Source organism: Coffea eugenioides, chromosome 2, assembly GCF_003713205.1.
Source record: "Coffea eugenioides isolate CCC68of chromosome 2, Ceug_1.0, whole genome shotgun sequence".
Lineage (NCBI taxonomy): Eukaryota > Viridiplantae > Streptophyta > Magnoliopsida > Gentianales > Rubiaceae > Coffea > Coffea eugenioides.
The window spans coordinates 73,336,830-73,388,262 of record NC_040036.1 but is presented as its reverse complement, the minus strand read 5'-3'; the positions used below and the strand labels follow the sequence as shown (position 1 = coordinate 73,388,262).

Sequence of the window (51,433 nt, the reverse complement as noted above, 5' to 3'; positions counted from 1 at the left end):
AGGAGCCCTGCTTTAAGGAAGGAGATGGCAAGGACATTCTATAGACGAAGGACAAGAAGCAGATTTGAGGATCCCTACTATGCTCCCCTAGGGAGTAAATCCGTGACTGTAAAAGAATCCATGCATGCCTTTATCCCCCACCCAAACCCCCCCCCCCCCCCCCCCCCTCTTCTGATGACCTGAGCTCCCAACTGTCCACACTTAAGGTTTGTAACCTTAAGTTGTTGATCTCATAGATGAAAGGATGCAGTGGCGCCTGCCATTACTGTCCACACTTTTTCCCCAAGATGTCATCTACAGAATAAGGGCCATCTACATTCCACAAACTCAGGGGAGTGATTACAGGAGTTGGGAATTTTAGTCCCCTGGATCTTATACTATTAAATCAGGGAATTATGCGGCATTATATCTTAAGATACAAGCGCAACCTCAATCTTCACGGTTAAATGATATTCATGGAAGAAGATATGGAATCCCCAATTCCCAGCTAAGTTGCAATTTTTTGCCTGGCGCGTTATGCATGGTGCTTGTCCTACCAACTAGGATGCTGCGTTGTGCTAATATGCACTAGATGTGGTGATGCTTTGGAAACATCTTCCCATCTTTTTCTGGAGTGCAGTGATTCAAAAGGAGTGTGGAGAGCTTCTTCCTTAGGTTTATAAATTTTTATTAATGGCCCTCCGCTGACATTTAAGCAATGGTTCCTTGATTGGGCAATGACAGCACCTGATGAGGCATTTACGCTTTCTTTGTGTATTCTGTGGAATATTTGGTCAGCAAGAAACTGTCTTATTTTTAGGAATCATGCCTTTCATTGTCAAGAGATTTTGCAGGCAGCTTATAATATAGCCTCTGTTGTCCATACGACCAGTAGTTCTTATCTGGACCCGTTTGTTACAATATCCTTAGTTGGCCATTGCTTTACTTAAACTACTGTTCGGAACATACGAATTGGATTCATGGGGATAATAATATGCTAAGGAAATCGCAGGTATGCATCATTGCAGATGGTGCTTTCAGTGAGAATAATAATTCTGCGGCGGTGGCATGGTTTGCATATGATGTCAATGGTGCAGTCATCCATTCTCAAGCCCTATCTGCTCTTCAAACTGAGACCCTAGCATGATTGGATTCCATTAAATGGATACAACATCTTCGATCTGTTGCAGTCACAATCTATACTGATTGTCAAATGCTTTGGCATTACAGTGGGAATCCATCTGATGCCCCTCCTCTTATCAAACCAATCATAGCTGATGTCTTCTTATTCTCTTCGTTACTCAAGGAACTCTGAATTCTCAATGTAGATAGGAGCCGTGTTGGCAGGGCTCATAATATGGCTGTATCTACCAGAGACTCGTAACTTTGCATGCCTTGTGAATCTTTAATAAATTTTGGGTAAATAACTGTTGGGAAAGGGGTACCAGTACAGGCACAAAATATCAGAGTTAACCCAGGACAAATTTCTCTTCCCCCAAGTACCAGTTAAAAACAGGAACAAGCCAAATCACCAAGTAATAATACCAACAGTGATAATAAAATGCAGGAAAATTAAAAGGCATAGGACACCAAGATTTTTACGTGGAAAACCCAATTGGAAAAAATCACGGGACCTAGTCCAGTCAAAATCTTCACTATCACAATAATGGGAATACACAGGTCTATCCGAAATATTCAGATGACAATAATAGCACCAATATCAACCAAGCAAATTGTTACAAAATCACCTCCAAAAATTACAACTGTCAAAGAAGTGAGTTTGGAAAGGTGTTACCCAAACGAAGAGGAAATTCGAAACCTGAATCGGTAGATAAGTAAAGCTTGATGAGAGAATCCCGTGTGTAAAATTTCGTCTCAATCGGACTTCAAATCACCTTTCAATTGAGGCTTTAAAGTTGTTTCTCTCTCTCTGCTATTTTCTCTCTCTTCAATGGCGGCTATCCTTTTTCTCGCATGCAAGGACCGAAGCTTGAGTTGCTTCTTGCGGCTACTCCTGTTTTTTATTTAAACTTGAGAAACCCTCAAGTGTTGTATAAGTGGGTTGGCCCACAAATGGGCTAGCCCACACCCAACAATCTCCCCCCCAGTTCATTTGGGGGGTTCCACCAAACCTGCTTCTTGTCTGCAAAACAAGAATTTCTCCTTAGGCAATGCCTTAGTAAACATGTCAGCACCATTATCATCTGTATGGACCTTCTCAAGCTTCAATAACTTGGAATCCAGTACTTCTTGAATCCAATGATACCTCACATCAATGTGTTTGGATCGAAAGTGAAATGTAGAGTTCTTACACAAATGAATAGCGCTCTGATTGTCACAGTAAAGGCTATACTTCTCTTGTTTCATACCCAACTCTTGAAGGAATTTCTGCAACCAAAGAATCTCCTTGCATGCTTCAGTGGTTGCAATATACTCTACCTCCGTACTAGAAAGGGTGATACATTTCTGTAACTTACTTTGCCATGACACTGCTCCCCCTGAAAAAATCATCAAGTACCCAGATGTGGATTTCCTATTATCAAGATCACATACCATGTCTGCATCAGTGTATCCATCTAGCATAGTTTTACCATTGCCGAAACAAAGACACAATCTAGGAGTTCCCTTGAGGTACCTGAGAATCCATTTGACAGCATTCCAATGCTCCTTACCGGGAATTGAGAGATACCGACTGACTACTCTAACATCATGAGCAATATCTGACCTGGTGCATACCATAGCATACATCAAACTACCAACGACTGAAGCATAAGAAACTTTTTTCATGTCTTCTTTATCTTTCTCACTTGTATGACACTGCTTGATATTCAGTTTAAAGTGACCTGCAAGTGGAGTTGAGACTTCCTTAGCATTGCTCATGTTAAACATGTTGAGCATTTTCTCAATGTATTTTTCTTGAGACAACCAGAGCTTTCCATTTTGCCTGTCTCGTGAAATTTTCATCCCCAATATCTGTCTAGTCGGACCCAAATTCTTCATTGCAAAGGATTTACTTAACTTCTTTTTCAACCTGTCAATCTTCACAGTATCACGACCAACAATCAACATGTCATCAACATATAGTAAGAGAATAACAAAATCACAATCTGAAAAGTTTTTCACATAAACACAGTGATCAGATGTAGTCCTGTGGTACCCATGGTCTGTCATGAAGGAGTCAAACCTCTTATACCACTGTTTCGGTGCCTGTTTTAACCTATACAAACTTTTCTTGAGACGGCATACAAGATTTTCCTTACCACTTTCTTTGAACCCCTCCAGTTGCTCCATGTAAATCTCCTCTTCCAAGACACCATGCAGGAAGGCTGTCTTCACATCAAGTTGTTCGATCTCCAAATTCAAATTGGCTGCAATATCAAGAATAACTCGAATTGATGACATTTTTACCACAGGAGAAAAAATTTCTTCAAAGTCTACGCCCTTCTTTTGGCTAAATCCCTTCACAACCAATCTTGTTTTGTACTTTGATTGTGAGCTGTGCTCTTGAGTCTTCAACCTGTAAACCCATTTGTTTTTCAGAGCTCTCTTACCCTTAGGTAATTTTACTAAATCATAAGTATGATTCTCATGTATGGACACCATTTCCTCTTGCATGGCTTACAACCAATCTTCTTTGTTCTCATGCTCTAAAGTCTCACAGTATGACTCAGGCTCTCCTCCATCTGTTAACAACACATATTCATGAGGATTATATCTGTTAGAAGGTCTCCTCTTTCTGGTAGATCTTCTAACCTCATCTTGTGGTGGTGGTGGTGGAGTAGGTGGTACCTCATGCTCAAGTTCATCAGCAGTAGGATTATCACCGTCATTAACATCCTCTTTCTGCTCTGTCTTTGCTCCCCCTTGATTAAAATCAACAGGTACTGGAATTGAATTTGGATCTGAATTTTAGTTAGCAGGAATGTCATCGGAAGATTTTGAATTGTCACCTTTATCAATATATTCAATGGTTGATCTTCAAAGAAGACAACATCTCTACTCCTGATCACCTTATTTTCAATAGGATCATACAATCTATAACTAAAATCTTCACGTCTATAATCCAAGAAAATGCATTGCTTTGATTTTACATCAAATTTTGACCTCTCATCCTTGGGAATATGAACAAATGCCAGGCAACCAAAAACTCTCAAATACTTAAATGACACATCTTTTTCCATCCATACCCTCTCTGGGATATCACCATCCAGAGGGACTGACGGAGAAAGATTTATCAAATCAACTGCAGTCCTCATTGTCTCACCCCAAAAGGGTTTTGGCAGTTTAGCATTAGAGAGCATACATCTAACCCGCTCAGTGATGGATCTGTTCATCCTCTCTGCTACTCCATTCTCTTGAGGAGTTTTTGGTACAGCTTTCTCCAATCTGATTCCATGGGACTTGCAATAGATTTTAAATGGTCCTCTGTACTCACCACCATTATCAGCACGAATACACTTTAACTGCTTGCCAGTTTCTCTTTCAACTTTATTATGAAAATCTTTAAACACATCCAAAGTCTGATATTTGGATTTCAAAGCAAAACACCAAACCTTTCTAGCAAAGTCATCAATAAAAGCTACAAAATAAACAGCACCACTAAGAGACTTATCTTTCATATAGCAAACATCAGTGTGCATCAATTCTAATGGATTCAATTTTCTAGATGGAAGAAATTTTTTGAATGCAACTCTGTGTTGTTTCCCATAAATGCAGTCAACACAAGGTTTAAGTGCATTACCTCTAATTTCAGGTAGGAGTTGTTTGCAAACAAGTGTTTGAATTACTTTTTCACCCATGTGCCCAAGTCGCCTATGCTACAGGTCAATTGATGAATCACGAACTGCATTGACTTCTCCCTTCCCTAACTTGGCTTGCATCAAGTAGAGAGTACTCTGCTTCTTTTCTCTAGCAACAACGAGATTTTCTTTGCTGAATTTTCATTTGCCTCCACCTTGCAAACTATGGTAACATTCATCGTCAAGTTTTCCTGTAAAAATAAGATTAAGGCGAATATCAGGGACATGTCGAGCATTTCTTAATATCAGCTGACACTCGGTATCTGTACCCAAATATATGTCTCCTATGCCAACAACTTTGCATGAGACCTCATTTCCCATCCTAACATATCCAAAATCTCCTTCGGTGTAGGTTGAGAAGAAATGCTTGTGATGAGTAACATGGTAGGATGCACCCGAATCAACTACCCAATCACTGTCATAATGAATAATATTCACCTGACCATCATCACAGAACACAAACATATCATCATGAGCTGCCACAACTGTTGTAGTATCCTCATCTTCTTTTTCATTCGCCTTACCCTTTTTCTCAGCCTGATCCTGTTTTAGGATTCTACATTCCTTCATATAATGCCCATTCTTTTTACAATAATAGCATGCAACATTTTTTCGTAACTCAGATCTGCATCTGGATTTGTTATTCCTGTTGTGGGGACCTCTATTTTTGCTTCTTCCTCTTCTTTCTTTCTTTTCTGTCACCAGGGCCTGACTCTCATAGACAATTTCTTGTTCTTTCCTCCTGAACTCTTCATTCATCACGGCCTCTTTTGCAATAGCCATGGTCAACACACCATTTGGAGCTGAATTACTGACGGAGACCACCATAGTTTCCCAACTATCCGGTAGTGAATTGAATAATAATAAAGTCTGCACTTCATCATCCAATTTCAAATTTAACGTAGTTGCCTGATTTATCAATCCCTGAAAATTACTCAGGTGTTCAGTCATATCTTCCCTATCTTTATATCTCATCCGAGTAACTTGCTTCAGACAACTAGCTTTGTTCAAATCGATTTTCCTTTCATACATACTCTCAAGTTTTTTTCATAATACATCAGCTCTGGTGTCATTGGCAAAATGTTGAAAAATATTTTGACCAATCTATTTTCTAATATTGCCAACAGTTTTTCTGTGCATAACGGCCCATTTTTCATCACTCATATCACTTAGTTTGCCTTTATCCCCAAGAACAGGTTCAAACAAATCTCTACAATACAAGTAATCTTCCATTCTAGACTTCCAAATTGAATAATTAGTGGCATTCAATTTTATCATGCAACCACTATCCGAATTATCCATTTTTAACCAGTACCACTTGTTGGGAAAGGGGTACCAGTATAGGCACAAAATATCAGAGTTAACTCAGGACAAATTTTTCTTCTCCCAAGTACCAGTTAAAAACAGGAACAAGTCAAATCACCGAGTAATAATACCAATAGTGATAATAAAATGCAGGAAAATTAAAAGGCATAGGACACCAAGATTTTTACGTGGAAAACCCAATTGAAAAAAATCATGGGATTTAGTCCAGTCAAAATCTCCACTATTACAATAATGAAAATACACAGGTCTATCCGAAATATTCAGATGACAATAATAGCACCAATATCAACCAAGCAAATTGCTACAAAATCACCCCCAAAAACTACAACTGTCAAAGAAGTGAGTTTGGAAAGGTGTTACCAAAACGAAGAGGAAATTTGAAATCTAAATCGGTAGATAAGTAAAGTTTGATGAGAGAATCCCGTGTGTAAAATTTCGTCTCAATCGGACTTCAAATCACCTTTCAATTGAGGCTTTAAAGTTGTTTCTCTCTCTCTGCTATTTTCTCTCTCTTCGATGGCGGCTGTCCTTTTTCTCGCATGCAAGAACCGAAGCTTGAGTTGCTTCTTGCTGCTGCTCCTGCTTTTTATTTAAACTTGAGAAACCCTCAAGTGTTGTATAAGTGGGTTGGCCCACAAATGGGCTGGCCCACACCCGACAATAACATATAACCTCCATGTGATTTCATCTATTACTACATGATCCCTTAACATTTCAAAATATCCACTTCATCCCCTATGGTGAAGTTGGATACTTGGATTGCAATGGGGTGTTAAAGAACTGAGTATCGAGTTCAAGTGTGGATTATCTAATGCTAAAAAGATTTGTAATGCTTCGAAGTTTGCCTTAAAACTATAAGTACCTTATAAAATATGATCGTTTATAACAACAAAGTATCTAATTACCACTTATAGTGTAGTATTGGTCTGACCATTTTAATTCCCAGCTGAAACATCTTGTGAGTGCTCATTGAGTTATGGACATCAAGTAGGAGCTTTGAAATATTATATTGGTGTACTTGTGATTGGTCATGTGACAAAATAAGTCTAGGGTACAGCAAGACACAACAAATGTTCTTATGCTTCTACTATGTTACACCTAGTACATGATTATTTATGATTTTATTGAAGTAGAGTTTGAGAACATGTCAGATTCTTCTGTACTATCATGTGCGAGTAGTTGATCTTAGAAGAAATGGGTGGGCACCAATAATGGCTGAACCGACGTAGCTTCTGATTTTAGAGGGAAAAAAAGTGGGGTGAATGCCGGTTCAAAACCTTTTTTATCACTGAAGATGGAGAATGACTATGTCTTCGTATAAGAAACGAAACAGAGCTTTTTGGAGATCATGGTGTTCTTCTAGCTCTTCTTGCCTTCTAATAAAATAATCAAGCCATAATGTTTGGATCGTGAAAGGTGTGTTTTTTCCCGCTTTTACTACACATTAAACTTGGGGATGCGATTCTAACTTGTGGACCAAAATTTTTTTTATGAGCAAAAGCTTTTGGAAGGAGAAAATTTTAATCGGCTTTTGCCTCAAGTTGTAACTGTTTTGAAGAGTCTCTGAAAGTTTGTCTTTTGTTTTGAGTTTGCTGCAAAATTACTGGGTCTGGTTACATTGTTTATTATTTGGGATGATGGGCATGCTTCAGGTATCCTGCTTCTGCAATCTGTTTTTTTATTATTGTACTTTTCTATGTGCATTACTCCATATTTAACCAGGTTGATCTATGAATCTGTTTATAGAGAAAAGGAAATGGATAGCCTATGTGTACCTATAGTTTGAGCTCTCTTACTAGCCTTCTCTGTTACAGGCTGTTTCTTAGTTTAGTTCAGCTTTATATTAAAGTTAGTTCTTTCTTGTAGACTGGAAAAGCATTTTCTGAGATGAAGAAAGTTCCCGTTGAGAGTGATAAATCAAATACTGAGTATTTGAAAATGTCAGAAGCTTTGGGTGAGCTCAGGGTCAGTTGCCTAAATAATATAAGGTAGCTTTGTTCGCAATTATCTCCTGCATAACTTCATGCATGTTGGCTTTCTTTTACATCTCAACGGTATATTCAGCAGGGTGTTGCTTTTAGTGATGACAAAATGTAGTATGATAAAGCTCGTTTTTGCAAAATTATATGGTTGTTACACCAATCATTGTTTCGAGCTTGGTTTATTGAAAGCACTTGGATGTTGTGTCATTGGAAGTTGCTTTGAAATACCGAGTATGCATGGAGGAATGCTGACAGAAAGTTGGTAGGAAAAAGTCCAGAAAGTAGCCCTGATATTGGACCATTTCGGCCCTTTTTGGATCCTGAAGATCCACAATAGACAATAAATTAGGGATGGTAACGGGAGGGAAAAATCCGATACTCGCAGGTGTTCAATTCGATGGTTAATCCGATTGCATAATCGTTAGGGTTTGATCTTGATAAGGAATTACTAATGAGTAATCTGATAGGATTTGATAAGAAGATTGAAAGTCTCGATACTCGGTATTTATGTATCTGTATGTATGTGTGTGTGTATATATACCAATTTTATAGTCCAATAACACATTTCTTAATTTTATAATCCAACAAGAAACAGCTCTAACCCAATACAAATGAAGACAATTATGATTAAAAACAGAAGAATATAGATTAAACCCTTCATTAAATGTTGGATCTTTCCAATGCAAGCTCTATGACTTTACCCAAGTTTAAAACTTAATATAGTGAGTTAATTTAATATGACGTGTGTATTGATTTTTCTATGATAAATGTTTTTTTTTTGAACTATTAAGTTTGGTGGATAGAGGATACCTGATAAAGAATCCGAATCTACAAGTGAGAGGGTTTGGTGATTAGAATTAAAACCTGTAGGGTTTGACAAAATATATAAATATGTGGGTTAAGGTTCGGTAAGAGAAATTTTCGAGCGTAGCCCTGCAACGAACACGCGGATTCGAACACTAGGAAAATCCAAAGAAATCATATGTTAAGATGACATAGGAAGTAAATGTTATTTTTAAAATATCATGAGACAAATGATACATTTAAAGCAAATTATTCATTACTTAATGTGAAATAGTAATCCTAATATAGCATGGCTACATGTATTTTCCTCTAAGTAGTATAGTTTTGACTTTAGTGCCAAAGACATCAAATGCTATCTGTATGAAGGACTTTTGGCCCATCGCTTGCTGTAATACACTTTACAAGTGCTATTCTATGGTTTTAACAACCAGGCTGAAGAAAGTAATCCCTGATTTGATTGGTGATTATCAAAGTGCATTTGTGAAGGGAAGGCAGATTTTAGAAAATGTGTTGTTAATGCATGAAATAGCTAGAGGCTATTCCAGAAAAGGTGGTCAAGCTAGAGCTGTACTCAAAAATTGATATCATGAAAGCATATGATACCTTACAATGGGATTTTCTGTTTTTCTCTATGCAGCAATTTGGCTTCCCTGGGAGTTTTATTGAATGGGCAAAGAATTGTGTATGCAATGCACAGTTTTTTGTCAATTTGAATGGTTCACTTGTGGGGTTTTTTCAGAGAAAAAGGGGGATCCGACAAGGAGATCCAATATCTCCTTATCTCTTTTTCATTGCCATTTGCTCATAATATTTTTCATCAAGGCTATGATTACCATCCAAGATGTAATCAGCTGAGATTAACCCGTGTGCATTTGCAGATGACCTTTTCATCTTAACAGCTGGAACTTTTAATTCTTTCAAGTTGATCAAAACTACTTTGGATGAATTCCAGAGTCTGTCAGGATTGAAGCCGAGGTTACAGAAGTGTCAAGTATTTTGTGCTGGTATGGATGAAAATTTGCAACAAACCCTGTGCAACCTAATCCAGATGCCAGTCGGCTCTCTCCCGGTGAAGTATCTTGGCCTGCCACTCATCTCATCTAGACTAAACTACAAGGACTGCTTGCCTCTTTCAACAAGCTGCAACGAAAAATATCAAGTTGGGCTAATAAGAAGCTAAGCTATGAAGGGAGGCTCTAGCTCATAAAAACTATACTTATTGGAGTACGGTTATATTGGGCCAGTGCTTTTATTTTACCAAAGGGAGTGATAAAAAAAATAGAAAGTCTCATGTCTTCTTTCCTTTGGATTGGGGAGGTTAAAAGGCATTATGGAGCAAAAGTGTACTGGAGAGATATATGTAAACCTACAAAGTAAAGCTGGTTGGGACTACATGATCTAATCCTATGGAACCAATGTCTAGTACTCAAGCAGATCTGGAACATTTGCTCCAAGAAGGACAATATCTGGGTAAAATGGGTGCATACCATCCACCTTAAGAAGACTTCATTCTAGGGTGCCAAAATACTATTTGACTATTCTTGGGCTTAAAGGAAAATTATTAAACTGAGGCCTAAAGCCCAACCTCATATCAAGTAGGTGATAGGTAATGGCTATGTAACTTTTTTCTAGTATGATCAATGGCATCCTATAGGGCCAATATACCAGAATTTTCCTGAGGCTCTATTGTTAGGATCTGGCTTAACAAGGAATGATCTTGTTGCTAAGGGTATGCAAGGTGCTGAATGGAGATGGCCATGTGGAAGGAAATTTAATGTTGAGGTACGAAGATTGAAGCAGCTTACTCCCTGAGCTTGCCCCTATACCAAATGAGGAGGATACAGTGTACAGTCTGTTTTAAAGGTCCTTAGGCGCACTTCACAAGAAGTCTCTTGGCATAAACTTGTATGGGATAAGGGGTTCATTCCAAGATTCTCATTTATCCTTTGGTTGTTATGCAAGAATAGACTACATACCAAGGATAGAATGAGAAAGTGGGGAAGATTAAGCGGTAACTTTGAATGTGTGTTGTGCCATGTGGTAGAAAATTCTAAAAATGGTTTCAGTTTTCAGAGATCCTTTACCATGGTCAATGGAATTGTCCACGGTTTGTGGGCATTGATGTCTACACCCTTTATTGATAAATTTCGAAAGCTTGCTCTAGCTGTATCTGGGGTGTCAATTTGGGATTAGGTTTAACTACTAATTCTTACAGTTTCCGACAAAAGGAAAAAAGACGCAGGGGAGGTATCTAGGGTTTGTGGGTGTTAGTTAACACTTAGCAGCAGCTTCTCTACTAACTTTCCCGTAGTCCCACATCGTTTGAAGGGGATTTGGGGGTTGGGTAGATAAGTCCCCAAGTTAGCCTCAGGAGTTACCACCGTGGCTTTTGGGGTGTCAATTTGGGATTAGGTTTAACTACTAATTCTTACAGTTTCCGAAAAAAATAAAAATAAAAATTGCTCTAGCTGTATCTGTGTACTTCATCTAGAAAGCCAGGAATCGGGCGCTATTCCAAAATGAAAATGTATCTACTGTGGCCATAGTAGGTCAGATTATCGATACCATCCGGTATATTGGAGCCTCATGAAGAGATGTGCCAATGATTCAGGAGAATTGGATGCTAATTGTTGAGTGGAGTATTTCCCACAAGTGCTTTGATAGAGTTTGATAAACGAATAGAAATTTGGGTTGTAAAAAATTGTAGAGAATCATTGATGTACAGTTAACATGTATATGCTATTTTGTATATGCTTTAGTTCTCTATCAATAAAATTTTGCAATTTTACTTAAAAAAAGAAATAGTAATCCTAATTTATCAAATAAATCACTATTTTTATCCTCAAACTCGAATAATTTTAATTTATTAAATAAATCATTTTTCTATGCTTAGATTTTGGACTTATCTTACTTTATAATTGGAATATAGCCCATAGGAATTTGAAATCAGGGCTGTCTATTATTCGATTGTAATTAGCTTATTTTGAAGTATCTTGTAAATAACCTCGTGCTATGTTTATGGCTAATGGTGATTGCATGGCCAAACTTACCATAGGCTCAACTTACAAGGGATGGTAAATTCTTTTATGGAGATTTTGGACCACTAAATATTTAGTCTTTCTTTTTCTATTAAAATCTGTTAACTCAGCATTAGATGAATGACAATTATACAAAATTTGAATTTGAAATTCAACTTTTGCACATGTATCATGAATCAAATGATGATAGTGTATACACTGTCAGTATATATAAAATTTACTTTTTTCTATTTTGTAGTTTTGAAAGTGTATAAAAAATCTAACTTTTTATTTATAATTGTTGGCAAAAACCAAGATTTGAAATATATGTTTCCAAAATGCTATTACAAACAAGATCCATGATCCTACCTTAAAAAAGAGAGTGAAATTTTGGCAATGTATGAGATTTACATGACTTTATTTCTCGGAAAGGGGAGGGAGGGAGAGAAGAAAAAGGAGAAGAGGAAACAGGCGAGAGAGGGAGAAGGAAGGAGTTTCTTGTTTTACCACACATTTGCTTTCATTTATTAGAGTAGTCTTAAACCTTTTAAACTATTTCTTAAATACAATTTTGGTTAAATTCATCCTTGAAATTCAATGCCGCACACTCTGCCCCTCTTATTAAGCAAGGTTTGTACTTTTAACAGCAAGAAAATAGTATGTAACAAACATTGGTGTTCATTGCTTTATTTGTCAATCTGTACTTCAATTGCCTTTAGTTTGATCTAATTTAAGTGATGCAAGATCATTTAAAAATCTGCTTCCATGTTTTAGAGGAATCATTGTAGTTTGGATATATTTTATATACAAGAAAAAATATTGGCACAAAAATATACACATAGCGAAAGCTATTTTAACACATATAAAAATATGTGGAAAGAGAGAAAAACAAATACGCAAACAAATACTCAACAATAATTTTATTAACTCAAAATTCAACAACAACAACATCAAGTCATAGCCTTTTGCTTATGACAACTCACGAATAATAATGCCGAAAGGTTTTCCCTTTATCTCACAACTCAATAAATTCGAACAAAATTTCAAACTCGTTAAAATAATAAAACAAACTGGAACACTAAGGCGTTCGATTTGAATAAACTCATTTACACCCCTTGCATGGAAAGGAAAGGTTAGAGTTCTCATTGCACACACAATCTTATGCATATTATTTCTGTAACGCACACAATACACTAAGAACATGCTTTCACACATAGTGCACATTCTCTCTCTCACATGCACACTTTCTCTCACCCAAATATACTCACTTAAACACCATTCATAAACAAAGACAAATTGTTGTTAAAGATAATGACAATTCAGTGCTTAGATTATGTAATGCAACAATTTAACACTTCTAGCATACTTCAAACTTTAGTTTATCAGTAGCAATAGATTCAAAGATGAGCCAAATATCACATAACCTAATACTAATATTGCTATATGGACTATAGGTCCCCCAAAAGGCAGCGTACCTGATTACCTCACACCCGTATTGGAAAAGTTTAGGGTTGCGTTGATCCCATTGGATTGGACAATGATGGGAGTGCAAAGTATTAATTCCCATATAGATCAAGAAAAGAGACTCCGGATTGTTGAGACTCTCAATTGTTGATCTATCTTGTTAAATACAAAACACAGAATTGGTTTTTGATTCTTCAGAAAACCTAGGTTTATTTTTATCACATATAAAATAGAAAAATAGTCCTTTCTTTGTGGTTTTCTATTTTTCAAACCTAGGTTTAGTACTGAAATGTATAGTTGATTCAGGTGCTATAGCCAAAATAAAACCTATTTTGACTTTTGCTTTTTTTGTGTGGTGTTCAACCAAGAACCCTTTTGAATGTTTGGTTAAAAGAGATTTCCTAGAGGAAAAGCTTCTGATGCAATCCAATATCCCTTCCTTCTCAAAATTTTTATGAATACTTTCTATATTTTTAATGTAGAAGTATGGTTTTTTGGAATTGCCATTTAAATTAGAAGGGATTACTCATTCAATTCTTCCTCTTGGATTTAAAGTACGTGTATAGTTCATGTTTTCAAAAGAAATGATTAGTCTATTTATTCTTGAAATGATATGTTCTTCATATTCCCTTCTCCCTACTTATTAAATCCCCATCTCCTTTGCAAAAAAATAGATTCTTCAAAAACGAAGGAAATTTGACAGGGCTCTATGGTTTTTTGGAATTTTTGGAATTGCCATTTAAATTAGAAGGCATTATTCATTAAGTTCTTCCTATTGGATTTAAAGTACATGTATAGTTCATATTTTCAAAACAAATGATTAGTCTATTTATTCTTGAAATGATATGTTCTTCATATGCCTTTCTCCCTACTTATTAAATCCCCATCTCCTTTGGAAAAAAAAAATGGATTCTTCAAAAAAGAAAGAAATTTGACAGGGCTAGGGGAACAATACTTGCAAATGGAATTAACAAAATAGTAGTAAATACTCAAATAGAAAGAAGGAATTATATGATATTCTATTATTTTTAATCTTTTTTTAAGTGCGAAGACTCAAATCAAAGTCTCATCTAAACTCTTTCCCCGTGGCCACCCAATCCATCCATCCTCCTTATATTACTTTTAAGGGTAAATTACCTTTTATCCCCTTGTAGTTTGTTACTTTATTACATAACTCCTCTATGGTTTAAAATCTTATATGTCAACCCCTCATAGTTTGGGTTAAAATGTCACTGTTAGTTTTTCTATTAAAACTAACAATCAATAGTAAAAAATTAAAGTCAAACTAATAAATTGACAAATTCACCATTTCACTACTTTTTGTTTCTTTTTTCCCTCTCTCTCTCTCTCTAGGGAAGAGAAGAGATGATTTTAAAAACCTATATTTTTGCTTACGAAATCTTAATTTCCTCCGAATACAAAATAGATGGAAAGAAAATAAAAAATAAATAAGAAATAAAAAAGATGGAAAGGAAATATAAAACGGATTAATAAGAAACAAATAATACAAAATCTTTTTTGACTATAAATATCATTATAGGTGTTTAAATGAACTCTCTAATGGTATTTTCTTGTTCTTATTTATCTATTTTTATTTCAATTTCTTCTTTTTTATGTTTGGAGGGAAAAATGGTAATGAAAGAATAAATTTATCAATTTATTAGTTTGACCCTGATTTTTCCGTTAGTTTTAACGGAAAAACTAACAATGACACTTTAATTGAAACCTCAACTATATAGCTTTTTAAACCGTGGAGGGGTTCTGTGATAAATCTCCATGCCACAAGGGGGTAAAAGATAATTTACCCTATTTTAATCATCAAACTTTCCTAGCCCCTAAGATAGTGTTTGTTGATTAGTATCCATATTTGGTATAATTTATCATATGAGTCCTATATTTTGTGTGGTAAAGGGATAGCTTGGGCATTAGCTTTTCTCGAATCTAAGCAATTTCACGTTTCAATATCTAGCTAGGTTAATCTTGTTTTGGCAATAAAATAAGTTTTTCTTTTCTATGGCAGCAATATTTTCAGCCCTGGTGTATGACCATTATTTGAAAAACATTAAGTGGATGCAATTTCAGAAAAGATTTAACTGCAGAGATTAATTGTAAATTCAAATACTACAAGGAAACTGGAATTTAGAAGAAGAAATTGTAAAAAAGAAATTATAACTAGAGAAAACAATAGTCGACAAACTTGTGAATGAAGGGTAGAGCTGTAAACGAACCGAATCGAACCGAGTATCTCATGTTTGAGCTCTGTTCGTTAAGCAGTTCGAACAACGTTCGTGTTCGTTCGTTAATTTTCGAACTCCAAACCTGTGTTCGTGTTTGGTTCGTTAAGTAAAATTCGTGTTCGAGTTCGAGTTCGAGTTCGGCTCGTTTAACATAAACGAGCCGTTCGCGAACATGTTTGAAATGCTCGAATCCAAATTATTTTATGCCTTAAATATGCCATGCAAATTATTAATCATTCTAAAAAATAATTAAAGCACTAAGTGACTAAATTCTATTATTCATTAACTATATAACTAACATTAACATAAAAATAACAAATAAAAAAAAGAAATTTGCCCTCCAAATATAAAAGTCCAGCCATAAAATTAACCCTAAAATTTGTTAAATGATAATTATGTCTATGTTCGCGAACGTTCGTTAAAACTCGCGAACATGTTCGTGTTCGCGAACGTTCGTTTAGCATGTTTGCGAACGTTTGTTAAAACTCGCGAACATGCTTGTGTTCGCTCGATTATTAATCGAACAAAAAAATTCGTTCGAACTCGGTTCGTTTAAAATTGCGAACGAGTCTTTCACGAACACGAACGAGCCGAAACGAATCGAGCTACCGAACAGCTCGGTTCGTTTAACAGCTCAAGGGGAAGCGATGTGGTGATAAAATAAAACCGTCAGAGAGAACAATAATATAGTCGTGTGTTGAAGTTATCAAATTGCCACTAAAGTTGCTCAAAAATACAGCAATTACCTCCGAAATTGGACCAATTAGAGGCCGAATAACATCCTGAGGATCTAGTATGGCCGAATAACATGAAGTGATACTGAACAGATGTGTCCTTTATTCCTAGTATGGCCTGTCTGTTATGGCATGTGGCAGCAACATTTACGATCTTGGGACAAGTACCTATAGAAACAAAAATGAGGTTGGTCTTTAGATTGCATTTTTATAGGTTAACCTTGAGGATTGCATTGCAGGTCCTTCGACATCTTGGTCTTATTACTGAAGACAGAATTGGGCAACATCGTGTAATCATTTTTTTGAGGCCTCAATAGATTTCAGCAATAAACCATATAAACTATCAATTCACAATGCAGAAAACACACCATGACTGATTTGATGCAGAAAGATAAAGTACCCTAGAAAACTTACCTTGTTCCAGATACCCCTTGGAAAGCTTTTTCTTGCCGTTGCTCCAAACCTATCGCATTATAAGCAAACCAGTTAAATTACACAGGCCAACCAAATTTGTCAAAAAATCTTTATCTTGCAGCTAAACTACACAACCAAAGTCTCAAATTTTAAGATGTGAGCACATACCAATGCTACACACCACTAGAACCACCCACATAAACAACAAAATTGAGGATCAAAACTCATCTCAAGTTGAACCACCATGAATAGTAGCGATTGAAGACCATTCTGAAATGTTGGGTATAACGGAAGCCAAAAATATCCCAATCCCAGAAGCCGAGAAGGGAGAAACTGAAGAATGTGAAAGAGAAGGCATTGAAACAACCATAACCGATGCTCAGACATTAATTCATTAACATACCAACTTTTTTTGTCTATTTAATTGAGATGTAAATGGCAAAGAAATGGGTTGTTAAACTGAAGAATGTGAAAGAGAAGGCATTGAAACAACCATAACCGATGCTCAGACATTAATTCATTAACATACCAACTTTTTTTGTCTATTTAATTGAGATGTAAATGGCAAAGAAATGGGTTGTTTCAGACCTGAGCTTATATAACGGGGAAAGTGATCAAAAATTAGTTATTTCAGAAAAAAGAATATCCTCAAACGGTTAATTATAGCAACGTGTCTTTGTGTTAATTGCATAACAAAAGTTACCCTTCAAATAAATATGTCTATAACACCATTTCAGTAATTACACTAACACATAGGCTTATATGAGTTGTACTCGATGCAAAAATGGTTGCAAATTAATTTCACATTCCAGAAATACCCAAAAGTCTCCATAAATCAAAGTTTTAAGTGTACCAAAATGAGGAAATTTCGGTAAACATATCCAAACATATGCTAATCTCAATTGTTCACAAAAACTACATAACATTTTACATTCCCAAAACGTCCCTATCCACACGATTGAAATTTAGAGCCCCTCTTTGACTATAACTCAATCTTATATAGTATAAGGATATGTATACATACACACACATATGCATGCCTATATATATATACATATATATATTACTAAATATAAGAGTAAATCTACTAATTAGTAAAATTAACATAATAAAGGAAAAAAGGGGTCTAGAAAACTAAAAGACCTAGCGCAGAAAAATTTCATCAGAACCTCAATTTTAAAAATAATGTGGATAAATGTACTGAATGAGGCACTTTTCCTTAAATGTCCATTTTTATGTTGTGTCCCTAGCTAAGGCATTTTGTTAGCAGGGAGTTTTGTTACAAACTTTACCTTTGGCAAGGGCTCAAAATTGTATTTAAATAGCTTTTTAGAAGCTTGCAAAAATGCTCAAACAATATTATAGGGAAAGATTTGTATGCCTTTAATCACAATTGTATCAGTTAAAACTCATTTGACTAGAAGTATGCAAAAATGCTCAAACAATATTATAGGGAAAGATTTGTATGCCCTTAATCACAATTGTATCAGTTAAAACTCATTTGACTAGAAGTAAGAATTTTTCATGTTTTAGAAATCCTATTTTGGCATCAAAATTTTGCACGTGTATTTATTAAACGGTTATAGTATTTTGCTATTCCAAATTTATCATATATTTTCATTGTCTTAAAAGTTTGTACATGAATAAAAACTCAAGAAATGCTTCTGACTTCAGGGGCCAGTACTGGAAAAATAAAAAAGACATATATATTAGCAAATTCGTGTTTACTAGTTTGGGAGTGGATAGAAAAGAAAAGATGAGAAGTTTAAGTCGTAAGAGAAAAGTAAAGAAGAAATATTCAAGTTGCTTTAGAGTTTGAGATTGTAATAGAATGATTTTGGATATGCTGCTATCAATAATTTGTTCATCGATATTTTATGGGCACATTAGGTCTTAAAAAAAACTTGGAAGCTTTGCTTCCAATTTCCTTCCATTTCTTTTCATATTTGGAAAGAAAATATTTTGAATTAGTCTTCCCTCCATTTCTCTTCTTTTTCTTTCCAAGAAAATAATGCATTTTTATTCTCATTGATTAGAGATTGGAGGACTTATTTGGTCTCCGTTGTTTCAGCAAAAATGCATTTGCTCCCTTAAGATTTGATTTTTAATCAATTTGAAACAATCTACCTTTAATTACCCAACTTGGACTAAAATTAACACTTAATCACTCAATTTGGACTGAATAAAGCGCATGAGAGACATACATCATTTGTAAAAAACTACGGCTCTCAAAATTCATCAGACAAAATTTAAAAATAATGTAGATAATTGTATTGAATGGTAATGGTTGATTGTAGAGAATTATAGAAAAGGTGAAATGGGTCGAATTCGATGAATTTTGTCTCTCATGAGGTAATTTTTTCGAACAGTATGTGTCCTTCACTTGTTTTATTTTCATCCTAATTAAGTGATCAAACATCAATTTCTACCAAACTGAGTGATTCAAACCTATTGGTAAATGTTCCTAACTTAAGGGATGAAATGTGTTTACGTTGAAACAATGAAAGACAAATTAGTCAACCTCCAAACAATGGAAATGTACCGTGCATCTTGCCCTTTCTTTCCTTTTCCTTCCACTTAGAAACTCCCAAAACAAAGGAACTCTAATCCTTTCCCTCCCTTTCTCTAATTTTCTTAAACCCCCCCTTTCGAGGAATGTCAATGGCAATTACCTATCAAGTTTCTACCTTCAAATGCGCGATTTTGAAAACGGTGCACCACACCACGCCTTCTGCGTCCCTCTTGCAGGGACTTTAATAGAAATTGAGGTATCTAGCACTCCCAAACAAGAATACCGCAAAGCGTGAATGAGAGACGCATGGTTCTTCACGCCTTTGAAACACTTAGGCTGCAGCAACGTCATTCGCTCTAGAGCTTAGGAAAGATACATTTAATCTGAAAAAACAAAACAAGATACTACTGTTGTTGACCTATATAATTAATGAGATTTAAGAAACGGGAAGGGCACACGAGATTTGAACCCAAAATTGCTAATTTCTGAGATCTAAAGTCACCAGGCTAAAGGCGCTAGGCTATGACCTCTTCAACAATATTTTAATTTCTGAAATCTCAATATTCACATTTCAGAATTCAGTTTATAAGCGCCTTCTGAAACAATGATAGTGTTTCGAGGTACTTTCTACCTCCGAAACTCTATTGCAGCGAATTAATTCCTTTCTCTTATGGTGATTTATCTATCATCTTCTTTTGAAGGCTTAAAACTGCCTTTCTTCGTGCAGTTTGGTTAATCGATTCATTAGGGGTTTGATTAATTTCTTGAACGAAATCGAAAGTAAATTTGATTCCTATCTAGAGGTATATGACTAAAGAACCACATTGCAACAAATTATGGTATGATATACAGATTAACTCTTTGTCTTTTAAAGTGTAATGCACAATAATTTGGGCAAAATACACTTTATATAATCCTCCTATAGTTTTAAAAACTATACATAACCCCCTCATGATTTGATTTAAAGTATCAAAATGTCCGAAATTGCATTCCATAACGGAGTTAACTAAAATATCAAAAGTACCCTTATATAAAGTTAAAAATTATTTATTAACCACGGGGGGTTACGTATTTATTTTGAAAACAATAAGAGGGTTACATGGTAAAATACTAAATTATAAGGAGGGTTATATGGTAAAAACATAAAACCATAAAGAGTTAGAGTGTCATGCATATTATGTTTATATATTTTGGTCAATTTAACCATTTATGTTTTTAAACAAGGATAATTTAGACATTTTCACGAGTTCCGTTACAAATGATCATTTCCGTCACTTTGATACTTTAATCCAAATTATGAGGGGGTCATATATAGTTTTTGAAACTATAAGGGGTTATGTGAAAAATCACTAAATCACAGGAGGGTAAAGTGTAATTTTTTCCCAATAATTTTGATTGTTGGCAATAAGGACAGTTAATTTCGTGATTTTAGGGCCAATTATTCCTCAGGGCGCTGTAGGGAAAGGGTTAGATTGTATATTTGCAATTGCAGTTGTTGAATATTCATTGAAAGTGCAGTAAATTCGTCAAGCTTACTGGGAGGGGGCCATTGGTAGGCTGAGACTAAACATATACAAGCTTTGTGTAGCTATTGATATTACTGAAAATGCTGTTGAATCTGGTATAATTAGCAAAGATTTTTTTTTTTTTTGTTTTGATCATATTAAATGAGAATCAGTAACAGGAAAAAAAATAGAGCCACAGCAAGAACAATCTGTAATATATGTCTTGGACTGGATATGAAGTTATGGACTGGCTTTAGATTGAGACTCTATTGGGAATACCTTTTCCAGCGACTCCAGGCTCACCAGTAGGAAACAGCAGAGTTTATGGCACCTTCAATGGTCCATTACTGTATCTAGATTCTTATAAAGAGAATGGATAATGCTATTCACAACACCTTTTCTAGATTCTTGCACGTTCTTAGTTTAAAGGTGTAAATCTAACCTATAATTCACCTGATGGATGAGTATGAAAAGCAATATAAATACAGTAGAGATATTGCATTTGTGTACTTAGAATATGTGACTTGCTTCATTATTGGAAATGCAATAACTGAATGAATAACATGATACATAATGAAGTTACAATTTTAGAGCCACACAAGCAATTTGAATTACAGATTAATGCCATATAGTAAGTTTAAAGTGTACGAAAGCAACAGTTTCGTCACGCATGATATCTGACCTGCTTGCAAATAGTTTTGGACACACCTGTATTTTGTACTCTAGCTGTAAGCATTTGGAATCATATTGCTATGCTATTTGGAATTCCTCTGCCAGTTATACCACTATCACTTGTAGGGAAAAGTAATGTATATGGTATATTAACTGGTCCAACCCTGTTTCTCCACTTTGGATCACCATTCATCTGTAGAATTTGATCCTCAATTTCAGACAGAGTTTGTCCAAATCTTTTAAAAGCTTCAAGTGGTTCTGTGTCCTTTGTCCATTGAGCATTCTCCCTTTGTCCGAGATAAACTTCATCGGTAGTGTGCCTGGATAAAATCTCAATGGTGGAAAGACCAAGTAGAGTCTGGAATTGGGGTGTGATAGTTTTCAAGAAAGCCTTATCAGGATTAGACTTCAGCTCTTCATACTCAGGAGTACCAGGTTCAGGCATGAATCTGCGGCTTATGGTAGGGCGATTCGGGGCATAACCAGCATATGGCCACTGACCAAAATTGGTTGATGCGTGAAGAGCAGAAGACACCCATATTATTATAGTACATGAGTCAATTAGCTCAGTGAGAGTCTTCATTCGTGGCCACCATGGTTCATCTTTCTTGTCAGCATGCCCTTTTTCTCTTACTTCTTTCCACCAGGATTGTAGTTCAGTGTCTTCTTGAACCATCTGATCACTTTTGTAGTAAAAAGAGCAGTAGTCTGTCACCCATGTTTTGATAGCTGACCAAATCTTCAATCCATCGACAGCAAAGGGATAATCCTCAATTAGTAATCGAAGGCCATAAGGGGAAGTTGAATCCTCGACTGCCATTTTTCTGAGGAAAATGGAAACAAAAGTATATCATTCATCAGAGCATAGGGGTAATCTTGAATTAACAAACGCAGGCCATGTGGAGCACTGGAATCCTCAACTGCCATTCCTCTGTTATACCAAATAGTAACTTATAATGTGAGCCAGATCAGATAATCAAATATTTGGTTTAATTATAGTCTAGTGCTTGAAGATTATATTCTAACATCTGGTACTTTGCATTCCTTTTCAGCTTGTCTTTCCCTTTTTTTAACTTTTCATAGTGATATAGAATAGAGGCCTACCTCTTAATGAGATCAGCTGGAAGTGCTTGTTCAGGAAAGATCCAATCTTTGTAAACAACTGATGACATCTCCATGGCATATTTTGCAGGGAAAACTGTTATCTCAACAATGCCTCCTGCATTAATCAGGATTTGGCGGGCAAAAGCGTTAATGTTCATTGTGTCACGGAAGTGAGGATGCAGAAGCTTATGAATTGGATGAACCACACTCAGCTGCCTATTGGTTGCAATCACAAATGGTTCGATTGTAGCATGTGTATTTAACCTGCAAAAACATCACATTTTCTTTGAGTCCAAGTTTTGAATGAGTCAAAGGGCTAAATTGTTCAGTATGCCAGAACAAGGTTCTATTGATATTGTTTATTCACCAGTGGCTAATGAGCTGATGAATGCCTGAGTCAATCACTGCAACATAAGCTTTTGCTAATTGCCACAGCGAACCATCCAGGCCAAGTTCAGCAGGTGTGTATACTTTACTGATCGCACCAAATTCATCTCCATTTGGGTGGGGCAGGCTAAGCTCAATGGCTAATGGCTTCAAGGTTCCGTCTTTTTGCAAAAAGAGCAGAGTCCTTGTGGCATAAGTCTTTGTACTTGTTGTGTTTATTCTCCTCAAATATGGCATAATCGTGTCATGGTGATCCAGAATGAATAGACTATTCATCTTCAGTGCCTGTTCAAGAAAATTTTATAGGTATTAAGTAGCTTTTGCTGTTTCACAGTACTGCTGATACTACTTTGTTAATCCAAGGGTACTAGATAATTGCATTTGTTACCTCATCAATTGTCAGGCCATCCAACCTTTGCTCTATCTGTTCTCTGGTTATTGTACTATTTTGATTGCCATAGACTGCAGAGTTGAGCTTGCTTCTCGGTGGAAACTCCTGCAGGGTGTCAAAAGAAAGAAAAAGTCAGTGAAGTAATCTTAAACCTATGCTGAATTCTAGCATTTGCACGTAGACCACAGGAAAGAAATGTAAAAATTGTTGATGACCAGTGCGGATCTCAAAGTTTGTTATGCAGTAAATAATACAAGCCAAAACTAAAGAACAACAGAGAGCAAGGAGCCAACGAGGCTAGGAAGATTGATTTTACTTGGAGACGACTAATAATGACAGGGTTCACTCCAGCTAGCATTTCTCTTGTAAATTCTTCGTCTGTCCTCCATGCAGATTTGTCATCTGTTCCAAACTAAAGCTTCTAAGATAACCTTGAAATGGCACCTTAAAAGGTGCAAACAAGAAAGAAAAAAGTAAGACCTGCAACGGGCATGAGGCAAACAGAGTACCTTTAATAACCTGTGGAGTTGGATATTTGAGGAACTCTTCTCCATCACTCTGAAGAAGTTGCTTGAGCAACTCCAAGGGGATGTTCTCAACAATGTTTTTGAGCAAAGGACCATCTGGTAGCTTTATTCCACCTTCATAGAGTTTAAGAGTATCTTCAATGCTATCAAATTCATTAGGGGTTCTATCACACAGAGCCTTAAACTCAGGGACAAGCAATTGAACAATGGATTTCAATGCAAAAGCTAGGAAATCTGACATCTTCAAGTGCCCGAATCGTTCATCCCTAGGAACATAAATGTTTAAGCTTGAAAGTATTGGCAGCCTGCTCTCAGCATTTGGATCTGTCGAGAACAAAGAAGTGATTAGAAAAGAATGGATGGTAATTATTAGTAGCCTAGGAGATTATAAATTTACCACTACTTTGATTCGGCTGGTAAACATAGTTCTACTCTACTAGTAGCAGCAAACATAGTAAACTGGCAGGCATCTTTTGGCTAGCATAATAGTATAATCAAATGTATGACCTGTCTTTGTTGGTGGTCTGCCTGTTCTTCCCCTTCTGGGATAAGGATATTCCGTGGATCCTCCAAGGACCGGGCGTTCATAGTCGCTACCTTTGTCTGGATCCGCCAGATCATTGTAATAAGCATAGTCATAGACTCTGTCCCATTCCTGGAGTTCTCCAGTACCATCTCCTCTCAAGGTCAATAATTCTTCTTCTCTGTATCGGCGCAGTGGTTCTGGTGTATCACTCGGAAGATATGCCTGAAACAAATACAAATTGATTATTTTCTGCTTAGAGTTCTCTTCAATTGAGTAGCCATTCCATGTTGGAATTATGTTGTTCAATGCAATTCAGATTGAAGGGCATAAACATGGTATCCAAGATTTTCTTGAAGTACCTGATTTGAAAAGAAAATACGATTTTGGTTGTACTTTTTAGCTGGATAAACCCAAGAGTTGCAGACAAAGTGGATTCGGCCATGTCCAGGTACATCTTCAAGAGTCACCGTCTTTAGAAAGAATTCGCTATGATGATGATTTTTAATGATGAATGCTCCTGGAACTTCAACCTCTTCTTCCCAGTCAAATGTGACATTGAAAACTGATTCACCAACTGTTAGATGATGGTTTGTAGTGATCCAACCTTCCAAATATGCAGGACTTCCAAGTTTTCCTTGCTGTCCTTTTTCTGCAAACATGCATGATGAGAAGTTACTGAATACTGTGCTTAAATTTCTTTTCTGCAGTAAGATTGAACTATTTCTTGAAATGTTAGACTAAGAAGATGAACAATGACCCTTACAGAGATCATTAAAAACAATAATCTTGTTTTATCTGTTTGAATCTTGAATATTGCTAATGATCTTGTGATTTAGTCGATAACTGCGGTTTATTAAAAGATACCAGTTAATGATTTGTGCTTGACCAGTGGTGAAAGGGATATACAGATTCGTAAATAGGCAACGGGGATCTAAGCAAATATTTTTGTGCTACAAATGGGGATAGTTGACATTGAACATTTCTTTTCCTTTGCACCGAGAAACTTGCACAAAATAAAATAAAATCAAGTACTAGGTTTTCTTGTGATTTGTGCATTAGCCACCAAAAAATTAACTATTATTATACTCTTTCCGTTCCACTTTGATAGCCTTGATTTTTTTTTTTCACACAATTTAAGAAAAAATAGTTAATTTTGTTAGAAAAGTAAATCGAGCCTATTATTTTTCTCAAATACCCTTACATTAATATTAGGAGTATGATCAATAACTATACCATTACATTAATTACAACAACAATACTACCAAAAGTTCCACCATTAAAGGCATGAATCCAACACAATTAATAAATAAGGTAAGTTATAATCATTGATAACAAAAAGCATTGAATAAGGGTAGTTTAAAGATGCTACAAGTTAACTATATTCTTCAATTGCTATAATTTAGAATGGATAAAAAAGAAAAAAAAAACTATCAAAGTGGGACAAATAGAGTATAAGGAAAAATCATTCAAAACATTTGTCAAAATTTTGCCAAATAATATGAGTTTTGTCCGTATAGCATTGACCAATTAAGAGTTCTAAATTGTAATTACTGAAATCCTAATATTTGAATCCATTTTGTATTAAATGATAAATGAACAAATTATCACTTATTTTGTTGGAGTAGGTTTTGCCTACTCAATTCAGACCCACTTAATTAATTAAAATATTTTATTTTTTTATTATCAAATACTTCTGAACATATTAAAATTTTAATCCATTAAATTTAAGTATTGGTTTAGGCGGTTGAAGTGATGTTACTCCTTTTGATTAACTTCTTGGTTGCAAGGTACACATGGTCATTTGACTAGTGAATGGAGTGATTACCTTTATACCAGCTAAAAATATTTTATTCCAAGCCCAAACAGAGATCGCGCCCTATTAGCTAGACGTTGTGGAAGTGGTAACGCGGGAGTTTTAACAATGTTCAAACCCTATTGGCTAGACCTGGTTGAACAAAACTGCCCTTTCTGTTTCTTGATTGCTAGTCAACTATTTTAACCGCCAAGGTACACATGGTCATTTGACTAGTGAATGGAGTGATTACCTTTATACCAGCTAAAAATATTTTATTCCAAGCCCAAACAGAGATCGCGCCCTATTAGCTAGACGTTGTGGAAGTGGTAACGCGGGAGTTTTAACAATGTTCAAACCCTATTGGCTAGACCTGGTTGAACAAAACTGCCCTTTCTGTTTCTTGATTGGCTAGTCAACTATTTTAACCGTGTAAATCTTGAGATGACCATACAGAGTAAAGACTGGGTCGTTTGGACCGCATTTGGGAATTGGAATAGGAATAGTGGATTTGACTTTTAAAATTGGCTGGACTTGGGTCAACTATAATTGTGTTTTATCCCATTCGACCCTGTTATCGTAATTGCTTATAATATTCAATATACAATCACACAATTGTTGTACTAACATATGCGGAGCATGTTATTCTTTTTTTTTTTTTTTTGCTAAAGGAGTGGGTGTCCGGATCAATCCTTACGGAGCCCGACTAATTCCACTCCGGCCCGGGAGGAGAGGCTCCGAACACGATAACTGCTGGGACTTGATCCCTGGTGGGGGAGTTGGGCAACGACTTCCAAGTGGCTGTCGTGACCAATCGAGCTGCACAGGAGGGGCGCGGAGCATGTTATTCAATACACCAATTTTTCAGTATACAATATTGTGTTTTTCTACGTCAAAATTTTTTTTTATACAAGTACCGCATAAATGAACTATTGTATCTGCCCCAATCCCCATTTTTTATCTACCTCAACAAAAATACAAAAAGAAAAGAAAAAGACAAAATATGTTCATCTTTGGTCGTTGGATACGTAATTTACATTCAAAACTGTAGATCGTGATGCAAGTATTTCATGTTTGCACTTTTTCATACAGGCTATGCTGCAGAAGATAGAGAGCTCTCTTGCATAAAGAAATAACTACTTGTTATCTTTAACAATGTACAGTGGAAATTCTTACGACTTTTTGGACATTGAACAACAATTCTTGCTATAATTAGCCTAATCATTTCTTCCTTATAAAATGAAAAATTCATAGCGTTCAATTCAGTTGAATGAAACCTGTAATCAAAACCCTTTAATCTTTATCTTGTTTATATTATCCCTACTAATTTGACAAAGATGCATGCTCGCAAGAGAGTTTTGGTTAATTACCTGGATCACCATTAACAGAACTGACGAGTTGTAGAGAGACTTTCTTGCCTAGCAACTCATGAACTTCATCAGCAATAGAAGCATTGAAATCAGTGAAGTCCAACACATTCTTTTTCATCAAAACTACGGTTCCCTTGATCTTCTTCTTGTTGGCTTCACCATGTTTGCCGGCCAATGACTTCATAATATGCTCCATTTTTGATTGAGTGTCGTTATCAATCTTCTCAAAAGTATAGGATACAAGAATATTGGTCCTACGATCAAAGTAGGCTGAATTGGAATTTATAGGCAATGAAATCTGCCCTGGCAATGCAAGGAGGCCATCTGTGCTCTGTGGGGACGCACAAAGAAGGATATCCTGGGGCACTGGAGAAAGCCGGTTGTGCGTGGATGAAAAATGTACTGATACATTTTAAAATCACAATAAAAGTCCTCTTAAAAATGTGTTCATCATCGAATGCCCAATGCTAATATTTGATAAATTAAAATAATTAATTAAATATTCTATTATGCTATAAACAATTATATGCCATTGAGTTGATTGAATAATATTTTCTTTTTCTTTTTTTGGCATTTCAACTAGTTGCCAACTAAGTTTCAATTGAAATAAAGATTTTATAATATTTAAATTATTCAATAAAATTATCAATTTAAGATGAACATAAACATAAATACATTAAATTGTATTATTGAAATATTTGATTTAATATGAAGGAAAGATAAGAAGAAATAGCAAGAATTTTTTTAAAAATTCATGTGAGTCCTTTATATTGGTAATCATCTTTACTTGTTATTATAATCACAATACCTAATCATAATCGATTGAAACTCATATCCACAAGTCATGCAACGATTTGGTTTATACTGTTTAGAATTAAAGTTAATATGTACTCAAATTAAAATTCTCTTTTTTTCACTAAATTTTCTTTTATATATGATTTATGTGTTATCATTTGTTTGTAATTAATTTAACGAAAAGATGCTCTTTAGGCTAAATGATATGTTTTGACAATGCAGATTACTTTTAAGGAGATTTAGAACACATTTTTTATGCATTTAATCTAATTCACATTTTATTTCACTTGAAATATAATTATTTAAAACATAAGGGACCATATTGATCAAATTTTCAAATATTAGGGACCAACAAATATAAATTCAAACTTTTGACTAATTCTAACTTGATTTTGCCTGTTAGATATTGCAGTTTTCCATTAGTTGTCCTAAATTTGTCTAAAATAAAAAATTTGGAAACATATTTATTTTGGTCAAAATATCAGGGACTAGTTTAACTCATAGACCAAACGTTGGGGAACCAAAATTGCACATCTTCCTTTATTTTGATCATGTTTGATATCCCAACTCTTCCTTTTATATTTACGTTTAAATTATTTCAAATATCAAACTCAATTAAAAAATAAAAACTACTACAATATTTGTTTTGACATGTACAAAATTCACTAAATAATGTTGAAAATTTCACCCATTTTTCGTTATAACAATTTTGCCTACCTTTCCGTACCTTTATTTTCCATGTTTCTTTGACATTCATTTTTTTGCTCTTCACTTTTCATTGGGACCGGCATCTCAGTTGGAGTATTCGCAAAATATTTTCTAAGTAATGGGCATTAGATGATGAACAAATTTTTAAGAGGACTTTTATTGTAATTTTAAAATGTATTGCATTATTTCATCCGACCACAACCGGTTTTCTCCGGTGCCCGGTACATTATTATTTCTCAGGGCTGCTTTTGACTAGGTAGTCTTGGAATATTCAACTACTAACTTTCCAGTTACGTCGTAGACGATGCAAATTGGGATTGAGTAAACGTTTTGTTTTGTTTTTGTTTTCACTCTCCCCCCAGAATCTTCTTACTCCTCAACTATTATGCTAGTCATACGGTTCGAATTTTGAATTTGACAGCAATATTTTCTGATTATTATTAGGCTAATCCTAATGGTTAGACTGAATAAACGTTGTCATAGGTACTAATATCTATAATACACGCTACATATTATTATTATATGTTACAATCCTTGAAATTTAGATGTTTGACACAATGAGATAAGAAAACACAAGAAAGTATTTCTTTTTGACACTAGCTTTTATTTATTTATTTTTTCTGTCGATACGATAGCTTCCTACACTATAAGAAGGAAAAGGGCCTGATAGGGTCCTGGAGTAATTCGGAAGGGACTGAATCACCACCGAACCAGAACCAGACGAGTGTACTATGCACCTGCCTAAATTTTTTAAACAAAATCACATTTAAACCCTTACCTCTCATCTTACCAAGTCTTAATGAATGGGCTAGTGGTTAACACTAGCTTTTATTCAAAGTGAAAGAGCAAGGAAAGTTACGTTGCTGTACGTCCAAATTTGAAAAGTAAACAACATGTCAATAGCTACGAAAAGTTTCGTCACCTCTTCTGCAAATGTTTCGGAAAGACGCGTACTTTATGGTGGGCTTTGAAATTTTTGACTCCTTCTGGGTAAATTTAAGAATTTATTAACAAAAAAAGTCATGAAGAGTGGCTGGAAAATTTAAGAATTTATTAGACATAATTTAAACAAGTTTGAGTCGTGCTAAATAGCACTATTTTAAGAAACTATTTCTAGAGATTGAAATATTTTTTCAAGATTAAACAAACATTCTTCTTGTAAACAAGAAGGAACAGGACCAACAAATATCGAATAAACATAATAGAGAAGGATAAACAAGAATAAAGAGAAGAAGGAAGAAAGAATGATATGTCAAAACTTTATCCTCAAAGATTAAGATAAAAGATAAAACTTTATCTCAGTACAAGAAAGGGGGGAATCCATCAATTTGCACTAGATAGGCTTGACTCAACTTTGTTCTCATGTGCGCAAATCTACACTAATGATCAACTTAACATAAGCCCAATAAGAAGTTAAACATTATAAAATGATTGAAAGTTTCTTTGTCTTTTTAACGTGGGACAAAATCTTTTAAAATACACATTTATTTACAACACATGTCATTCACCATAATTATAATGCAAAATGTGCTAAACCATACATCAATCTTAGGTTCTGTATGCTTCTTCGTCTCTAAATAGAAGAAATTTTTAGTATCAAGTAAGCTTTTCCTTCATCAAAACAAGCTTTATGTTAAATTGAGTAATTGCTAACTTACATTTATGGATAAATCACACCAACTTTCTTTGAGGTTTATCATAATTAAAAAATACTTCCCTCAAGGTTATAGTGTAACTTTCAAGCATCAGGAAACTACTGCAATTGTGATAAACCTAAAGGAGTTATTAAGCCTGTTTTTTGATCAAGTTTATGATCCTTAAAGGCTGTAAAACGATCGATTGGATACATTAGTAACCATCCCCTCAAGCTAGTCACCAGACAATGCATGCAGTCCTTCAAATTCATGCACCTTCCCTTCAATATAAAGTGTGTGTAGGAGTTTATCCCATTGGTCTAAAGGTGTGTTTCTCTAACTCTAACCCCGTAATTCACTTGGATGCATTAATATATCGCTTTTAATCATTTATTACAAATTTAAGAATGGAATTCGGTAACTTAGAATAGCCTCTTCTTGTCAATCTTTTCAATCATATCGATTAATCTAATCAAAATGAGACATTCCAACTGTTCGTTCATAGATGTTAACCAAAATTTTATGGCCATGCACATTTTGTTGCATAATTCGTGGTACAGGACTTGAAACTGTAGCAAACGACCTTGAGGAATGTTAAAGTTGGATAGAAGGTGGAACCTTAAACTCAATAGAGAACAATAAAGAGATTCTAAAGAACCTAATAAGTTACTCCACTTATCCCCAAACTTCTCCGAATTAATTTCTTACTTAAGTTTTGAGTTTTCCATTTTTTTTTTATTTTAATGCATCATTCGATAATCTAAGAATAAATTAAGTGTATTAATGGATACTCGTTAACACATCTACTTTACTATATAAATTCATCCTGTATCCTAGCATTTATTATCTTCATTTTACTCAAACACTTTTCCAACTTAATTCTAATTTTTTTTTTTAAAACACCAACACCTCGAGCCCCTTTTAATGAGTTTCTATAAACACTAGTTACACAACTACATTAATTATGTAAAATAAACAAATGTATCTCTGTAATTGTACATCATCATATATGCATGGTAGGAAGAAGCAGTTATCACAACATGTTTAAGCCGTGGTCAAATAAAAGAGTTGGGGGGGGGGGGGATACAATGGGGTTTTGTTCATATCATAGTAGTACAATTTTCAAATCATAGAAGTACTATCAACTATGCCCATACCTCCTTTAAGTTGAATCAAATTTTACAAACCATAATCAACTTTACATAAAATTTGCACCAGTAGCAGAATGAAGAATGCATGGGAGAATTACCTTCTTGAGGTTTCTCATGGTTAAGTGAGAGCCTTACTCTGAATATCAAGATCACATTTCAGTGCCCATTGCAATATGTCAGAAAAATCTAACCTAACTTTATCTTCGTATTATTTTTAGGATATTTAAAAATGTGAAAGTATTAGTGCAAGTTTTTTTTTTTTTTTTTTTTAAGTATCAAGTCCATTTTGCCACCTCTAAGTTAGATGTCTAAGAGATAAAAAGCCACGTAAGGCATATGGTAGCCTTGGGATTTTGTTTAGAATAAGTCAGATCCTCTGTCCGTCGTCTTTTATTTTGTGAGTTGTAGCCGCAGCAATGTGAATAGTAGTAGAAGAAGAAAATTCTTTGCCTCTTGATCCGTTTCCGGTGAATTTTTCCTTGTGAGTTTATGTCATTTGTCAATTTGGATCCATCAGTATTTAACTTCCTATTGGTTACGTCAAGCATGAGAGATAAGAGATGGTTGTTGAACAACCCTATAAGATAAAAGTCAATATGAGATTTTATTACCTTTAAATGACCTTTGAGGGAGGTCAAGAATTGTGTATTCCAAAAAAAAAAAAAAAGGGAAAAAACTCGAGATGGAAGCAACAGAATGAGAAGGAGACATGGAACATCGTGCATGCATGATATAGATTGGTTCTCCGTTGGAGGAAATTCTGAAAAATGAATTAAGAAGAATATGAATCAGTAAGAAGTTGGATCAAATGAGGGAAAAAGAGGTGTACGTTTTGGCTAATAATCTATTTCGAATTACATTACTTTTTCATTAAAAAAAAAAAAGAATACATACTTTCATTCCTTGAGATTTGGACCAATGGCAAAAAATAAATCAAGCATGCAACGAATACATCAATTTCGAGCAATACTTATGTAACATATTTGAAAAATAATTATAAAGAATAAGCTTGATAAATCATATGCAACCCAATAAATACATATCATTAATATCACCTTTTTTAGATCTATTTTTTAACTTGTTCACACTAAAATTTTAGGTCTGACAAGAGAATCTAAGAAATTTCAGATCTAATAACTTGTTCACACTTGGCGAATTTCTTAAAATATTGTCAAATTTGAAAATTTTCAGAAAATTGGGGGTATCGGAGGAGGGTTGCTAAATAAGGGGTCGCCGCAATTGAGAGGTGAGGCTACACCAAAAAACACTTTTAATTTTCATTTATTTTGGTTTCATGTACTTTGGCCTTTGGGTCAGTTTTTTTTTTTTTTTTTTTTAAAAGAAAAAACCATTCGCCGCTCATGAAATGAGAGGCGAAGGAATCTTGCAGAAATTGCTTCGCCGCTCATTTGTCCTTATGTGTCGAAAGCCGAGCTTACTACCTTTTTTTTTCGAATGTAATTTTGGAATTGCAGTAGCGAGCTCTTACTACCTTTTTGGAATTGCTTTCCTACCTTTTTTTCCTTTTTTTTTCGAAGCATTCTTACTACCTTTTATTATTTCATATGTAATTTTTAATAAGTTATTTAATGTTTAATTTCATATATAATAAGTTATTTATTATTTCATATTAATTTTTAATAAGTGTCGCCGCTCATTCTAGTTTATTTTTGTTGCGAAGCATTCTTCGTACCTTATTATTTCATATGTAATTTTTACTAAGTTATTTAATATTTAATAAAAGGCAACGCGACCAAATTTTTTCCTACCGTTTTTACGTAACCTTAAATAGGCATAATTAGGATTTTACGTATTACGTGAAATACTAATTTTTAAATTACAGTGTAACACTTTTTAAATTAAAATTCTTAAATCATATTACTAAAATTCTATTATAAACCAAAATTATCAAAAATTTAAAATATGATATTAGAATAATGTCAAATTTATAAATTAACATGATAATCGAGTATGCTATTAAATTACTAATAAAAGTTACTTAAGTCATATTTTTAAATTTTATAATATTATTATCGCAATCAATGATAAATAATACAATATTTATAGAATGTAATAATTAGTATATAAACTTAAATAATAATAAATTAGGCATAATTAGAGTTTAGGATTTAAATAATTGGTATGGTATTATAATCATTCTAAAATTTACCTAAGTCATATTTTTAATTTTTTTAATGGTAATGCTAAATTGAGTAATAATAAATAATGCAACATTAAACAATATTTATAGAATGTAATAATTAGCAATAAAATGAGAGTTTTGATAATTATTTCACCCATCAACGCGCCTCTTGCCCTTATTTCGCGGAGTGATAGAACAACCACATTTCCAATGAATTCTCCCATGTGGTAGATCTCGTCCTAATTGTAATCGTTCGGGCCTCCGAGGTAGTGCATGAACTTGTTCAGGTGTTTCACGTAATACGTAAAATCCTAATTATGCCTATTTAAGGTTACGTAAAAACGATAGGAAAAAATTTGGTCGCGCTGCCTTTTATTAAATATTAAATAACTTATTAAAAATTACATATGAAATAATAAGGTACGAAGAATGCTTCACAATAAAAATAAACTAGAATGAGCGGCGACACTTATTAAAAATTGCATATGAAATAATAAATAACTTATTATATATGAAATTAAACATTAAATAACTTATTAAAAATTACATATGAAATAATAAAAGGTAGTAAGAATGCTTCGAAAAAAAAAGGAAAAAAAGGTAGGAAAGCAATTCCAAAAAGGTTGTAAGAGTTCGCTACTGCAATTCCAAAATTACATTCGAAAAAAAAGGCAGTAAGCTCGGCTTTCGACACATAAGGACAAAAAAGCTTCGCCGCTCATCAGTTGAGCGCGAAGCAATTTCGGCAAGATTCCTTCGCCGCTCATGAAATGAGCGGCGAAGGGCTTTTTTAAAAAACAAAGCTGACCCAAGGTACATGAAACCAAAATAAATAAAAATTAAAAGTGTTTTTTTGGTGTAGTCTCATCTCTCAATTGCGGCGACCCCTTATTCGACAACCACTCGCACAGAACCTCAATTTTCTGAACTTTTTTAATTTTGACAATATTCTTAGAAATTCGTCATTGATCTTACAAAAATAATCTCAAATTTAACAATAAAGAGACAAAAAAATTTAAAAAACTCCGACTATGAGATCTTGGAGAAAAGAAAACTCCCACGAAATATTCTAAGTGAGAAGAAAATTCTCATTAAAAAATCCTACAAAATACTTTGCTATACACAAATATAAGAGGAGAAGGTCTCCATCCATGGAGAAAGTAAAGCCTAGTTTGTAGAGTAAGAGAGGGAAGAGAAACTTGGGTTTAAAGGGAAGGAAAATGTAAATTTCTATCATATCTTTTTAATTAGGCGTTTAAATTACAATACTTAAGATAAACGATTATGGTCAATCTAGAAGCTATCTACGATTAGAAGCATATATTCTAGAAGTCTTTGATAGCACTCGGTTTGATTGACCAAGCGATCTCGAGGACCTTTGAGGTGTCCCGGGACTATTATACGTACGCAATTCCTTCTCTCTTTTTTTAATTAATTTCTTTGTTATACGTTTTCGAATGCAAATAATATAATAGCCTTTAGTTTTTGATAGAGATATTAATCAAGTGACGATGATGTACCTAATTTGAGCATCAAATCCTTTCATCTTCCCTTTTCCGCATAGCCTTTGAACCCCCCAAAAAACAAAAAAAAAAAAATAATAAAAGGTATGATTGTTTTGCAATATTAGTTATATCCTTGCTTTGACACCAGTTATTTCCTTTCGTAAAAAGCTTGGAACAAAGAAGAAACAAAAGTCATTTTATATTGTCACAAGTTGGTCGGTGAGGATAATAACAATAGGATTAATCTTTCCTACACTAATAGTATATAAAATATCAGTATTAAATGAATGACAACTATATAAAATTTGAATTTGAAATTCAATTTTCATACATATGTCATAAATCCAACGGTGATACACTATCAATGTATATAAAATTTACTTATAATAATAATAGAGTAAGTCTTATATACACTTACAATATATATATTATTATCGTTAGATCCATGACACATGTGCAAAAGTTAGATTTCAAATTCAAATTTTATGTCGTTGTCATTCATCCAACACTAGCAGTGTATACACTGTCAATATAGAAAAGATTAATCAATAATAATAATAACACTTGAAACACTATATATCTCTTCTCAAGTTTCCCTTATTCTGATAATATATAGAAGGGAATATATTATGTACTAAAAGGTAATCTACAATGTCACAACACTTTGCATTGGTTTCTCACAAGTCAACGAGCATATTGTACGCACGTCACAAATATTAGGTGAAAATCATTTTTTGTCAAATATTTACGCTTACTACCACTCTTTCATCAAGTATAATTTAATTTGAAAATTATTAAGCTCAAAAAAATTACTAAAAAATTATTAAACAATATTTTAATCTAAATCGCGATATTAAGTATAAATGCTTGAACTCCAAAAACTCTTTTATGTTGTTCCGAATGGGGTTTCAATTCCACATCTAGCCCTCGGACCCCAAGACACACCAATACCTAATAGTCTATTTTATAGTGGGCATCAATTTGATGATCTTGTCTTTTGTCTTCCCCCATCAAATTTCTTTTTAGTTAATTTTCTTTTCTTTCTTTACAGGTACATGGAATAAAGTTTGAAATTCAGATTATAATCACAAATCTAAGAACCAATCATGCATTAGACAAAGACATTGCTAATAATATAGGATGTCTAAATCAATATGTAGAGAATATCCTTATTTTGGACAATTGTATGTGTATACAAGAATCAAATTGGATATGGTGAGAATCATATTGCTATACTATTTGGAATTCCTTTGCCAGTTATTCCACTTTCACTCGTAGGGAAAAGCAAGGTGTATGGTATGTTAACTGGTCCAACCCTGTTTCTCCACTTTGGATCACCATTCATCCGTAGAATTTGATCCTCAATTTCAGACAGAGTTTGTCCAAATCTTTTAAAAGCTTCAAGTGGTTCTGTGTCCTTTGTCCATTGAGGATTCTCCCTTTGTCCGAGATAAACTTCATCAGTAGTGTGCCTTGATAAAATCTCAATGGTGGATAGACCAAGTAGAGTCTGGAATTGGGCTGTGATAGTTTTCAAGAAAGCCTTGTCAGGATTAGACTTCAGCTCTTCATACTCAGGAGTACCAGGTTCAGGCATGAATCTGCGGCTTGTGGTAGGACGATTTGGCTGATAACCAGCATATGGCCACTGACCAAAATTGGTTGCTGCATGAAGAGCAGAAGACAACCATATTATTATAGTGCATGAGTCAATTAGTTCAGTGATGGTCTTCATTCGTGGCCACCATGGTTCATCTTTCTTGTCAGCATGCCCTTTTTCTCTTACTTCTTTCCACCAGGATTGGAGTTCAATGTCTTCCTGAATCATCTGATCACTTTTGTAGTAAAAGGAGCAGTAGTCTGTCACCCATGTTTTGATAGCTGACCAAATCTTCAAGCCATCGACAGCATAAGGATAATCCTCAATTAGTAAGCGAAGGCCAAAAGGGGAAGTTGAATCCTTGACTGCCATTTTTCTGAGGGAAATGGAAACAAAAGTAAGACATTCATTGATAACTTCAAAATTTCCACTCAAATTATATCATGCAGACATTCATCAGATCACAGAAGAAAAAGTTAAATTTTGAAACTTGCCTTTTAACAAGATCAGCAGGAAGTGCTTCCTCAGGAAACACCCAATCCCTGTAAAGAAAGGATGACATTTCCATCGCATACCTTGAAGGGAAAAGTGTGCTTTCAATAACTCCTTTTGCATTAGTCAGAATCTGACGACCTATAGCATTTATGTTCATCGTGTCGCGGAAGTGAGGATGGAGAAGCTTATAAATAGGGTGAAGCACACTTAGCTGCCTGTTTGTTGCAATCACAATTGGCTCAATTACTGCATGTGTGCGCAACCTGTAACCAGAATGAAGTATGTGAACATCAACTATTTTCAGATTAGAAAATTACTTTGCATCAATAATAACAGAAGCTTTTACAAAATGTCTTATACCAGTGTGTGATGAGCTGATGAATGCCCGAGTCATTTACTGCAACATAAGCTTTAGCCAGTTGCCAAATGGCATTCTCAACTCCTTGTTCAGCAGGTGTATATACTTCGCTAATAGCGCCAAATTGATCTCCATCTGGATGTGGCAAGCTTAATTCAATTGCTACTGGCTTTAAAGTTCCATTTTCATGCAGAAAGAGCAATGTCCTTGAAGCATAAGTTTTCGTAGGTGTAGCATTTATTCGCCTCAGATATGGCATAATTGTGTCATGGTGGTTCAGAATGAAAAGAAGATTTGTTTTGATTGCCTGTTGAGAGAAAATGTTACAGAATTTTGAATCACTGAGTGATGAGTAAAATCTGTTCTCATGAGAACCAATATCTTGATCGAACATGTCAATGGGATCCAAATTGAGCTATTATTCATACCTCTTCAACTGTCAATCCATCAAGTTTATTCTCTATGTGTTCTCTGGTTATTGTACTAGTATGATTTCCATAGACATTAGGATCTAGCTTGCTCACTGGAGGGAACTCCTGGAGAAAATAAAAAGTATATCAGCAAATGCTGTGAAATGTAGGAAATTATATGTCTCTGTGCATAGTCCATATTTGCAATTTCTAATAGGGTTTGAAGTCTACCTTGAGGGCACTGATTATCACAGGATTCAATCCAGCAAGCATTTCTCTTGCAAATTCTTCATCTGTCCTCCATGCAGATCTATCCCCTGTAGCAAAACCATTAGAAGTCCTGGGCATCATAAGTGGCATCTTTTGAAAGTATTTCCACATCTTTACGTATATAGTGACTAACAAAAGTGGAAGATAGAGAAAGCAATGGGAAACTGGAACTTCTGGATTACCTTCAATAATCTTTGGCAATGGATATTTTAGAAGTCCTTCACCATCTGTTGGCAGAACTTGCTTGAGAATCTCGAGAGAGATGTTTTCAGTTAAGCTTTTAGGTAGCTTGATTCCTCCTTCGTAGATTTTCTGCATATCTTCAAAGCTGTCAAACTCGCTTGGTGTGCTGTCAAATTGAGTCTCCAATTCAGAGGAAAGTAACTGAGAAATGGATTTTAATCCATAAGCAAGGAAGTCTGACATCTTCAAGTGTCCGAATCGCTCATCTCTTGGCACATAAATATTTAGGCTCATAAGCAGTGGCAACCTGCTCTCAGATTTAGGATCTGATGCAGGAGATGGAAAAAATCAAAATGAGTTCAGGGCTCAACGTTTTGGAGAATTCTGAATATGTCATCAAACTCTATTGGCAATATTGCTTGAACTATGTTACAATTATGATAAACTGACCAGTCTTAGTGGGTGGTCTCCCTGTTCTTCCCCTGCGAGGGTAAGGATATTCAACAGATCCTCCCAGGACTGGACGGACATAGCTTGGATCATTCTTGTCAGGATCTCCCAGATCATTGTAATAAGCATAATCATATATCCTGTCCCATTCCTTGCGCTCTCCAGTTCCATCTCCTCTCAGGTTTACTAATTCTGCTTCCCTATAGAACTTCAGTGGTTCTGGAGTATTATGTGGAAGATATGCCTGCAGAAGCATAACAGTTATGTGCTCAGTATAACAAAAAGACTCCATTTTATCCAGGAAAACATTCATGAACGTGTTGTCAAGAATCAGTGAGATAAAACTAACTCAAGCTCATAGAAATGATGTCTCCAGCTGATCAAGATCAAAACACTGAAAGGGAGAACATCTATTAACTTAAGACCATGCAAAGCTATTTCCCTTTTACCCATCCAAGAATTTAATTCCACAATGCCTATCTTTCTTTTCCAATATCCTTTTTACTGCACCACCTCAGAGACCAAAAATCTCTTCTATCAGGTATTCTGCCATTCTGTGTTTAACATGTTAACACCTAATACCTGATTAGAGAAGAAAATGCGGTCTGTTTTGTATTTATCAGCTGGATAAACCCAAGAGTTGCAAACAAAATTGATACGCTCATGTCCCGGAACATCTTCTAGAGTTACTGTTTTAAGGTAAAACTCATTATGGTGAAGGTTCTTTATGATAAAAGCTCCTGGAGCTCCAACTTCTTCATCCCAGTCAAATGTGACATTGAAGGCTGATTCGCCAGCCGTTAAAGAGGTGAGTGTAGTGATCCACTTCTCCAAGAATGCAGGAGTCCCTAACTTGCCTTTCAATGCATTCCCTGCAAAGAAACATGAGAACATCCAAGGTTCATTTTTTTTTTTGGTATTATTTAATGTGATACTTTTTATCATGTGATATATGCGAGATAAAAAAAGTCATTCACAGTATAAAAAATGTTCATTGAAAAACATAGGTAGAGAATAATACTATATTCCAAATAGAGCAAATTTGTTTGCTAACCAAATCATAACCTTCAATTCCAATTATGCATATGTTAAGAAACAAGTCAATTTTCTCTCGTTTCAGCAAACTGGAGCAATTGTCACGTTCATTAAGACCAAATTATGATCAATGAATACCAAAAATCAAGTAGGATTTTGGTGTTCCTTTTACAGTTTGCTTGAGTTCTGAGGGATTGGACACAGCCTGCAGAAGGTATCTTCTTTTTTCCTTGGAGCAACAAAGTGCACTGTAACATAATAACGGGGCGCAAATTGATATGTTATAAAAATCTTGGGGTAAATAAATAGTATTTTTGAGAATAAACTTTGTAAAGATCTGAATTCTTGGTCCATCTATTTCATGCATAAAATTTTTGTGCTATGGACGAGTTCTTCAAAATTATATACTAGAAATTCTCAGGCCCGATTTGATCAAGACCAAGACTTTTTCTGCTTTTTTTAAACCTTTTTTTCTCCCTCGATTAACATCTTGAAAATGATCCTAATTTTGAATCTACGAAGCAGCATCTAATAAAAACAGGACTTCATGAGATCCTCAAAAAATAATGACAAGCACAGTCAATCAATAATATCTTAATCACGTAAATTATTCGTGAACATATGAGACACATTTTTTCTCAAAAAAAAAAAAAAATTACGTTTTTCGTAAACATATTTTTTAAATCACTCTTTTATTTCACATATATCAAAGGAATAATTTTAGAAACCTCCCTGAGGTTTTTAACAATTTCACTGAGCTCCCCTGAATTTTGAAAAATTACACCTACCTCCCTTGATTTGATAGTTTTAGTAACAAAACCTTAAAATAATATTGACTTGGTCATATTTTCAAATGAATACCCAAAAATACCCTTGTGTAATGAGTTATAATTTATTTTCCTATACAATTATAAGATTATCTAGTATAATTATAAGGAAAAGGTGCCAAAATTTTCATGTCCATACCTATTATTTGATGAACAACTATAATAATAATTTTATCACTATGATAGGATACTTTTAATGGTATTTTATTATGAATTTAGATTTATAAGATAGAAAAGAAAATGTTAAAATAATTCATATAGAGTTTATAAATTTTTTGAGTAGTGGGATTATCATAATTTAGTAGTAGTTTTGGGCCATTTCTTTTTTATTTATTGTTAATTTTAGTACCAAAACTAGAAAAAAAATTTCAGCAAAAACATTGGATTACATGTAAGTTAACTCATCAAAAAAATCACTAGTTCAACATTTGGTTACAATAGAAACTAGAGATAATAGAAGTAACTCTACAGTTTTTTTTGGCAAAAAATTTTAAAAATAAATAAGAAGGAAAAGGAATGAAAAAATAATTTTAAAAGCCATTCTAAGTATAAGCATACCAAACAACAGAATTTCATAAAAACATTTAAGGGTAATATTGTCATTTTAACTGATAAGGAAGGTATGTGTAATTTTTAATACCTCAAGGAAGCTAAATAAAATTGTTCAAAACCTCAAGAGAGGTTTCTGAAATTATCCTTATATCAAATTACTAAAATATATTTTTCTATAAAAACTCCATAAGATAACAATCTAAATAGTTCTTAATATTATAGCACCTCATAAATGGAGGACCTGCCAATTGTCTCGTCGGATAAAAGCACTAATAAATATTCATTCGTTAGTAATATACTCTCTGCTGACTTAAGGGCAAATAGATCAAATGGCCAGTTTTGAAGATACCAATTCTTATATTTTTTTTTGTCGCAACGATAACATTTGTATAACCTATTTTAATCTAATCTAAAGGAAAGGAGAGCCGACGAAACCGTTGTAGAAAACTATTTGAAAGTGACAGCCACAATTAAGTGGCATGTTGTACCCTTGACCTCCTACCCCACCTAGACTTAAGTCTTGGTGGTACCAATTCTTATACACTACTCTCTTTCTGGGAACTAGATATACATGAATAAGCCTCATTGAGTAGGAATGGAGCGGTCTGAATGGTAGTTACATTTGGACCATACAAAGAAAAACTGAAAAAGTGCCAAAGGAATGGTGCAGGATGCTAGAGACCTGTCGGTAATGCCACTTTTTTGAGTGTATACATTCACATCTTTTCTGTATTAGTAAATTGTATCCAAAAATTCTCTGGCATCACACTCTCATTCTGGGATGATTGAATTTCTTAATTTAGACTGGACAAAAAAATTTAATGACCTGATAAAAATATTCTGTTTAATTGTTGCATGCAAAGATCAATGAAGAGATGAACCGCGATTCATTTTGACCTTTAGTTAGTGATGATATAAAAAAAAAAGACCATTCTCATTAAGGTGTGTAGAGCTATTATTGCTCTTTCAAAGCAGCAACCAAAAGCCAAAAAATGAACATCATTAAAACTTTAGAATTACAAATAAATAATCAAGTATAATAATAGAGATAGAGGGAATGTAATTGAAGAAAATTAAGAAAATCAAGAAAGATATAATCAATGTAAATGTATATAAAGTAAGAAATTAATAGGTTAAAATTTACTACGAATAAAGAAGTATAGAATGATAAAAAGTAAAAATTTGTTCATATTTTAGTAATGATAATAAATAATCAATGTAACAGTATATAGAGTTGGGAATTAATAAATTGAAATTTGCTATAAATAAGAAAGTATAGAATAATAGGAAAAAAATGAAAGTTTTTCCAAATTTTAGTAATGGTAATAAATTATCAATCCAATAATAGGAATAGAGAATGTGAATGTAAAGAATTTAAATAGGAAAAGTATTAACAAAAAAAAATAAGGCCCAAATTATAAAAATGTGTATAAAATAGGTAACTAATAGAATGTTTAAATTTACTATAAATAAGGGACTAAAATAGGATTATAATTTATTGGTATAAAATATAGATAAAGAATAAAATCTACCAAGAAACATAAGCAAACACATTTTACCAAAATACAGCTAAATCAACAACTTACCAGAATAAGAAGTGAATAGCAAATTAATATGTGTGTGTATGAATGTATGTATGTAGTCTGTATATGAATTTTCTAAAGATTAAGGTGCAGAGAAAAAACTATCTATGTGTGCATTAACATTGCATACTTTGTCTAAATTTTAATAATAGTAATAAATTATCAAACCAATATTAGGAATAAAGAACGTGATTAATTATTAGAAAAGAAAATACACGAGTTGATTGACAAAAAGTATAAAACACAAACATTAAAAATGTCCACATGGTAAAAAAATAGATAGTCTACTTATAAAAAGTTAGAGTAACCAACTCAGTAACCTTCCAAAATCAGAACTGAATATTGTTTTATTTTATATATATGTGTGTGTGTGTGTGTTATCATTTACAGCATGGGGGACCTGCCAGTTATCTCGTTGTAAAAGCACTAATAAATTGTCATTCATTAGCACTATTATCTTCTATGCCGACACAAGGGCAAATAGATTTAATGGCTAGTTTTGAAGGCACAGCAAATAGGAACCAATTAGTACCATATACTAGTGGTTGTATGTCTCTTTCTGGAAAACAGATTCAGTACATGAAAACCTCATTGAATAGGGAGGGAGCTTTCAGAATAGTTGTTACACTTGGCGCATATAAAGAAATATTGAAAAAGTGCCAAAAGAATGGTACAGGATGCTTAAGACCTGTCGGTATTGCAATTTTTGTGGGGTATGTATCCACATCTTTTCTGGATTACTAAATTGTATAAAAAAAAATTCTCTAGCATCATTCCCATTCTTGCTTGAATGATTGAATTTCCTAATTTAGTCTGACCCAAGTAAAATTAATGACCTGATAAAAAAAATATTCCATTTAATTTTTTCATGCAAAGATCAATGATGAAGTGAATCGTGAGATGTTAAAAAATAAACCATTCTCATTTAAAAAATTTTATAGTATTTGAACAACTAATTTTTTAAAAACTCTTGAATCCAAACAGAGGTGACCAGGTTGGTGGGAAGTTTGTCTCTGCAGACGTATGGTCAGTAATATAGGTTGTGGCTGGTGGGCTCGGAGAAGAAAGGAACCGTAGAAGGAGGCAGTGGTAACTGGTAAGACAGGCAAGTGTAACAGGCCAAGAGAAAGAAGACAGGAAGGCAAAACGTAGATCCTGACTCTTGGGCTACTCCAAGTCACCTGTTGTAAAACTTTGAAGGCACACAATTTCATGAGTTTCACTTTACCTAGAGAAAACCTCCCCAAGATTTTGTTGGTTTCTTCCCATGTGAAGTGTCCGAAAAATCACTAGCAAAAGCAAAAGCTTGTGCATTGGGGGGATGACCATTTCTACTAGAAGATGAAAAAAAAAAAAAAGCAAATGATCTTGGGTGCTATAACCAAGAAACATCAAATTTTAATTTTTAATGACGAAAGTATCGAGCTAAATATATCGTTTCCCGAAGTGCTAATTGCTGGGGTTTGAGTTTGACTAACTGCAACATCCACGCTCCATACTAGGAGTTAAATTATCACAGGCCGGGGTGAACTATATTTTGATGATATGAAAGAAATTATCTTTATATGGAGAAAGCAGAAGGAAAAAGAAGATAAATGTATACCTGAATGATCAGCCTTGACAGAACTGATAAGCTGCAAAGAGACCTTTTTACCAAGAAACTCATCAAGCCGATCAACAACTGAAGCAGTGAAGTCATTGAAGTCCAGCACGTTCTTCTTCATCAACACCACTGTTCCTTTGATCTTCTTCTTCGTCTCATGATCATGTTTGCCTGTGATGGCGTCCACAAACTTGTTCAGCATCTCGTTCTTTCAAGAAAAACAGAAATTGGTAGTAAACAAAGAGAGAGGATAGGTGATGGATTTCTCTGGAAAAGAGCTGTTTAAATAGAGCAGTTGTCTACTTGTCTTGAATCACATGGGCAGAAATTTAATAGCTTGGTTCAACTTGTTGGCTAGGAGTGGCCGCGTAATTATTAAGTTTGTGACCTGAAAACTTCTACAGGATAGAAACTGTATCCGGATTCTCTTAATTGTGTCTAATTTTATTACACTTTGCGTGCAAACTTGCACGAGTTGAACTCAATCGAGTAGCTTGTAAACTCGTTCAGTCAAAACTCGATCTCGAACTTGTGTTCATCGAGTTCGAGCTCAAGTTGCTTGACGAGCTCAATCTCAAGTCTAATATGTGAAGTTCAAAAAATCGTCGAGATTAATCCAACTCAATCGAACTTCACAAATAATTTTAAAATATATATAATATTTTTTTATTTATTAATATGAATGCCTATATTGTTCCTTATTTAAAATTATACAAAACATAAATTTACATTTCTTAAATTCTATTAGACACAATTAAAGTTGATTGAACTCTAGTTAAGCTCGATTAGGGTCGATTTGCATGAGTTCAAACTCGAGTTCAAGTCAGACAAAATAAAATGGAACTCGAGCTCAAATTCAAGTTTTTTAATGCACATTTCAAGCTTGACTCGATTCGATTGCATCCTTGACTTTATATTTTTTTTTTCTTGTTCGTCATGTATAATTTCACTTGCAATGTTATCACAATACATAACCAGGCAAATTTTCAAGTGATTGAAAAGTAATTCTTTCCGTAGTATCAAAAGCTAAGGAAGGTGAGAAATGAATACTAGAAAGGGCAATATTGAAATTTTATAATTTCACTTGAAACATCATAACAATATATATAAGAATGAATCTTATATATACTGACAATGTATATACTATCACAGTTGAATGCATGAAATATGTAAAATTTGAATTTCAAATTCAAATTCAGATGATATGTCATATATCTAATAGGAAAGTGTACGTACTGTCAATATATAGAAAACTAATCATTAATATATATAATAAAGTCGTATTGTCATTCTTATCCCTTCATGTTTTCTCTTTCCTACGTGGCTTAACTAGACGGTAAGTAGTTTCTTACATGGCTTGCTCCTTTTTTGTTTAGATATATATCAATTCTTATTTCCTATAAGAATTCTTTATATTATATGATTCTTATTTCCTACCCAAAAAAGAACCGGAAAGTAATGCGATATAAATAAAAGAGACATAAATATCTCTATTAGATGTATCTCCAAATTCATGCCAATAATTTGTGTACTGCATAGGGAACCGAAGTAAATAAAAATTGTTATCACTACAAGAAGTAGAAAAGTAACTAATTTCAAAAGGAGCCATTATTAATAACAGAAGTCAATATCTGATGTTGGAAATAGGATTTTTAATAAATTTTATTATTAAGTGCGTTATCAAGACATAGTGCATAGTACGAAATTTATGGAAAAGAAAAAGTTAATTGAATCCAATTAACTATATGTATTTGACCCGATCAAATATAAATTCCTATTTGAGCACGGGTTTGTAAATTCCTATAAACCCATTCATGGTTAATCAAAACATGCAGGTTATACTCATTGCTAGGTTATAGGATTCACAATAAATCTCTACCCAGATGGTGGGGAGTATTTAGTGTGTGGACCCACACTATAGGAGTCCATGCACTTAAAGGACTCGATATAGTTGAGGTGGTCTTTCAAGGTAGGTAAAATCTGTCTTGAGAACGGACTTTTATTTCCTATAAAAATTCTTAATATTATAGGATTCTTATTTCCTACCTAAAGTTACGTACTATAAACAACTTAAATCAAGATAAACCTACTTTTAATGTTCTTATCAATATCTCTTTATATTCTTATCAATTCTTATTTCTTATGCCTACACTATATATAGCCTCCAATATATTTGATTTCAAGCATCAAATTCATGGTTAGGTATTTTCAGTGCAAGCGGTTGGCACATTAAAGTATCGATTTTGGGTTTCCACTCCTCTTGATTATCAAGTACATCTTCTTTCAATAAATATTTTTTTTAAAAAAAGGCATGTTGATCTTCATTTTTTTTTCCACTCCTTTTGTTTTTTTTGTTTTATTTTCTATTTTTTTTATGAACACATAGGATTAGTAATATTTCTTGAATTAGTAATAAATTTCTCTTATATTTCACATATTATATCTCACATAATATTTTTGCCTTTAATTTTGATAAATCATTATCAAATTGGTGGAACCAACAACTAATACCAACTTGGAGCATCTTCTTCCCAGATCCCAATTAGTATAACAGACGATTCTAATCAACAACATTTCAATACACTTCATATGAATCATTCATTAAAGGGTTCAACAAAAATCACAGAGGAAAGAAATCTTCATAAAAAGATTTGCATGAGAAGGTAGATTTAATATACTATTTTACTTTCTTAAATTATAATCTTCACGTATTGTTATACACAACCTTGAATGCGATAAATCATTTATTTTTTTATACTTAGTTATCCTGCTTTGCTATCATACAGTGATAATGGAAAATTAATAAATGCTGATTTGCACGGACAAATCGAGGAGAATATTCAAACAGAAGAAAAACAAAAACAAGTTTCTGAAGAGTAGAATATTATTTGATACTATTTACTGCATTTTTTATTTATTTTCAAGTTTTTGAACATTATGGTATTGTCGAATGTTATTTTTTCCAATTTTGAGTTATTATTTACTAAATTAGATGTTCAAATTTATATTATAAGAATACTTTATATTACAATGCGCATATAGTAATATACTTAAGAAAGGTTATAATAAAATATACATTAAATTTGTATTTCATATCGACATTTTTTATAAAATTGACTAAATAGTTTATTATTTTTCAAAGATTCCCGTTCAACGAACGTGTACAAAACTAGTTCTATATATAATAAGGCAAACTCTTAAGTACCAAAAATTAAAGATTTCTGTATTATCAAACACGAAGTGTAACTAGAGTGTGAGATGTTTGATTTGTATAATGAGATAGTACACTTTTTTCTACTAGAAGTTGCACTTTCATGCTATGTTACACTTTCTTTTGGGACAAAGTGCTGCAGGTATTCAATGCAATTCATATTCTGCTTCACTAAATATGAGCCAGCTAACCAACTCTCTCTAGAGGAGTTGGTCACCACATTAATCTAAGCCACCACATTAATCTGAATCCTTGACCTCCTATCAATGTGTCTCAATATGAGGTTTGTCCTAAATCCATACGAGTGTGTAGTGCACTTGTTTGGACTGATGGTAGTTCAGTCTCCCGTCAGGTTCCCTTGGCTCAATTGGGCTCCCCATTGAGTAGATTCCCCCCTCCCCTAGGAGTAGGAGTAGGCTATCTAACTAGGGTAGCCCCTCAATACTCGGATGCGATCTGTTTTGAATTCATCCCCTCTAGACTCGGATGCAATATGTTTTGAACTTGTTAAGCATTAATAGACCCAACACATCTTCACGTTCAGGGCTGAGAAAAGATACAAATGCCAAACTTAGAAAGGAAATTATTTTGTTAAAATGAGATCCCCCTCCCCCGCGCTCCCGTAGGAGTAGGAGTAGGCTAGACATGTGTCGTTACGACAAAAAAAAAAATCTGACCCAGCTCAAGAATTAATAATTCAGGAAAAACTTGTTACAGTAAGCTTACAATTCAAGATTTTCCAGCTCTCAAGCTTATCAATACCAGTTTTAAGCAAAAGATTTTTGCGTAAATTTTCAGGTTTTGACTTGCAAATAAATAAACTTTGGGTAATGCTATAGTGTCTATTCTTGACCTCCCTCACCCCTACCCCCTTAGGAGTAGGAGTAGGCTAGACATGTACCGTTACAACAAAAAAAATAAAAAATCTGAGCCAGCTCAAGAATTAAGAATTCACGAAGAACTTGTTACAGTAAGCTTACAATTCAAGATTTTCCAGCTCTCAAGCTTATCAATACCAGTTTTAAGCAAAAGATTTTTGCGTAAATTTTCAGGTTTTGACTTGCAAATAAATAAACTTTGGGTAATGCTATAGTGTCTATTCTTGATCTCACGTGTGGATCTCATTTTAACAAAATAATTTCCTTTCTAAATTTGGCATTTGTATCTTTTCTCAGCCCAGAACGTGAAGATATGTTGGGTCTATTAATGCTTAACAAGTTCAAAACAGATTGCATCCGAGTCTAGAGGGGATGAATTCAAAACAGATCGCATCCGAGTCTTGAGGGGATGAATTGACTACCCTTAGTTAGATTAACAGGTTACTTTTGGGAAAATGTAATATTAAGAATACTTAATTCTCATCTTATTGTTTGTGGTACAAATTAGAATGGAATATCTATTTGCCGACATTTCATAAATAGCTTATTTTTTCAAGAAAAATGATGATAATTCATCCTTACGCTTTTAACTTTTATCAATACTAATCACGTACGTCATAATTGATATGTTACTTTTGATGATAATAATTTAAATGTAATTTTTCTTAGGCAAATGATATTAATACTCCAAAAAAAAAATGTTACAAACACTCTACCCTTACTTAACATTGCTCAAAATGACATAAACACACATAATCTAGATTCTTTAACAGGTAAAATGCCAAAATTACCCTTACTTATAATTGTTAAAAATGAAATAAACTGTTTAATGACCATCTTGCATTACTATTATGGAAGCCTCCACACTGTTGATTAGAAAATTTTAGTCGTTTGAATTTAAAAAAAAAATTTAACATTGTTTTAAAGTTGTAAAAATCCACCTAAAAAATAATAAACAAACTCAAAAGTGATAAACAATTCCAAACTACAAAATTTAGTACTTTATTCAAGAACTATTAAACAACTCATATCAACACGATATTTCTAAAATCATCGGTATTAGGAATTTTTTTTATTTTTAGCTGTACAATAATTTAAAACTAATTTAATAGCAGGAAAAAGTAAGGGAATTGAAGAGATAAAAGTTATTGATAATTCACTTGAAACATTATAATGGTGAAAATGTATGCACTGTTAGTATATAAAAGATTAATCTCATATATATATATATATATATATAATAAGGCAAACTCTTAAATACCAAAAATTAAAGATTTCTGCATTATCAAAAGCCAATGAGAGTCAGAAATGAGTATTCAAAAGCGAAAAATTGAGAATGTACAGGATCTAGGATAAGAATGGTGAGTATGATAAAGGATTAGAATTTCGTATATTATGTTCAAATACGAAGAGTAACTAGAGTGTGAGATGTTTGATTTGTATAATTATAAGTGAGATACTGTACTTTTTCTACTGGAAGTTGCCCATTCGTGATGTGTCATTCGCCTCCAAAATATTTCATCCATTTGGGGCTACTACAATTATCAGTGGCTGGGGTCAAAAATCCATCATCCCTCCCCTCACCTTTGAATCATCTTGTGGAGAGGGATAGGATTGTTAACAATTGTTTAATTTGGAATTTAACAGCTGTGAGATAAATCTAAATGGGATTTTTTTAAAATATTTTATAAACTAGTTTTCTTGTTTTACTCATTTGATAAGTGACCGGATATCTTGAAGACAGGGATTGGATGCTTAGGATTATCTTGAAAATGGTACAATGGGTTAATTCCACTTTGTCCCCCTAAACTTTGGACGATTATCCACTTAAGTCCCTAAACTTTAAAATGGGACACTTAAATCCCTAAACCCTTATAAAATGGGACATTTCGACCACCAACGGCATTCAGGATTTGTTAACAATTTTCCTTAAATGAGAGGTATTTATAAGTTTAGGGACTTAAGTGTCTCATTTTGAAGTTTAGGGACTTAAGTGGGTAATCGTCCAAAGTTTAGGGGGACAAAGTGGAATTAACCCTAAATTTCCATGAAAATTCAACTTGTAGTGTTATATACAGTTTTTTTTTTTGGGGGGGGGGGACAAAGTGCTGCAGGTATTCAATGCTATTTAATATTTTGCTTCACGAAATCTGAGCCAGCTCAAGAACGTGAACAACTTGTTACAGTAAACTTACAATTCAAGGTTTTCCAGCTCTCATGCTGATTAATACCAGTATTATTATTCTTGGCCTTGAGATCTACATGTGTACTTGTTGATCTCATTTTAACATGATAATTTTCTTTTAAGTTTGGCACTTGTATCTTTTCTCAACACAGCCCGAATGAGAAGATATGGTATCTTGGCTTGAAAGAAAACTTTTTGCTAGGTCGGTTTTGGATGATTCAACTAACCAGAAACTGACGAGTCTAGAAGTATACATCCATATTTGGATTTGTTGAAGGAATTTGAGTTTTCATGTCACATAAAATCTTTAACTTT

The 51,433-nt window shown here is 34.0% G+C and overlaps 2 protein-coding genes across 2 annotated transcripts; both read right to left on the bottom strand.

The window, feature by feature from the left end:
* Nucleotides 1–21,280: 21,280 nt before the first annotated feature.
* On the bottom strand, nucleotides 21,281–27,784 carry LOC113761107 (probable linoleate 9S-lipoxygenase 5). Its single transcript, XM_027303951.1, has 9 exons — nucleotides 27,543–27,784; nucleotides 24,740–25,029; nucleotides 24,362–24,602; nucleotides 23,837–24,178; nucleotides 23,644–23,729; nucleotides 23,325–23,432; nucleotides 22,917–23,221; nucleotides 22,550–22,813; nucleotides 21,281–22,269 (listed from the first exon to the last, which is right to left on the bottom strand). The coding sequence occupies exons 1-9, from the start codon at nucleotides 27,736–27,738 to the stop codon at nucleotides 21,516–21,518; spliced, it is 2,586 nt and encodes an 861-aa protein (XP_027159752.1). The 5' UTR covers nucleotides 27,739–27,784; the 3' UTR covers nucleotides 21,281–21,515.
* An 8,805-nt stretch (nucleotides 27,785–36,589) lies between these two features.
* LOC113760605 (probable linoleate 9S-lipoxygenase 5) lies at nucleotides 36,590–45,203 on the bottom strand. The gene is made up of 9 exons (XM_027303251.1): nucleotides 44,845–45,203; nucleotides 39,827–40,116; nucleotides 39,245–39,488; nucleotides 38,794–39,120; nucleotides 38,573–38,658; nucleotides 38,360–38,467; nucleotides 37,934–38,238; nucleotides 37,573–37,836; nucleotides 36,590–37,454 (listed from the first exon to the last, which is right to left on the bottom strand). The coding sequence occupies exons 1-9, from the start codon at nucleotides 45,044–45,046 to the stop codon at nucleotides 36,701–36,703; spliced, it is 2,580 nt and encodes an 859-aa protein (XP_027159052.1). The 5' UTR covers nucleotides 45,047–45,203; the 3' UTR covers nucleotides 36,590–36,700.
* Nucleotides 45,204–51,433: the final 6,230 nt, after the last annotated feature.

Bases quoted from the DNA above. Each gene is read 5' to 3' on its own strand.
- LOC113761107 (XM_027303951.1), bottom strand. From the start codon at position 27,738: ATGGAGCATATTATGAAGTCATTGGCCGGCAAACATGGTGAAGCCAAC. The intron at 23,730-23,836 runs GTACTCTGTTTG...AGTTTGGAACAG, and splicing joins AACTCCACAGGTTATTAAAG to ATGACAAATCTGCATGGAGG. The intron at 23,222-23,324 runs GTAACAAATGCA...TTTCTTGAACAG, and splicing joins ATGGCCTGACAATTGATGAG to GCACTGAAGATGAATAGTCT.
- LOC113760605 (XM_027303251.1), bottom strand. From the start codon at position 45,046: ATGCTGAACAAGTTTGTGGACGCCATCACAGGCAAACATGATCATGAG. The intron at 38,239-38,359 runs GTATGAATAATA...TTCTCTCAACAG, and splicing joins ATGGATTGACAGTTGAAGAG to GCAATCAAAACAAATCTTCT. The intron at 37,837-37,933 runs GTATAAGACATT...TTCTGGTTACAG, and splicing joins CATCAGCTCATCACACACTG to GTTGCGCACACATGCAGTAA.